Source organism: Oncorhynchus kisutch, linkage group LG22 (genome assembly GCF_002021735.2).
Source record: "Oncorhynchus kisutch isolate 150728-3 linkage group LG22, Okis_V2, whole genome shotgun sequence".
NCBI classification, from domain to species: Eukaryota; Metazoa; Chordata; class Actinopteri; order Salmoniformes; family Salmonidae; genus Oncorhynchus; species Oncorhynchus kisutch.
In genome coordinates, this window is record NC_034195.2 from 4,721,614 (window position 1) to 4,793,702 (window position 72,089).

General features: G+C 42.2%; 2 protein-coding genes and 1 long non-coding RNA gene across 3 annotated transcripts in view; 2 read left to right on the forward strand and 1 right to left on the reverse strand.

The window, feature by feature from the left end:
* Positions 1-15,223: 15,223 nt before the first annotated feature.
* Positions 15,224-52,355, forward strand: zgc:113516 (ETNK_euk domain-containing protein). Its single transcript, XM_020457132.2, has 8 exons — positions 15,224-15,790; positions 19,320-19,582; positions 27,652-27,792; positions 36,991-37,139; positions 38,329-38,412; positions 39,203-39,363; positions 46,984-47,057; positions 51,625-52,355. Exons 1-8 carry the CDS (start codon positions 15,650-15,652, stop codon positions 51,692-51,694), a joined length of 1,083 nt encoding a protein of 360 aa, XP_020312721.1. The 5' UTR covers positions 15,224-15,649; the 3' UTR covers positions 51,695-52,355.
* Positions 52,356-61,423: 9,068 nt separating this feature from the next.
* On the forward strand, positions 61,424-67,050 carry LOC109867830 (uncharacterized). The gene is made up of 2 exons (XR_002251854.2): positions 61,424-66,244; positions 66,329-67,050. It is a non-coding gene; the product is annotated as an uncharacterized LOC109867830 (long non-coding RNA).
* A 4,923-nt stretch (positions 67,051-71,973) lies between these two features.
* The window catches only part of LOC109867649 (transcription factor SOX-6), a 172,931-nt gene continuing 172,815 nt past the window's right edge, over positions 71,974-72,089 (reverse strand). Inside the window, exon 16 of the mRNA XM_031801671.1 lies at positions 71,974-72,089. This exon is cut by the window's right edge and continues 2,889 nt beyond it. The gene's annotated coding sequence lies outside the window, so the exon portion shown is untranslated.

The window sequence follows — 72,089 nt, forward strand, 5'->3', positions numbered from 1 at the left end:
CTCTCCTAACTGAAGCTCTATGTTAAGTGTTGCAGTCATTTCAGTCGCTGTAGTAGCTGACCTGTATAGTGTTGAGTCATCCGCATACATAGACACTCTGGCTTTACTCAAAGTCAGTGGCATGTTGTTAGTAAACAAATTAAAAGGCAAGGGGCCTAAACAGCTACCCTGGGGAATTCCTGATTCTACCTGGATTATGTTTGAGAGGCTTCCATTAAAGAACACCCTCTGTGTTCTGTTAGACAAGTAACTCTTTATTCACATTATAGCAGGGGGTGTAAAGCCATAACACATACGCTTTTCCAACAGCAGTCTATGATTGATCATGCCAAATGTTGCACTGTAGTCTAACAAGACACACAAATGACTGATGATTGGCTGAGAGAAATTGATGATAAAATGATTGTGGGGGCTAAATGCTGTGCTTGTTGAGTGCCCTTCCCTATAAGCGTGCTGAAAGTCTGTTGTCAATATACAGTCATTTTCTTAGTGGGAGTGTGCTTATTAGTAACTGGAATAATCCATTTCATAAATGTGTCAGAAGTGCAGCTTCTGGTTGCTCCTCATTACACACCACAGACCAGCAAATATTCTTTACATCATCAACGTATGAATCACAACAAAATGACGGCTTATACACTATATTAGAACCAGCCTGACCTCTTATACATTATATTAGGCCCAGCCTGACCTCTTATACACTATATTATGCCCAGCCTTTGGAACTTTGGTTTTCCTTGATATACCTATTATATTGTGATCACTATTGTACATCCTATGAATTTGGATACTGCTTTAAAGCAAATTTCTGCAGCATTGGTAAAGATGTGATCAATACATGTTGATGATTTAATTCCTGTGCTGTTTGTAATTACCCTGGTAGGTTGACTGACAACCTGAACCAGGTTGCAGGCACTGGTTATATATATATTTTAATTATTGTGTGGGCAGCTTGATGATAGCCAGTCAATATTTAAATCACCCAGAAAATATACTTCTCTGTTGATATCACATACATTATCAAGCATTTCACACATATTATCCAGATACTGACTGTTAGTGGTCTGGTGGTCTATAGCAGCTTCCCACAAGAATGGGCTTTAGGTAAAGCAGATGAACCTGTTGCCATATTACCTCAACAGTATTTAACATTAGATCGTATCTAAGTTTTACAGGAATGTGGTTCTGAATATAGACCACAAAACCGCCCCTGTTGGGATTTCTGTCTTTTCGGTAGTTGTTATAACCATGTGTTGCTACCACTGTATCATCAAAGGTATTATCTAAGTGAGTTTCAGAGATAGTCAGAATATGAATGTCATCTGTTACAAGCAAGTTATTGACTTCATGGACCTTGTTTCTTAGGCTACATGTGTTAATATTAGCTATTTTAGCACTTTTCTGGGTTGCTTGATTGTTTTTAAGGCTTTACTGGGAAGCTTATCAGAAGTAGACTTACTCATGTTATTTACATTGGAGCTGATAGTGCAGGGTGAGCTGCACACAGTGGTCTTCCTACTAGGGCACACCGCCTCAGTGCTAACAGTGTAACTCTGATTCATAGTCTCATGATTACTGCATACAATAGCTATAGGATAAACGGAAGTATTCGGCGCAATTAAGGGTACATAAATTAAATTACTTACATTGTGTTTGCCAATTCCCCTAGGATAATGTACATTTGATGCAGCATTATGACGACTCATTGTCACAATGGTAGGGATTAACTGATCTGGTCTTGGATCATTGACCATTCATTGTTTCAATGCAGCCTTGAAAAGCGTGGACAAAGTCTGGGAGCCAAGATGATTTGGATGGACTCCATCATTCCTGTAGGGTATCTTCTGTTTCCAGAAGGTGAAGGTTATCTATAAAAGTGACTCCAGCAGAGCTACAGTAGTCTTTTAGCCAGATGTGTAATGCCAGCAGTCTGCTGAATCTATCACACCCGCGGCCTAACGATGGTACTGGACCTGAAATTATTGGCCGTTGTTTGGAGTCTTTTAATACAAATATCAGTTCAGAGCCCTCCTGATGTCGTTTGACCCCACATGGACTACGACAGTGTCAGCTCCCGGCATCTGTGGTAGAACAGTCGGAAGCAGGCTTGTTATGTCCTGTACTCGTGCTCCTGGGTAGCACATGATTTTTGCATTGGGAACCGAGACGTTTCTCACCATAGAGCTGCCTATGATGACAGCTGGTGATGTTGAATGGGCCGGTCTCTCAGGCAGCCTCACGGTCTGATGAGGGTGGGAGCTCCGAGGCTCTAAACCATGGAGACCCACGTTGCCAGAGGATGCAATTTCTTTGACTTCCACGGCGAGTGATGCACTTCCATGGCTGGTTGGTTGGGTCGAGAGCAGCTCCGTTCTCCAGGGAAGGTGGAGACCCCTTCGTGGATGGAACCCTGTCGAGCACCGGCCAGTCGGATGTGGATACCCGATACGGCTGCAAAACTTCCACCAAACCAGAGTGGCTACGGGTGGAAGAAAATGAAAAAGTAGGCATGCGTGGGTTCCCCAGTAGCTTGTATAGGTTTGCTGCATGCTTGCTAAGAGTAGCTACTTCGCTCCTGTAATTCTCCGCATGTAGCAAGCAGTTGCTACATTGAAAGTTAGCTCGGTCCACATTGTCCCAGAACAAAGTAAACACAGCTCCTGCAACACTGGAAATGTTCAATAGCGGCCTCCATTTGAGACTCGCTAGGTTAAGCTGGGCTTTCGTGTCTCTCCCCCTATGCGGAATCTGGCAGGATCCTGGGACAGACAGCATCGCTCACAGCAATTGAATGTGACTGGCAGAACGGGTGCTGTATGTGGAGGATGAAGGTTGCAGTGGGTATCTCAGATAGGGGTGAGTGAGGCCTAAGAGCGTTTTATACACTGAACAATCATTTAAAAAACACAACACTTCATGTATTTTCGTGAAATGCCTGGGTTCACCAGGGATCTCTTGGTGAACAGGGCAACCTTGGAAAGGGGGTTGGGCCTTTTCGTGGCACGCTTGTAATCTTTGTAGTTCTCCGGCCCACTGGTCACAGGTCCAGAAATGACTGGACTTTCCAAGTTACAGTATTTCCTTTATAACATTTTTAATGACATCACAAAATGACATTAGTGTTCTAATAGATAGTGTTCACCTCTGACCACTCCCCACATTCCTCATTGGAAATATTGTTCCAGTATTCGCTTTTGAACATGTTAGAGATTCAGAGGGAAAAAGGTCTGTTGAGACAAAGCACATTCCTTTAGTGAATTTGGAGCGTGCATGACTGGATCTTCTCCCTTGATTTACAACAGGACTTGATTTGTTAATTCCCACTAGTTCTCTCCTTCTCCCTCTACAGGTGAAAGGGGGTCTGATTGAAGTTATTCATTGCAAACCTGATCTGACCTATTTGAATCTCGTGGACAGTCATGATACCAATCTACCATAAAAGCCTGATTAGTGGAGTGCTGCAGAGATGGTTGATTTCCTGGAAGGTTCTCCCATCTCCACAGAGGAACTCTAGAGCTCTGTCAGAGTGACGATCAGGTTCTTGGTCACCTCCCTGACCAAGGCCCTTTTCCCCGACTGCTCAGTTTGGCCGGACGGCCAGCTTTAGGAAGGGTCTTGGTGGTTCCAAACTTCTTCCATTTAAGAATGATGGAAGCCACTGTGTTCTTGGGGGCCTTCAATGCTGCAGACATTTTTTGGTACCGTTCCTCAGATCTGTGTCTCGACACAATCCTGTCTCGGCGCTCTACGGACAATTCCTTCGACCTCATGGCTTGGTTTTTGCTCTGACATGCACTGTCAACTGTGGGACCTTATATAGACAGGTGTGTGTCTTTCCAAAACATGTCTAATCAATTGAATTTACCACAGGTGGACTCCAATCAAGTTGTAGAAACATCTCATGGATGATCAATGGAAACAGGATGTACCTGAGCTCAATTTCGAGTCTTATAGTAAAGGGTCTGAATACTTACATCAATAAGGTCTTTTTGTTGAAAACAAATTCTACATTTGCAAACATTTCTTAACTTGTTTTCGCTCTGCCATTTTGGGGTATTATGTGTAAATTGCTGAGGAAACCTTTATATTTAATTAATTTTAGAATAAGGCAGTAACGTAACAAAATGTGGGAAAAGTCGAGAACTTTCGCCATATCAATTAATAAGGTTGCTGTAACAGATCAGAATGTTTAGCTTAAAATATTGATAAACTATTTCTTCACATTTTAGTTGCAGCAATGTACACATTGCAATAGGCCCACTCATGATCATGAATGTTCCAAAGTTCAATTTGTAGGAAAACTCTCTAACAGACAAATATCTGTTAGAAAATTTAGACAGGGGGGATTTAAAGATGCCTACCTGTTAAAACGATATCATGATTATTTGCATCAATCCAGTGGCCATTTATTTTGCTAACTCCCTCTCATGTGCTACAGAAACACCTATATTACAACAGTTCTAGGTGCCTGCACACTTGAATTAAAGGGTCGCTACACTCAAAAATCAACATTTCTTAGATTTGTCCAAGATCTCAAAAGTGGTCTGCTGATGTGGTTTAAGCATTGTTATGACTTAGAACATACAATTGTGTTGTTTTTCAGTCAAAGAAGTATACCTTTGAGAGCAAAAACCTGTAAAAATAAATATGAAAACTGTGAATTTCTGTCTCAGCTGACAGAATCATTTATCTGATTTAGGTCATTCAGAGTGTATGTCACAGTTTCTCATTGAATTTTTCACCACCGGGCACGTTTCCATTGCCAGGTGCAGGCCTTTTTGATTGTTTTGTTGGCAAAATTAGAGTATACCCACTTCTCCAAGCATCAGTACACCACTGATTATTTGTCCTGAAGAGGGCACTCTATACATGGCTTTAAGCCTATCTTGCCTTGGCGCGCTACAGCAAGAGTGGACACTATAAACCAATGCAACTACACCAGGGCAAAACATGTGCATTGGCCATATACTGTTACATGAAGTGTCATGGTAGGGTGTTCGGTGGTAAAGTTAACTTTACAGCCCTTTAGTGAATCTAGTGTGTTATTTTAGATTTTTTGCAAAGTGTAACCTATTCCTCAAGCTCTTGTCATTCAAATGTTTTCAGAGACACTAAATAATCATGGCAGTTTACAAAGTAGCGCTTCATAGCTACGTTTTTAACTTAACCCATATGCTAACCACAACCCTTACTTAACCCAGATAGTAAGGACCGTTCACTCAGTCAACACTTGGGATGAGAGGCAGCGCTGTGACAGCGGCGAATTCTGTGATTGATGTTTTTCCTTACAAGTGAAAACTACCAGAATTTTTGTGGCCCTAAAATCAATGAAAACAGTGCTCAATATCAATACATTGAAAATGTGTCCGATGTCATTGTTTTCCATCAGGCTAGCATGAGGTGGCTCAGTCTTCGGAGCCTGGGACCATTGTTTTCCATCAGGCTAGCATGAGGTGGCTCAGTCTTCAGAGCCAGGGACCATTGTTTTCCATCAGGCTAGCATGAGGTGGCTCAGTCTTCGGAGCCTGGGACCATTGTTTTCCATCAGGCTAGCATGAGGTGGCTCAGTCTTCGGAGCCTGGGACCATTGTTTTCCATCAGGCTAGCATGAGGTGGCTCAGTCTTCGGAGCCTGGGACCATTGTTTTCCATCAGGTTAGCATGAGGTGGCTTAGTCTTCAGAGCCTGGGACCATTGTTTTCCATCAGGTTAGCATGAGGTGGCTTAGTCTTCAGAGCCTGGGACCATTGTTTTCCATCAGGCTAGCATGAGGTGGCTCAGTCTTCAGAGCCAGGGACCATTGTTTTCCATCAGGCTAGCATGAGGTGGCTCAGTCTTCGGAGCCTGGGACCATTGTTTTCCATCAGGCTAGCATGAGGTGGCTCAGTCTTCAGAGCCTGGGACCATTGTTTTCCATCAGGCTAGCATGAGGTGGCTCAGTCTTCGGAGCCTGGGACCATTGTTTTCCATCAGGCTAGCATGAGGTGGCTCAGTCTTCGGAGCAAGGGACCATTGTTTTCCATCAGGCTAGCATGAGGTGGCTCAGTCTTCGGAGCCTGGGACCATTGTTTTCCATCAGGCTAGCATGAGGTGGCTCAGTCTTCGGAGCAAGGGACCATTGTTTTCCATCAGGCTAGCATGAGGTGGCTCAGTCTTCGGAGCCTGGGACCATTGTTTTCCATCAGGCATGAGGTGGCTCAGTCTTCGGAGCCTGTGACCATTGTTTTCCATCAGGCTAGCATGAGGTGGCTCAGTCTTCGGAGCCTGTGACCATTGTTTTCCATCAGGCTAGCATGAGGTGGCTCAGTCTTCGGAGCCTGGGACCATTGTTTTCCATCAGGCTAGCATGAGGTGGCTCAGTCTTCGGAGCCTGGGACCATTGTTTTCCATCAGGCTAGCATGAGGTGGCTCAGTCTTCGGAGCCTGGGACCATTGTTTTCCATCAGGCTAGCATGAGGTGGCTCAGTCTTCGGAGCCTGGGACCATTGTTTTCCATCAAGCTAGCATGAGGTGGCTCAGTCTTCGGAGCCCGGGACCATTGTTTTCCATCAGGCTAGCATGAGGTGGCTCAGTCTTCGGAGCCAGGGACCATTGTTTTCCATCAGGCTAGCATGAGGTGGCTCAGTCTTCGGAGCCTGGGACCATTGTTTTCCATCAGGCTAGCATGAGGTGGCTCAGTCTTCGGAGCCTGGGACCATTGTTTTCCATCAGGCTAGCATGAGGTGGCTCAGTCTTCGGAGCCAGGGACCATTGTTTTCCATCAGGCTAGCATGAGGTGGCTCAGTCTTCGGAGCCTGGGACCATTGTTTTCCATCAGGCTAGCATGAGGTGGCTCAGTCTTCGGAGCCTGGGACCATTGTTTTCCATCAGGCTAGCATGAGGTGGCTCAGTCTTCGGAGCCTGGGACCATTGTTTTCCATCAGGCTAGCATGAGGTGGCTCAGTCTTCGGAGCCTGGGACCATTGTTTTCCATCAGGCTAGCATGAGGTGGCTCAGTCTCGGAGCCTGGGACCATTGTTTTCCATCAGACTAGCATGAGGTGGCTCAGTCTTCGGAGCCTGGGACCATTGTTTTCCATCAGGCTAGCATGAGGTGGCTCAGTCTTCAGAGCCGTTGCCTTTCTGGTGCTCCTAAATTTTCTCTGGGGCTTACATTAATGTTTTTTCCTCAAATCTTTCTTAAGAAAGCTTTCTGAGTAACTTTGTAGGGCTGTTTTAAGCGCAATCCATACAGAAAATGCAGTTTTTTTCATTCTAGCTAGAATAATACAAATATTGGCATATATATCAGTTATCAGTGAATATTCCCAATCTAAAATTGGTATTAGAACCAAAAATCACATCTTGATCGGGCTCTACTAGTATTAGCCGATGTTCTTGTCATGCTTTGTGTTTTTTTTCTTCATATTACACTACCGGTCAAAAGTTTTAGAACATCTACTCATTCAAGGGTTTTTCTTTATTTTTACTACGTTCTACATTGTAGAATAATAGTGAAGACGTCAAAACTATGAAATAACACATATGGAATCATGTAGTAACCAAACAAGTGTTAAACAAATCTAAATATATTTTATATTTGAGATTCTTGAAATAGCCACCCTTTGCCTTGATGACAGCTTTGCACACTCTTGGCATGTACAAAATGTGCTGTAATTTATAAAAGGTTCACCCAATATGGATGAAAATACCCAACAATTAAAGCTGACAGACTGCACTTTAACCTTACAGTCATTGTATCATTTAAAATCCAAAGTGCTGGAGTACAGAGTCAAAGCAACAAAAAATGTGTGACTGTCCTAATACTTTGAGCTCGCTGTAAGTCTGGTTGCACACCTGATTGGCAAACTTACTGTAAATTGAGAAATTATGTGACTAAACTGAAGAAAAAAAAAGATTTTTTTTTTATTCCAAGATAAATGACAATGTATGCTGGAAATAAATGGAATTATGGGCCGATAGACTAATTCAACTCCATCTTTCATTGAATCAAATGACTCATTTATCACAAAACCTTTTGATGTTCCCAATTACTTTAATAATGATTTAATTGGCAAAGTAGGCAAACTTAGGCATGAATAACAAACAATAACAAACTGTGAGCCATCCTTTTCACGTATAAAATACCTAATAATGTCACGACTTCCACCAAAGTCGGTCCCTCTCCTTGTTTGGGCGGCGTTCGGCAGTCAACGTCACCGGTCTTCTAGCAGTCGCCGATCCACTTTTCATTTTCTATTTGTTTGGCCTTGTTTTCCCGCACACCTGGTTTACATCAAATCAAATCAAATCAAATCAAATTTATTTATATAGCCCTTCGTACATCAGCTGATATCTCAAAGTGCTGTACAGAAACCCAGCCTAAAACCCCAAACAGCAAGCAATGCAGGTGTAGAAGCACGGTGGCTAGGAAAAACTCCCTAGAAAGGCCAATACCTAGGAAGAAACCTAGAGAGGAACCAGGCTATGTGGGGTGGCCAGTCCTCTTCTGGCTGTGCCGTACATTCCCTCATTATTATTTGACATGTATTTAACCCTCTGTTCCCCTCATGTCTGTGTGTGGAATTGTTTGTTATGTGTATGTGCACGTCAGACTGGTTTGTGCCGTGTTATGTCAACCCATAATTGTTTATTGTTTAGTGCCGTGTGTCTGTTCGCCGTAATAAATTGCTCCGTTTGCTACACAATTCTGCTCTCCTGACTTCCCTGCAGCCAGTTACGGATACCTTACAAATAATGTAATGTAATTTGGAATTCTGTAAAGTTAGTGGGTGATGTGGAAAAAATATTGTTTTCCATTAATAATGAAAAACCACCTGGTATTGACAACATACAGTGCCTTGCGAAAGTATTCGGCCCCCTTGAACTTTGCGACCTTTTGACACATTTCAGGCTTCAAACATAAAGATATAAAACTGTATTTTTTTGTGAAGAATCAACAACAAGTGGGACACAATCATGAAGTGGAACGACATTTATTGGACATTTCAAACTTTTTTAACAAATCAAAAACTGAAAAACTGTCCCTTTGAGGATTGTTACGCTTTGGATGGTGTATCAATACACCCAGTCATTACAAAGATACAGGTGTCACTCAGAGATATCACCGTGAGGCCACTGGTGTCACGCCCTGACCGTAGACTGCTTTGTATGTTTCTATTTTTAGTTTGGTCAGGGTGTGATGTGGGTGGGTATTCTATGTTGTAGGTCTAGGTTTTCTTTTTCCATGTGTTTGGCCTGGTATGGTTCTCAATCAGAGGCAGCTGTCTATCGTTGTCTCTGATTGAGAGCCATACTTAGGTAGTCTGTTTTCCCATTTTGAGTGGTGGGTGATTATTTTCTGGTTAGTGTTTGTTGCACCTGTCAGAACTGTTCGTTTATCGTTTTGTTGGTTTTGTTCGCGTATTCATTCTGGATTAAAAGTATTATGGATACATACCACGCTGCACTTTGGTCCTCCTCTCCTTCTCCCGACGACAATCGTTACAACTGGCGACTTTAAAACAGTTAGAGTTTAATGGCGTTGATAGGAGAAATCTGAGGATGGATCAACAACATTGTAGTTAATCCACAAAACTAACCTAAATTACAGAGTGAAAAGACAGAAGACTGTACAGAATACAAAATATTTTCCAAAACATGCATCCTGTTTGCAATAAGGCATTAAAGTACAACTGCAAAACATGTGGCAAAGGAAATTCACTTCATGTCTTGAATACAAACGTTGTTTGGGGCAAATCCAACACATCACTGAGTACCACTCTTGATATTTTCAAGCATAGTGGTGACTGCATCATGTTATGGGTGTGTTTTTCATCGGCAAGGCCTAGGGAGTGTTTTAGGATAAAAATAAATGGAATCGAACTAAACACAGGCAAAATCCTAGAGGAAAACCTGGTTCATTCTGCTTTCCAATATACACTGGGAGACAAATTCACCTTTCAGCAGGACAATAGCCTAAAACACAAGACCAAATATACACTGGAGTTGCTTACCAAGATGACATTGAATGTTTCTGAGTGGCTTAGTTACAGTTTTGACTTATATCGGTTTGAAAATCTATGGAAGAGTTGAAAATGTCTGTCTAGCAATAATCAACAACCAACTTAACAGAACATGAAGAATGTTTTAAAGAATAATGTGCAAATATTGGACAATTGAGGTGTTCAAAACTCTAAGAGATTTATACAGAAAGACTAACAGCTGTTATCGCTGCCAAAGGTGTATTATACTTATGTAATCAATATATATTCATGTTTTAGATCTTAACAATTTTTTACAAATGTAAAAATGTTTGTCTACTATGATATTAGAGTTTTTTGTGTAGAAATTTTATGAAAAATTACAATTAAATCCATTTTAAACCCATCTTGTAACAACAAAATTAGGAAAAAGTCAAGGGGTATGAATACTTCCTGAAGTACAGTCACGGCCAAAAGTTTTGAGAATGACACATATTAATTTTCACAAAGTCTGCTGCCTCAGTTTGTATGATGGCAATTTGCATATACTCCAGAATGTTATGAAGAGTGATCTGGAAGCTGGAAGCTTCAAAAGGAGGGTGGTGCTTGGAATCATTGTTCTTCCTCTGTCAACCATGCTTACCTGCAAGGAAACACGTGCCGTCATCATTGCTTTGCACAAAAAGGGCTTCACAGGCAAGGATATTGCTGCCAGTAAGATTGCACCTAAATCAACCATTTATCGGATCATCAAGATCCGGCGTCCAAGAAAGTCCAGCATGCGCCAGGACCGTCTCCTAAAGTTGATTCATCTGCAGGATCGGGGCACCACAAGTACAGAGCTTGCTCGGGAATGGCAGCAGGCAGGTGTGAGTGCATCTGCACACACAGTGAGGCGAAGACTTTTGAAGGATGGCCTGATGTCAAGAAGGACAGCAAAGAAGCCACTTCTCTCCAGGAAAAACATCAGGGGCAGACTGATATTCTGCAAAAGGTACAGTCATTGGACTGCTGAGGACTGGGGTAAAGTCATTTTCTCTGATGAATTCCCTTTCCGATTGTTTGGGGCATCCGGACAAAAGCTTGTCAGGAGAAGACAAGGGGAGCGCTACCATCAGTCTTGTGTCATGCCAACAGTAAAGCATCCTTAGACCATTCGTGTGTGGGGTTGCTTCTCAGCCAAGGGAGTGGGCTCACTCACAATTTTGCCTAAGAACACAGCCATGAATAAAGAATGGTACCCACACATCCTCTGAGAGCAACTTCTCCCAATCATCCAGGAACAGTTTGGTGATGAACAATGCCTTTTCCAGCATGATGGAGCACCTTGCCATGAGGCAAAAGTGTAGACTAAGTGGCTCGGGGAACAAAACATCGATATTTTAGTTCCATGTAAACTCCCCATACCTTAATCCCATTGAGAACTTGTGGTCAATTCTCAAGAGGCGGGTGGACAAACAAAAACCCACAAATTCTGACAAACTCCAAGCATTGATTATGCAAGAAGGGGCTGCCATCAGTCAGGATGTGGCCCAGAAGTTAATTGACAGCATGCCAGTGTGGATTCCAGAGGTCTTGAAAAAGAATGGTCAACACTGCAAATATTGACTCTTTGCATCAACTTCATGTTACTGTCAATATAAGTCTTTGACACTTATGAAATGCTTGTAATTATACTTCAGTATTCCATAGTAACATCTGACAAAAATATCTAAAGACACTGAAGCAGCAAACTTTGGAAATTAATATTTGTGTCATTCTCAAAACTTTTGGCCGCGACTGTATAGGAGATTTGGTTGCGTTGTCAACCAAACACAATTCAATATTGCTTTTGTAATACAGTTTAAGGCTATCTTAAACACAAATGTAACATTAAACCTTAAAATGCGTAACACATTCATGGCCACCTTTTGAGATTACTGTAACTAAAAATGTCTTATGTAATCATATAAAGTGTGCATGTTCAAGATATCATGGCATGCATAGGTCACAGTTTTGTGGAAATCTTCACAACTGCTGTAACAATCCACTCAACATCTCGAACGGCATTGATCACTTGCACAATGTCTTTTTAATGTAATCTCAACTGCATTCTAGGTCATTTGGTTTTGCTAGATGAAGCACAGTGATAACAATATGTCGATTGAATAAACAAAATATCTGACATATTCCCATTTGAACTTTGCTGTGTTTTTAAATGATTGAAAACACATTGAAAGACATTTGGGTGATAACTAAACCAAAAATCAGACAGCGTTTTTTTCCATTGGAATTTGGTTGTGCTTTTGAATTGTTGAAAGCATAGTGATAACTTTCAGCTGCCTTTTTGAGAGGGTGAGTATAGGTTGTAATCGCATTGATCAACGCCTCAGTGAGAGGGGGGGGGGGGGGGTAGTGACGAAGTGAAAGTCTGTGAGAAAAAGTGAAAGAAAGACAGAAAAAGTGTGTGTCTCTGTCTGTCTTTGTATCTGTGTCTGTGTGCCCCCCAGAACCCTTTATACTGTTCTTCTAAATCATTTATGTGTACACTCGTATCTCTCAGTACACAACTTCTTTGATGCCCTTTGACGACCACTGAATTTAATTTGCGTCTAAAAGCCTAGGAAATATTGAATTCATGATTATCAGCACATTCTTGACTTCCAAGCAATTACTGTAATTATGTAAATGTAGAACTTTGGACCACGTTCTGAATAATTAAAAATGTAAACAGACTGTTATTCAATATGGTAGAATGTTAAAGGGGAAGTTTAGGTTTTTACAACTTGATGTTAGATGACTCCTCACCCTAAAAGGAGAAACTGTAATGCATGGTTCAGGTTTTTTTTTTTAACAGAAAACCGAACCATCTAACATCAAGTAGTAAAAACTTCCCATTTAACATATTCCATGGTAGTGAACTAGCATGATTAGTCATGCTGAAAGGGTGCTAAATGATGTTTAAATAAGTTTTAAAGAACACCACAGAGATGGCTATGTATAATGGTGCCGGAGGAAATGGCTGCCATTTTACGGTCTCCTAACCAATTGTACTATTGTGTGTGTTTTTTTTTGCGTTATTTGAAACTTATTTTGTTCATAATGTTCCTGCCACCGTCTCTAATGATCGAAAATAGCTTCTAGATATCAGGACAGCGATTACTCACCTCGTACTGGACGAACGAGTCGGACGCAAATGATTTACTTCAGACACCCGACAAGCCCCAAATCCCTGTGATTCACATGAGAAAGAGACGGAGATATAAGGACGTAGGTCGGGTGCCTTGTTAGGATCCGACGGCGGGTGGGTAATCTCCCTCTACCATCAGTCGTATTAGCCAACGTACAATCATTGGATAACAAAATAGACTGACTACTAAACATCGAAACATTAAAAACTGTAATATCTTATGTTTCACGCGTCGTGGCTGAATGACAACATGAACAACATACAGCTGGTGGAGTTTATGCTGCATTGGCAAGAACAGCCACCTCCAGTAAGACAAGGAGTGACGGTCTGTGTATATTTGTAAACAACACCTGGTGCACGAAATCTAATATTAAGGAAGTCTCAAGGTTTTGCTCGCCTGAGGTAGAGTATCTCATGATAAGCTGTAGACCACACTATTATCCAAGAGAGTTTTCATCTATATTCTTTGTTGCTGTCTATTTACCACCAGAAACCGTTGCTAGCACTAAGAGTGCACACAATGTGCTGTATATGGCCATAAGCAAACAGGAAAATGCTCACTCAGAGGTGGCACTCCTAGTGGCTGGGGACTTTAATGCAAGGAAACTTAAATCTGTTTCACCTCAATTCTACCAGCATGTTAAATGTGCAACCAGAGGGGGAAAAACAATCTAGACCACCTTTACTCCACACGCAGAGAAGCGTACAAAGCTTTCCCTCGCCCTCCATTTTGCAAATCTGACCATAATTCTATCCTCCTGATTCCTGCTTACAAGCAAAAACTAAAGCAGGAAGTACCAGTGACTCGGTCAATAAAGAATTGGTCAGATGACGCAGATGCTAAGCTACAGGACTGTTTTGCTAGCACAGACCGGAATATGTTCCGGGATTCTTCCGATGACATCAGTCACTGACTTCATCAGTTAGTGCATCGATGATGTTGTCCCCACAGTGACTGTACGTACATACCCCAACCAGAAGCCATGGATTACAGCCAACATCTGTACTGAGCAAAAGGTTAGAGCTGCCGCTTTCAGGGAGCGGGACTCTAACCCGGAAGCTTATAAGAAATCCCGCTATACACTCCGACGAACCATCAAACAGGCTAAGCGTCAATACAGGACTAAGATTGAATCGTACCGCACCAGCTCTGACGCTCGTTGGATGTGGCAGGGCTTGCAAACTATTACAGACTACAAAGGGAAGCACAGCCTCTATCTGCCCAGTGACACGGACCTACCAGATGAGCTAAATGACTTAATATGCTCACTTCAAGGCCAGCAACACTGAAGCGTGCATGAGAGCATCAGCTGTTCCAGACGACTGTGTGAGCACGCTCTCCTCTCTGTGAGTAAAGCCTTTAAACAAGTCAACATTCACAAGGCCGCAGGGCCAGACAGATTACCAGGATGTGTACGCAGAGCATGCGCTGATCTACTGGCAAGTGTCTTCACTGACATATTCAACTTCTCCCTGACTGAGTCTAATACCAACATGTTTCAAGCAGACCACCATAGTCCCTGTGCCCAAGAACACTAAGGTAACCTGTCTAAATGATTACCGACCCGTAGCACCCGTAGCACTCACTGTAGCCATGAAGTGCTTTGAAAGGCTGGTCCTGGCTAACATCAACACCATTATCCCAGAATCCCTAGACCCACTCCAATTTGAATTCTGCCCCAACAGATCTACAGATGATGCTATCTCTATTGCACTCCACAATGCCCTTTCCCACCTGGACAAATGGAACACCTATGTGAGAACGCTATTCATTGACTACAGCTCAGAGTTCAACACCATAGTGCCCTCAAAGCAAAAAATGTTTTTATTTATTTACTCAGACAGTTCTCTTGGTAAAACGTCTTTGCCATTACCCCAGCCAACTCTATCAAAAATCTTCTTCACCCATCGCACACAATCTGCAGCACATTAGTGATTTCCGCCTGCAGTCAAAGGTACATGTTCTAGACAGGCGGCCACACAAATTGTTAACATTTAGCCCATATCTATAGTCTGTTTTAGCTTTGGTTGTGACTAGTGTCTGTGAGTTTGATGGTTAATGTGTAACCCCCACAAACTAACTGAACCTGGATTCGTGGAGATGTGCTTTGATAAGCCAGCTGGTGTTGCGTGCTGAGTCACTGGACACACGACTGGACAAATAGGTGACAAGTTAGCTCACATAATGACAGTTTGACTGGGCCCACACCACCGCAAGACAACGCTGTGTCTGAACACTGTCTGAAAAGCGCATGTTGGACTGAGAATATTTGGACATCACTTTTGCATCACTCGGTTGAACGACACTCAACTTGGGACTTATTCTACTACTAGTTGGTCCGAACACCGCTCAACTTGTTCTAAATACTCCACTACACTATCTTGGTTGGACTACCACTCAGCTTGGTCTGGCTACCGGTCAACGTGGTCTAAAAACGACTTAGCCAGCTTGGGCTGACTTCCTCCGACCGAGTTTCAGACCCTGACCCATCTTGAGTAGTAACCCTGCTTCAGGGGGTCATGGATGGTGGCTCTAAATGCCCCAGGGGTCAGCTCCTGCACCTGGATGTGTGTGTGGATGAGCAGAAGCCTCGCGGCGGTGTCCTAGAGCTCCTCGGGAGACTGAGGCCCCAGTGGAAGCCACAGGACATCAAGATGAAGGTAAGTGAAGGTATCAAATTGTCAAATCAGTAATGCTGTCATTTCAACCAGTTTTGCCCATTGGAATATAAGCAAGAAGAATTAGTATCCTGAGAAGTGAGTAGCATTAACCCCTAGTTTTGTTCTCGTGCACATCAGACCTTGAACATGTTTAAATGAAAAAAACATTCGCCTCTACCTTCAAACAGACCACTCAGAGGTAGCAACCTCAGCAATAAGGTCATAGAAAACCATAGGAATCACGTAGAACGTCTGTCCTCAGCTAACATAGCTTCTCTTAAGGTCTCCATTCGTGTGTGCAAACAGTGGGGCAATCTCCCAGAGAAATAGGATCTATGTTTGTCAGGGTCACAGTGGAGCGGGACTGACCTCTCAATCTAAAACAGGTCTAGTTTAAGCACACAGAGAGATGAACGCTATAACCCCCAGATTTCCCCCTCAAGCCCTCTCAATCACTATTGTGTCTCGGTTGGTGAGGACTCTGAGCAAAAAATATGAAACAAAAAATATACACTCTTGGTTCATAAAGACGAAGCTGTTCAGAAACGAGAGAAGTGGATATATAGACATCTCCGAGAAATTCTCAAAAAGTTGGTAGCATAGCCTCTCAAACTCTCTGGGTTGAATTGAACCTTTTCTGTCTGGCTCAAACCTTTTCTGTCTGGCTTTGCTCTGTCAATCTCAACTCCTAGACAGACATGGTTCAACATAATTCAGAGGTCAAGTTGAATAGATATGAGTCAGAATAAATTAGGGAGAGAGACTTTTCAGTCAGTTGGATAGAGAAGTGATCCTCAGCCGAGCTTAGACCAAGACATGTAGTTTCACTGACTGCGTTGTTTTCATTAGACATGAAACCAAATAAAACATCCTGAAACTGGGAGGGACTACCTAGACTTAAACTACTTTTTCCGTGGCAAAGATGGAAGAATTCTTACAGCACTCCAATTCATCCAATTCATTGACTGGTTCTCATACCTCTTTGCGATAACATTTGCGATTGCTATCCAACAAAAGGCAGATTCTCGCTAGAATACATGTCCACACAAACAATTTGTAAATGCATGGTCCTTCATGTTCAAGAATAGGTTACGGGTTTGCTCTCTTTGTCCCACATACCACCCCGGTTTGATGACAAAAGCCTGTTGCATTTTATTACAATAGCCTATCTTGTGTTAGCTGTGGCATGTTTGTTCAAATGGATCTCAATCCAGCACAATACTTCATCAAATGTCAAGGTGACCATGTTTGTTCTCTGCCACTCTCGATGAAACATTGTGTTAGATGCAGTCCCTTCGGGGTTGGAGGAGCCCTTGGAGGACAGTGGGAGTGAGAGAACGCTGAGCAGGCAGTGAATGGAAACAAACATTGCATTGATGTGCATGTGGAGGGTCTGATATTGCTTACCATGACCACATCATAAACACTGAACATTTTCCAGTCGGTGCTCAGTAATGAAAGTGGCCTGTAGGATTTGTCCTTGAAATTGTCCCACTCAGTTACATAATACACTGGAGTGACTATAAATGCTTACAAGCAGGATGTTTTAATGTTTCATTTGAATCATTTCTCAAATTAAAGGGATATTTCACTCAAATTACAAAATGACATATTAGTTTCCTTACCCTGTAAGTAGTCTATGTATGGACAATGTAAGACAGCAGTCAATGCTATGGTTTTGTTTATCTGGCCACTTTCTACAGGGAATTTGTATTTATTTTATTTTTATTTACCTTTGTTTAACAAGGCAGTTAAGAACAAATTCTTGACGGTAATGGTATGGAATTTTAGTGAACCATCCCTTTAATGAGTAGGACCATACCCCTCTCCCTCTCTGGATGAGTCTCCACCTGCTTTGAATAAGAGATGGGATTGTCTCTCTTTGGTTAATCATGGGCTCAATCATCATAACATTGTTATTCTTATTGTAGTGTAAAGTTGGAGGTCATAAACTATTGCGACCTGTCAAAATACCATAACTTTATGAATGCTGGCCCAATTGAAGTGTTATGCGATAACTTTAAACAGGAACTTATGACTTGATGTTAGGACACGTGTGTTATATTTAATGTTTTAGTTTGGACTGTTGAGGAACAGAGATTGAGTCCACAGGCCTTTCACTCTAAGCATACAAAACATAATTGATGTAGACATCATGCCTAAATGTCACGCCCTGACCTTAGTATTCTTTGTTTTCTTTATTATTTTGGTTAGGTCAGGGTGTGACATGGGTGATGTATGTGTTTTTGTACGGTCTAGGGGTTTTGTATGTTTATGGTGTTGTTTACTATCTAGGTGTTTTGTATGTCTATGGTTGCTTAGATTGGTTCTCAATCAGAGGCAGCTGTTTATCGTTGTCTCTGATTGGGAACCATATTTAGGCAGCCATATTCTTTTTGGTAATTTGTGGGTTATTGTCTGTCTAGTTGCCTGTGTCTGCACTAGTATTATATAGCTTCTCGGTTGGTTGTTTTGTATAGTTTGTTAAGTGTTCTTTGTCTTCATTAAAAAGTATGTATTCATCTTACGCTGCGCCTTGGTCTACTCCATTAAACGAACGTGACAGTAAAAGTGATATAATCTGATTTAAAACAGGAGGAGTGGGAGACACTCAAACAAATCGATACAGTTACATATTGGGATATAATTGTTTACAATCAATTGTATCGTTTCTCGCAATATTATTGTTTGGGATTAGTTGGCTGTACCTGCACCAAAACTCCAGTATTTTTTCTTCATAGCTTGTTCTCCATCTTCTTTTTAAAAGGGAGATAATTTGCTTTCAGCAGTTATATTTCCATGACGGATCAAAACTTGTTTTCTCATGGCTCTCTCTTGTCCCTCTGCATCAGACATATGGTGAGCAATATGTTTGGAACATCGAATCCTAATATAATCACAGTATCAAATTGCAATACATACATAATCGTGAAAATCACAATACATATTGTTTCGGCATCTTATATAATATCGTGAGGTCCCTGGAAATTCCCAGCCTTAGAAAACAGGTATACACATGGGTGGGCTGTGACATCGCAGCTGAGCTTGCGCTGTTTGTGAAACCTCAGAGCAGAGAACTTACAGCTCACGAGAGGGTTAATATGAGGATGAGAATCAAGATCGTTACTGGGCCTCCTGAGTGCCGCAGGGGTCTAAAGGTTCCACTAGAGATCCTGATTTGAGTCCAGGCTCTATTACAGCCCGGGGCCGAGTCCAGGCTCAATCACAGCCCGGGGCCGAGTCCAGGCTCTATCACAGCCCGGAGCGCCGACCGGGGCCGGCTGCGGCGCACAATTGGCCCACCGTCATCCGGGTTCGGGGAGGGTTTGGCCGGCAGACATGTTCTTGTCCCATCGCGCATTAGCGACTCCTGTGGCACGGCTCTCAACCTTCGCCTCTCTCGAGTCCGTAAGGGAGTTGCAGCGATGGAACAAGACTGTAACTACCAATTGGGGAGAAAAAGGGGTCAAAAATGGAAAAGATTGTTACCGCTATCGACACTATCCTGATATTGTTGTGTTGTGTTCAGGTGTTCACAGAGGGCATCACCAACCAGCTGATGGGCTGCTTCGTGGGCTCGCTCCAAGAGTCAGGGGCCGTGCTGGTGCGTGTGTACGGGAGGATGACAGAGCTCTATGTGGACCGGGAGAGAGAGGTGGAGATGTTCCAGATACTCCACACTCACAACTGCGGCCCGCAGATCTATTGCAGCTTCCGGAACGGCATCTGCTACGAGTTTGTGAGGGGGACCGTGTTGGACGACACACTGCTCACACAGCCTGCCATCTATAGGTATCTGCCATCTATAGGTATCTGCCATCTATAGGTATCTGCCATCTATAGGTATCTGTGAAGAGTTCTAAATGTTTTACATTTACAGTACAGATTTGAAGAACACAACTTTTTTGTTCAATCCTCAAGGATTTCACCATGACGCCTATGGTGACTTTCAAACAATTACAGAGTTTAATGGCTGTGATAGGAGAGAACTGAGGCTAGATCAACAACATTGTAGTCACTCCACAATACTAACCTAAATGACAGATTGAAAAGAAGGAAGCTTTTACAGAATACACATATTCCAAATCATGCATCCTGTTTCCAACAAGTCCCTAAAGTAATACTGCAAAGAAATGTGTCAAAGCAATTAACTCTTTCTCCTTAATACAAAGTGTTTTTTTAAATCCAATACAACACATCACTGAGTACCACTCTCCATTATTTTCATGCATAGTGGTGGCTGCATCATGTTATGGATATGCTTGTAATCGTTAAGGACTGGGGAGTTAACAGAATGGGCCTCCCGAGTGGTGCAGCGGTCTAAGGCACTGCATTGCAGTAATTAAGGCGTCACTACAGACCTGGGTTCGTTCCCAGGCTGTGTCACAACCGGCCGTGACTGGGAGTCCCGTAGGGTGGCGCACAATTGGTCCAGCGTCGTCCGGGTTAGTGGAGGGTTTGGCTGGGGGGGCTTCACTTGGCTCATTGCGCTTTAGTGACTCCTTGTGGTGGGCCAGGCGCCTGCAGGATGACTTCGGTCGTCAGTTGAACTGTGTTTCCTCCGACACATTGGTGCAACTGGCTTCAGGGTTAAGCGGCGGGTGTTAAGAAGCAAGGTTTGGTGGGTCATGTTTGGGGAACGCATTCCCGAGCCCGTTGGGGAGTTGCAGCGATGAGATCGCAATTGGATATCACGAAATTGGGGAGAAAAGGGGGGTTAAATATATATATATATATATATATATATATATAATTAAAATAAATGGAATCCAGCTAACCACAGGCAAAATCCTATAAGATTCAGGGTTCAGTCTGCTTTCCATCAGGCACTGGGAGATGAATTCACCTTTCAGCAGGACAATAACCTAAAACACAAGTCTACACAGGATTTGCTTACTAAGAAGACAACGAATGTTCCTGAGTGGCCCAGTTACAGTTTTGACTTGAATCTGCTTGAAAATCTATGGCAAGACTTCAAAATGGTAGTCTAGCAATGATCAACAACCTATTTGACAGAGCTTTTGTACAATCCAGGTGTGTAAAGCTCTTAGAGACTTACCCAGAAAGACTGTGACAGCTGTAATCACTGACAAAGGTGATTCGAACATTGTATTGACTCAGGGGTGTGAATACATGTACTTAAGAAAAATATAAACACAACATGTAAAGTGGTCAGTTACCATAGCAGGCGGTGATGCAACCAGTCAGGATGCTCTTGATGGTGCAGCTATAGAACTTTGAGGACCCATGCCATGTTTTGTGAGCTGAATATAAAAGATCCCAGAAATGTTCCATACGCACAAAAAGCCTATTTCTCAAAAACGTTGTGCACAAATGTGTTTACATCCCTGTTAGTGATCATTTCTCCTTTGCCAAGATAATCCTTCCACCTGACAGGTCTGGCATATCAAGAATCTGATTTAACAGCATGATCATTACACAGATGCACCTTGTACTGGGAACAATAAAAAGCCACACTAAAATGTGCAATTTGTCATACAACATAATGCCACAGATGTCTCAAGTTCTGAGGGAGCGTGAAATTGGCATGGTGACTGCAGGAATGTCCAGAGCTGTTGCCAGAGAATGTAATGTTCATTTTTCTACAGGATCATTTTAATTTGGCAGTACGTCCAACCAGCCTCATCAAATCAAATTCTATATGTCATGTGCCGAATAGGTGTAGACCTTACAGTGAAATGTTTAATTAGAAGCCCTAAACCAACAATGCAGTTAATTAAGAAAAATAAGTGTTAGGAAATTATTTACAAAAAAATACATAAATAACAAATAATTAAAGCTAGTCGAGGTAATAAGTACATGTAGGTAGAGGTAAAGTGACTATGCATAGATAATAAACAGAGAGTAGCAGCAGCGTAAAAAAAAATGGGGGTGGGGGAAGGGTGTCAATGCAAATAGTCCGGGTAGCCATTTGATTAGCTGTTCAGAAGTCTTATAGCTTCGGGGTAGAAGCTGTTTTGGACATAGATTTGGCACTCCAGTACCATTTCCGTGCGGTAGCAGAGAGAATAGTCTATGACTATGGTGGCTTTAGTCTTTGGCAACTTTTAGGGCCTTCCTCTGACACTGCCTGGTATAAAGGTCCTGGATGGCAGGAAGCTTGGCCCCAGTGATGTACTTGGTCGTACGCACTACCCTCTGTAGTGCCTTGCGGTCAGAGGCCGGGTAGTTGCCTTACCAGGCGGTGAAACAACCAGTCAGGATGCTCGCGATGGTGGAGCTGTAGAACTTTGAGGATCTGAGGACCCATGCCAAATCTTCCCTCTTCTGAGGGGGAATAGGCGTTGTTGTGACCTCTTCACGACCACATGTATGGCGTTGTGTGGGCGAGTGGTTTGCTGATGTCAACATTGTGAACTGAGTGTCCCATGGTGGCGGTGGGATTATGGTATGGGCAGCAAAAAGCTACGGACAATGTGTTTACAAGGAGTGGAACAGGGAAACCCAAGAGCAGACTCAGACGAGGAGACTGGTGTCACGACAGCCACCGAAGTCGGTTCCTCTCCTTGTTCGGGCAGTGGTCGGCATCGCCGGTCTTCTAGCCATTGTCAATCCACTTTTCATTTTCCATTTGTTTTCTCACTTTCTTACAGACCAGGTTCCCAGAATGTGAAGGCAGACACACTGTCCCGGCTGTATGACACAGAGGAGCGGCCCATGGATCCCACCCCCATACTCCCGGCCTCCTGCCTGGTGGCACTGGTAGTATGGGGGCTGGACGCGGACATTGAGCAGGCGTTACATGCAGAGCGTGCTCCCCTTCAGTGTCCCGCTAGGCATTTGTACATTCCGTCTGCTGTCCGTGATCTGTTGATCTATTGGGTCACCTTCCTCTGGTCATCCAGGCCTCGGTCGGACGGTGCGCTGTCTGAGTGGGAAGTACTGGTGGACCACTTTGGCCAAGAATGTGTGCACTCAGTGTAAGGCTCCTAGACACCTGCCCAGAGGTAAGCTACACCCCTTACCCGTTCCACAACGGCCATGGTCGCAGCTGTCGATCGATTTTCTGACCGATCTCCCCCATCCCAGGGAAACACCACGATCCTGGTTGTTGTGGATCGTTTCTCTAAGTCCTGCCATCTCTTTCCTCTGCCCGGTCTCCCTACAGCCCTACAGACTGCGGAGGCCTTGTTTACGCACGTCTTCCGGCACTACGGGGTGCCTGAGGATATAGAGTCTGATCGGGGTCCCCAGTTCACTTCGAGGGTCTGGAGGGCCTCGATCAGCCTTACCTCGGGTTTTCACCCCGAGAGTATCGGGCTGGTGGAGAGAGTTAACCAGGATGTTGGTAGGTTTCTGAGGTCTTATTGCCAGCACCGGCCGGGGGAGTGGGCAGCGTTTGTGCCCTGGGCAGAGATGGCCCAGAACTCGCTCCACCACTCCTCCACTAACCTCTCCCCCTTCCAGTGCGTACTGGGGTATCAGCCGGTTCTGTCTTCTTGGTATCAGAGTCAGACCGAGGCTCCTGCGGTGGATGACTAGTGTTGTGTATTTAACCCTCTGTTCCCCCAATGTCTTTGTGTGGAATTGTTTATTGTAAGTCCTTGTGCACATGTTTACTGGTGTGCATCGGGTTTTGTACCCATTGGTTTATTCTTTATTCCGTTGGTTTTGAAATTAAACTGCTCCAGCTATTACCTAGTTCTGCTCTCCTGTGTCTGACTTCACTGCCACCAGTTACGCACCCCATTACAACTGGGAGGAAGTAACCAAGGTATTTATTGGAACACGGGGAAGATGGAGTGCAGGCCAGGGGGAGCTCAGACGGGTTGCAGGACACCAGGTGCGGAGACTGAGGCTGGAGCGAGAGGTGTTGGGACAGGGTAAGCAGGTCCGGAGGGGAATCCAAGGTAGAAGTAGAGTGGGGAATCCAGGGCAGAGTAGCAGGAGGAGGAGAAGTGGGACCGGAGACAGGGACCAGAGTCAGGGGGGCCAGAACTATAGCGGAGAGGAAAACCGTGTCAGACAAGGAAAACAGGCACAACAGGATAACAGGCTCTAAATAGTAACAAACGGCTAGAAACGTAGACTGACTGAGCAGAGATTACGATCTGGCAGTGTGGAAGTGGAAGAACTGAGTATTTGTAGAGGTCTTGATTATGGAACAGGTTGCAGCTGGTGGGGATCTGCTCTGACTCCAGCACACCTGTCCACACAATCACACACACAGAGAGAGGGAGAGGGAGAGAGAGCACTGGGGGAGTGGCGGCAGGTCAAAGAGACACAGGATGAGCAGTAGAGGGCATGGCAGGAGCAGATGTAACACAATGAACACAATTGAATTTTAAATGCACAGAGATACCATGATGAGATCCTGAGGTTCATTGTCGTGCCATTCATCCACCAACATGACCTCATGTTTCCGCATGATAACGCATGATAATGATCTGTACACAATTGCCGGAAGCTGAAAACGTCCCAGTTCTTCCATGGCCTGTGTACTCACCAGACATGTCACCCATTGACATGTCACCCAGTTTCCTTGAGATGCTCTGGATCGACGTGTATGACAGCGTGTTCCAGTTATCGCCAATATCCAGCAACTTCGTATTAAAGAGGAGTGGGACAACAATTCACAGGCCTCGATCAACAGCCTGATCAACTCTATACGGAGGAAATGTGTCGTGCTGCACACTACAGCAGATACTGACAGGTTTTCTGATCCACGCCCTTTTAGGTACAGTATCTGTGACCAACAGATGCATATCTGTATTCCCAGTTACGTGAAATCCAAAGTTTAGGGCTTAATGAAGGTATTTCAATTGACTGATTACCTTATATGGACTGAAACGGTTACTCAGTCAAATCTTAGAAATGGTTGCATGTTGCGCTTATATTTTTATCCAGTGTATGTAAATGGAATATTTCATTTTCAATGATAAGCAAACATTACTAAAAACACTATCATTGTGGGGTATTGTGTGTGTGTATATGGGTGAGAAAAACAAATATTTAATTCATTTGGAACTCAGGCTGTAACACAACAAACTTGAGAATAAGTCAAGGGGTACGACTAGTGTCTGAAGGCACTGTAGTTCCAATGGGGTACGACTAGTGTCTGAAGGCACTGTAGTTCCAATGGGGTACGACTAGTGTCTGAAGGCACTGTAGTTCCAATGGGGTACGACTAGTGTCTGAAGGCACTGTAGTTCCAATGGGGTACGACTAGTGTCTGAAGGCACTGTAGTTCCAATGGGGTACGACTAGTGTCTGAAGGCACTGTAGTTCCAATGGGGTACGACTAGTGTCTGAAGGCACTGTAGTTCCAATGGGGTACGACTAGTGTCTGAAGGCACTGTAGTTCCAATGGGGTACGACTAGTGTCTGAAGGCACTGTAGTTCCAATGGGGTACGACTAGTGTCTGAAGGCACTGTAGTTCCAATGGGGTACGACTAGTGTCTGAAGGCACTGTAGTTCCAATGGGGTACGACTAGTGTCTGAAGGCACTGTAGTTCCAATGGGGTACGACTAGTGTCTGAAGGCACTGTAGTTCCAATGGGGTACGACTAGTGTCTGAAGGCACTGTAGATGTTCTAACTCTCAGCGAAGTGTCTTATGTCTTGAGCGTCAAATATCTTGATAAAAAGCATCAGGTGGGATTTAATCAATCCACAAATTCGAATATAGTTTTATATATATATCTGAAATGACTTTGTTTTCCGTAAACTTGATTATATATCATCTTGAAGTCTAGTCAAGAGATTATGGTACATGAACCTGGAAGTATGACGTAGGAACGTGTCATTTTCATAGGGTGCAGTAGCAGTGTCAATCCAGTGGGTCTCACATTGGATCTGAAAGTGAATCATAAAAGTGGAGCATGGGAATGGAGGAATGAGAGAGTTATCCATCCATGTGTCTGGTGGGTGGGTCATGGCAGTACTCTGTTTTTTAGGAGTATCAGAGGAGAGGATGGGGTCGCTGAGCTATCAGAGAACAAAACCGGTTCTTAGAGGGTTTTCTTTACAGTAGCACCTGCTGGCTGGCTGGCTGGCTGTGTTTTTTTGTTTTTTACTTTATGTAAGTCTCTCAGAGTGTGAGTTTGGGGCGCTGATTTAGATTTGGGTCTGGATAATGATTTCTCAGTGGGTACCAGAGTAAAGAGTATGTTTGTTGGACTCAAAACTGTATTAATACCAACCAAACAATTACAGTCAAAATTCTGTCTATGACCTTCAACCTTCTGACTTACTTTTACCAACCTCATTAAATATGCTCACTCTTCAATTCACTACCTCACCTGTGTGCAAATCAGTTATATACTGTATATTGTGCTTGTATTTAATTCTATATATTATGCCTATTATTTAATGTAAATCAGTTTCCTTAGATTTACTCCCTGGATACATTTCCTTTGATCCCCTGAACCAGTTTCCTTAGGTTCTCTAAACCAGCTTACTTAGGTTTTACTCCCATTGATCAATTTTAGGTTCCTTAGGTTCTATACGTGATTGACTTAGAATACGTGGACAACTACAAATACCTAGGTGTCTGGTTAGACCGTAAACTCCCCTTCCAGACCCACATCAAACATCTCCAATCCAAAGTTAAATCTAGAATTGGCTTCCTATTTCGCAACAAAGCATCCTTCACTCATGCTGCCAAACATACCCTTGTAAGACTGACCATCCTACCAATCCTCGACTTCGGCGATGTCATTTACAAAATAGCCTCCAATACCCTACTCAACAAATTGGATGCAGTCTATCACAGTGCAATCCAAAGCCCCATATAATACCCACCATTGCGACCTGTACGCTCTCGTTGGCTGGCCCTCGCTTCATACTCGTCGCCAAACCCACTGGCTCCATGTCATCTACAAGACCCTGCTAGGTAGAGTCCCCCCTTATCTCAGCTCGCTGGTCACCATAGCATCACCCACCTGTAGCACACACTCCAGCAGGTATATCTCTCTGGTCACCCCCAAAACCAATTCTTTCTTTGGCCGCCTCTCCTTCCATTTCTCTGCTGCCAATGACTGGAACGAACTACAAAAAATGTCTGAAACTGGAAACACTTATCTCCCTCACTAGCTTTAAGCACCAACTGTCAGAGCAGCTCACAGATTACTACACCTGTACATTGCCCACCTATAATTTAGCCCAAACAACTACCTCTTTCCCTACTGTATTTATTTATTTATTTATTTTATTTATTTTTCTCCTTTGCACCCCATTATTTTTATTTCAACTTTGCACATTCTTCCACTGCAAATCTACCATTCCAGTGTTTTACTTGCTATATTGTATTTACTTTGCCACCATGGCCTTTTTTTTGCCTTTACCTCCCTTATCTCACCTCATTTGCTCACATCGTATATAGACTTGTTTATACTGTATTATTGACTGTATGTTTGTTTTACTCGATGTGTAACTCTGTGTCGTTGTATGTGTCGAACTGCTTTGCTTTATCTTGGCCAGGTCGCAATTGTAAATGAGAACTTGTTCTCAACTTGCCTACCTGGTAAAATAAAGGTGAAATAAATAAAATAAAAATTGTAGGTCAACTCTGGATCAATTTAGTTAAATCCTACTGTTCACCGGCCAGATTAATCATTACAGGAAAATAGTTCTGCCAAATTGAACCCCAAAATGTTGTGGATGAGGAGGACAAGAGATCTTTCACCATTAAGACTCGGCTGGAAAACGGACAGTACCTCACAGAGATGTTTGAATAAGGTCTCTTACCTTCTTAATTGTGGGCGGAGGGCTGACTGGGTCCAAGCCAAGTGAAACGGGTCAAGAAGTCAAGTCTGGTTTTTTTTTGTGTGCAATATCTTGGCTCAGTCTCATTTGTAGTTATGTTATACAATTATAAATTTTTTTCCCCCCTTCTGTAGATTGATTGCGACAGAAATGGGAAAAATCCACTCGATCAAGCTTGAATCGGACAACCCTGTGGAGAATATTCTGTGGAAGAAGATGGCCCAGTTTCTCAAACTTGTCCATAATGCTCTGAGCAACACAACAGCACCACATAGGTGAGTTAACACAACCCTATCTACTTAGAAACTTAGACATTTTATTGTTTGTTAAATGTTTTTTGTAAACCAAAGATTTGTAATAGTCGTTCACTTTCCTCCTCCTTTATGAGTTGTATTGATGGTGCAGTCTAACTCATTTAGCCAGTCGTTACTGTTGCTATTATGCTGCTTTCATAACCAAGTGGGAAGGTGGTATTTACCACATACAGCTGGGAAAAATCATTTTGAATGTCCCTCCAACTGGTAATTACAATTGGTAAATAAGTCTATCATACCTGAGCTCCGATTTATCCTACATTCTGAACTCTTGACATCACATATTATGGAAATACCTCTTGAACAGCATTTTCGGGCAGTTAAATGCAACAATAAAACCCTATTTATAAAAAGCAATCTATTAATATGGTTTTTAAACACTATCATTTGTTTGTGAGCTTAATGTGTACTTTTAGATTAGGGTTGACAGCCAATTTGTGTTTCTCAATTGGTTCGAAGCATGTGAATGCATTCAACTCGTATTTTAAGAAGAAGAAGAAGCACTATGCAGAAATCGCTCAGCCATATCCTGGTTGCTAAAATTCTAATAGTTCGCCTAATTTCAGTTTGTATGACAAAACAAGCAGTCATTGTGTAGAGAATCATTGTAACGTCTAAACCGGTGTGAAACATATTTTCCATAACCAAAAATATTTATATTTCAGCTGTCAAAGTAAAAGACTCAAAAACAAAACTACAGAAAGGGAAGCATAGAAATAGCATACATAGAACAGATCTACCGCTTCTTAGACTTGCTTTCAATGAAAGATCTATTACTCATATTCTTATGTAAATTTGCTAGGGTTGCCCAAAAAGCTACATATTGTAGCTTTAAGACAAGTGGAAATTACTAGCTTCCTTCTTTGTTATGAACACAGCATTATTTCACTCTCTCTTGGGGACACCAAGATGAGAAGAAGTGATTGGCCAATTGAGGAGGTGGGGGAGTAGCGACTGTGGTAATACCATTGTGCTATCTTAGCCAGGGTCACAGGGTGAAAAGTGAGATGGAACTTCCAGACACTACAAATAAAAGCAGACATTGGCTCGGTTTCCTTGAAACGCTCTCTACCTTATCAGTCAAATGTGCTGCGTTGTTTACGTTAGCTAAGAGGGGTCGGAAGTCCATTCAAACTCGAGTCCCAAAGTACTGGGTCTGCTTTAATTTTTCAGATTGAAAGAATATCACCACACTAGTCAAGTATGTTCTTTCTGTTTTTTTTTGGTGTTTTGGGGGGAGAGGGAAAGGCAATTAGCTGTGGAGTGGGTCATCCATTTAACATAGAAGTACAATGGGGATATTGGGATCCCTATGATAAGATAGAAGCAGCTTTCTGCATACATATGAGATGTAGTCAGCGTGTCTCTAGTAGTCTTTTTAACATTGCTACGACAAGACACAGACAACTAAAAACGAACTTATGTGGGATATGTAAGTTCTATTTTAAATAAAGAGAGTCGCACACGCTTGATATAAACTTCCAGTAATTTATCGGGTAAACCACCAACGTTTTGGCATCACTGTGCCTTCCTCAGGGGAACGTCGCCAATGCTTGAGCCAGGTTATGTAGACAAACAGTGCAATTAGTGCCACCAATGACAATAGTGAGGAGGCGTGTCATACTGGTGGTCTACAAGCATGGCCACAGTATTGGGGATAGCTTAGTGAGATCTGACCTGCCCACTTGGACACTCCTGACACCCATTCCAAATGGGAACTACGAATGTTGCTCATGCACCCAGTGCAATAGCACCACATAAACATCCTTCTTCAGACACCCACATACAGGTCAAAAAGTCGCTGCTGGAGGAATCATCTCATGCAAGGCAAAGGGAGACATTTTGGAGCTAACCATTCTATCTCCTCCCTCAAATACACAGGTATTGAGCAATGGCTACCCAGACTACTTGCATTGCCCCCCCCCCCCCCCCCCGCCCTTCTACACCACTGCTACTCTCTGTTATCTTCTGTGCATAGTCACTTTAATAACTCTACCTACATGTACATATTACCTCAATTACCTCGACTAACCAGTGCCCCCGCACATTGACTCTGTATCGGCCCCCCCTGTATATAGCCTCGCTGTTGTTATTTTACTGCTGCTCTTTAACTACTTGTTACTTTTATTTCTTATTCAAATTTTTTCAACTGCATTGTTGGTTAGGGGCTTGTAAGTAAGGATTTCACTGTAAGGTCTACACCTGTTGTATTCGGTGCATGTGACTAATACTATTTGAGGAGAGGAGGTAACATCAAGACCCTACTACTACACAGGGAGGCCTACAGGATATCCTGTCTAAAAACACTGACCCCTAGTGGTATTGACGTTGATCTCAAACCAACTTATGAACATTTCCCCGTCTAATAAATGAGTACATTCTTTCTACAGCCTATCAGCGTGCTTGTTATGCATTATGGTTGAACCAAAAGATGACATGTAACAAAAATGAAATGTAATGGAAGCAAATAAATATATATGAAATCAAATTCAACAATAATGTATGTTGATGCTAATATGATGTACAATATCTAATTATGTTGCCATATGATAACGATAGCCTAATATATTCAACATGCTGTAAACTATTGTCTTGTAACGGTTTCACTCAATTCATTCTCATCAACCTAGTAACTATGACACACCCCCTCACTATTGTCATTGGTTGCACTAGTTGCACTGTTTGTCGACAACCTGTCTCAAGCATTTACAACGTTCCTCTGAGGAAGGCACAGCGATGCCGAAACGTCGATGGTTTACCCAAAGAAATTACAGGAAGTTTATATATAGCGTGCGACTCTCTATTTATTTTTGATAGCTTACAGTTTACTCGCCGTTAGTCAGCACCTCTACTCAAAATCATTTCTCTGGGTGTGCGCCAGCTCACGCTTTTCCTTAGACGTATATATGATGTGGCATGACACAGGTCGTGGTATTTGCAATATGATAATGGGCGTATAAGCAAACAATTTTCAAGAATCTTAGAAGTAACCAAGATGATGTTAAACCCAAGTATGTATAGGCAATTGCTAACCTGTAGGCAATTTCATTACAGGAAGGGCGTTATTCATTGTGCAGAGCGTACACCCGCTTTAACCACAGTTGCACCGCATTCGGACGTCCAATAGATGGAGCTATATTGTGGTACATTTTTAAACCTGGATCAGTCGACCCACAGTTAAGTCTCTAAATGAAATTCATAGGACAAAAAAACAGCAAATAGAAAGGCAGAAAGGCTCCTCTAAAAGGTTGAACATTGTCTCCAGACATTTGGATGCACAGGAGGTTGGTGGCACCTTAATTGGGGAGAACGGGCTCGTGGAAATGTAGAGGTGGAATGGTATCAAATACATCAGACACACGGTTTCCATGTGTCTGATGTCAATCCATTTACACCGTTTCAGGTATTATTATGAGCAGCCCTCCCCTCAGCAGCCTCCACTGTTTGGATGTCTAGATCAATATTTAAATGTACGTTTATTCACTACATGACCAAAAGTATGTGGACACCCCCGCTTGTCGAACATCTCATTCCAAAGTCATGGGCATTAATATGGAGTTTGTCCCCCCTTTGCTGCTATAACAGCCTCCACTCTTCTGGGAAGGCTCTCTATTAGATGTTGGAACATTGCTGTGGGGACTTGCTACCATTCAGCCACAAGAGCAATAGTGAGGTTGGGCACGGATGTTGGCCGATTAGACCTGGCTCGCAGTTGGTGTTACAATTAATTTCAAAGGTGTTCGATGGGGTAGAGGTCAGTGCTCTGTGCAGGCCAGTCAAGTTCTTCCACACCGATCTCAACAAAATATTTCTGTATTGACCTCGCTTTGTGCACGGGGGCTTTGTCATACCGAAACAGGAAATGGCTTTTCCCAAACTGTTTCCACAAAGTAGGAAGTACAGAATCGTCATCATTAAGATTTCCCTTCACTGGAACTAAGGAGCCTAGCCCAAACCACAAAAACAGCCCGAGACCATTATTCCTCCTCCACCAAACTTTACAGTTGGCACTATGCATCCGCCAAACCCAGATTTGTCCATCGGACTGCCAGATGGTGAAATGTGATTCATCATTCAGGAGAACATGTTTCCACTTCTCCAGAGTCCAATGCGAGCTTTACACCACTCCAGCCAACGCTTGGCATTGCGCATGGTGATGTTAGGCTGTTCGGCCAGGGAAAACCATTTCATTAAGTTTCTGACAAACAATTATTTTGCTGACATTGCTACCAGAAGCAGTTTGTAACTCGGTAGTGAGTGTTCCAACCGAGGGTCGACGATTTTTACACACTACGAACTTCAGCACTCTGCAGTCCCGTTCTGTGAAGTTGTGGGGCCTATTACTTTGAGGCTGAGCCGTTGTTGCTACTATAGACATTTTCACTTCACAGCAACAGCACTTACTGGGGCTGCTCTAGCAGGGGCTACTCAGTGCCACGTGGAAAGTCACTGAGCTGAATCCACTCATTTGAAGGGGTGGTCCACATGCTTTTGTATACATAGTGCATGACATAATCAAATATGGGTGATTTCTGTGCCGAACAAATTAGTTTATATTTTTCACATCTCTCAATCTATTGGCTCTTACAAGTCAATCGTCCATAAAATATACATTTCAAATTATTGCTTTGAATGTTTGTTTGTTTAACGTGGTTTTGTGTGTGATTTAAAAGGAGCCACAGAGGGAGAGGTTGAGAACCGGACAACACACAAAAGCATCAGAGAGACTTTTGTACTTGGGGAATGTAAAAGTGCTTGTGAAAGAGTGTCTTCCGAGGAAACGGAGGTAGACGGGGAGCAGGAAGAGGCTGCACCTGCAGAAGAGCCCCCTCAGTCAGCGTCAGACAGTCACCCGCTGGGGTGGGAGGCAGAGGAGAGGAAGGAGAGGAGAGAACAGGAGAGGACATACATCTGTGGTGTTGAGGAGCGGGGGGGGGGCAGAACAGGAGAAGAGTGGGGGAGGAGAGAACAGGACGGAGCAGGACAGAGAGAGAACATGAGAGGAGAGGAAAGGAGAGATACAGCTGCACTACAGTTCCCGAGGAGAGTGGCGAAGCCGTAGAGAGCAGCCTCCTGCTCTGCTCAAAGCCCTCCTGCTAATTCTTCCATTTAACACTCAACACAAACCACACAATACTGCCATAATCACTGCTGCTCCACTGGAGCTGGTAATCAGCTGTAAATAAGGCGCATTGATAATGAGCCGCCAGAAGAGGAAATTCCTCTAATTACTGTAGCTAGCTCTCTAGAAACTTCACTGAAAGAAATGAGAGGAGTGGGAGCCGGGAGACTAGCAGCATACTTCACGACCGCCTGCATCTGAAAGGCAGAGGAGTTGGGCAAGAGAAGGGGGGGGGGGGGGGGGGGGGAGTTCAAGATAGCAGAGTGGTGTAGCGATGTAAAATGTTTGGGAGCTTGTTTTTGTTGTTTGAATTTATTTTCAAGATAGAATAATTGATCGGAATTAATCCAGTTTTCTTTTTTACCATGGATTCTGCCTTTGAACAAACATTTGTTTTCTTCTGTACTGTTATTCTGCAAACAGAATAAAAAATGAGTTTGCGTTTTGAAAGAGATATGGAATTTGCGAACCACATTTAATAGGACATATTTTAATGAATATTTATATACAAATACATTGCCTATCAAGAGCTAATATATGAATGAAATACTAATATCATACTGTTTTATTTCACTAGGCAAGTCAGTTAAGAACAAATTCTTATTTATTATGACAGCCTACCAGGGAGTGGGTTAACTGCCTTGTTCAGGAGCAGAAGGACAGATTTTTACCTTGTCAGCTCAGGGATTTGATCCAGCAACCTTTCAGTTACTGGCCCAACGCTCTAACCAATAGGCTACCTCCCACCCCCTGTACTAGGCTATTTTTAAGAGTTTCTGGGAAAGTAAAAAACGAAGAAAAAACTGGGTTATTCTAAAATTGCAAGAACACATGTTGTAAGAACAAAACTGTGTTACAGTGTAGGCTATATCCCAGAAATACAGATAACAATTTTGACTGAATAGGGCCCAAAGCCTTTATGAGTGATGAGCAAAGTGTCCATTCGCAACTACAATGAAAAATGATTCAACGGAGCTGAACAAGATATTCTTCCATCCAAATGAGTGATTGTGGGTCTGAGAAAATAGTGCAGGGTCTGTAGGAGGGGAAAAGAGCTCTGTCATGACTGTAAACAACGGCCTACGTCTCTGCTTTAATTGTACGTCCCTAACAGACCCCACTAAATTATGTCGACAACTGTGTATAATAACACCACAACTGTTTGTCCCTTTGCATAAATAGGTATAACAGTGTATAAATGACTTTGGCGATTGAAAAGAGACACACCAAAAAAAATCATTTGAACGGCACAGCGCTTACGCAGCATTTCCCAGGTGCATTTTCGAGTGGCGTCCGTGAAAATAAGACCTTTGTTGATTGATAGAGCTTTCCCAAGAAGGAAAAAACGAAACATTGTGACCTCTCCGGATGATATGTTGTGCTGTCTAGTGTCATAAACAACTTGTTTCGATGTAAACGCATGCAGGCCTGGAGAATGCATCTACAGGTTGGCGAACTACTGCATTAAGTAATTCTCCCCCTGGTAGAATAAAAGACCGGGCCAGACATTTTCCTCTTCTAGTCTTCCTTCAAGTCTTTGCAGGCACAGGAAGTAATGGACTTTATTTGTCTCTGTATCTACTGATAGATTAATGGCCGACATGGACTTGATGTGACGCAACAACTTGAAACGTGGAAATAAGTCTAATATAGAATATTTTTCTTTTAAAATGTCTGTATTCAGTCAGTGGTCAAGTCTCTTGAAGGCACTGAGCCCTGCACGTGTACTATATACTGTTTACTGTTTCAAGATTGAAGTTTTAATGTCACATGAACAAGTACAGTGAAACGCCTTGCGCGCCAAACTCAACAATGCAGTATTCAATATCAACAGAGCACTAAAAATAACAGAAGGTAGAACTAAAACAATAAGAATAACACAAGAAAGTAAGAAGCTATATACAGCGTCAGTTCCAGTACCATATTAACAATGTGCTGGAATGCTGGAGTGGTAGAGGTAGATATGTATAGGGGTCGGGTGACTTGGCATCTGGATACATGATAAACAGAGTGGCTATATACAGCGTCAGTTCCAGTACCATATTAACAATGTGCTGGAATGCTGGAGTGGTAGAGGTAGATATGTATAGGGGTCGGGTGACTAGGCATCTGGATACATGATAAACAGAGTGGCTATATACAGCGTCAGTTCCAGTACCACAATGTGCTGGAATGCTGGAGTGGTAGAGGTAGATATGTATAGGGGTCGGGTGACTAGGCATCTGGATACATGATAAACAGAGTGGCTATATACAGCGTCAGTTCCAGTACCACAATGTGCTGGAATGCTGGAGTGGTAGAGGTAGATATGTATAGGGGTCGGGTGACTAGGCATCCGGATACATGGTAAACAGAGTGGCAGCAGCATAAATGATGATTTGTGTGTGAGTGTGTGTGTGTGTATGCGGGTGTGTAGTCTGCATTAATGTGTGTGCATGTTATGTGTGTGTTGGAGGGTCAGTGTGCGTGAGTGTGTAGAGTCCCGTGAGTGTGCATAGAGACAGACAAAAAATAAAATACAGTATAAGGGTCAACTCAGATAGTCCATGTAGCCATTATGTCAGCTACAGTATTTAGCAGAATTATGGCTTTTGAATAGAAGCTGTTCGGGAGCATGCTGGCGTCAGACTTGATGCACCGGTACCGCTTGCTCTGCGGAAGCAGAGAGAACAGTCTAATGGCTTGGGTGGCTGGAATCTTTAAACGATTTTCTGGGCCTTCCATTCACACCACCTGATATAGAAGTGGTAGGGAGATCGGCCCCAGTGATGTCCGCACCACCATCTGTAGCACCATGCGATTGAGGGCGGTGCTGTTGCTATACCAAGCAGTGATGTAGCCAATCAAAATGCTCTCAGTGCTGCAGCTGTATAACTTTTTGAGGATTGAGGGCCCATGGCAAACCTTTTCAACCTCTCGACTTGTGTGAGTAGACCATTTTAAGTCCTTAGTGATTTGGACACAGAGGAACTTGAAGTTCCCCTCCATTGCAGCCCCATCGATGTGGATGGGGGGTATGCTCGCCCCCCATTTCCTGTAGTCCATGATCAGCTCCTTGGTTTCACTGATGTTGAGGGAGAGTTTGTTGTCCCACCACCACACTGCCAGGTCACTGACCTCCTCCCTGTAGGCTGTCTAATCATTGTCGGTGATCAGGCCTGCCACCGTTGTGTCCGTCAGCAAACTTGATGATGGTGTTGGAGTCGTAAGTGGCCACACAGTCGTGGGTGAACAGGGAGTACAGGAGGGGACTAAGCACACACCCCTGTGGGGCCCCCGTGTTGACGGTCAGCGTGGCAGTTGGGCCGTCAGGATGATGGTGTTGGAGTCGTACGTGGCCACACAGTCGTGGGTGAACAGGGAGTACAGGAGAGGACTAAGCACACACCCCAGTGGGGCCCCCGTCTTGAGGGGCAGCGTGGCAGTTGGGCCGTCAGGATCCAATTGCAGATGGAGAAGTTCAGTCCAGCTGATCAGCACATGCTCTGAGAATGCGCCCAGGAATATTGTCCGGCTCCGAAGCAGCGAACCTTCACTCTCCGTCAATGTTATCGGCGGAGTCTCGGGAACATATTCCAGTTGGCGCTAGCAAAGCAGTCCTGTAGCATAATCTCTGATTTTGATTACATTTCTCAACGGGGTGAGTCACAGGTACTTCCTGTTTGAGCTTCTGCTTGTAAACAGGGAAGCAGGAATACCGATTCATGATCTGATTTGCCGAATGGCAGATGAGGGAGGAGGGCCTTGTACGCTTGCTTGTGGGTAGAGTAACAGTGTTTTGGGACTTTATCGCCCCTAATGGCGAAGGAGATGTGTTGGAAGTTTGGCATCACGTGTCTTAATGACGCAGAATTAAAATAGCCGGTGACAAAAAAGGCTACAGCGCATGAATCTTTAGTACATTATAACATACATTATAACTTCCTTCATCTGTTAAAACAGCATGTGTAATAGCATGAAATACATTTGAATGTGACGATACTTTCAGTGCCTGCAATGAGTAACTGTTATTTTTATTGATTTTTTTGCCCACATAGTTCCAAGCTGCTGCAAGAGATCCCTAGCATCGAAACCCTGGCAGACGAAATGGAGACGCTGAAAAGACACCTCTCTCAGATCGGCTCGCCAACCGTGCTGTGTCACAACGACCTCCTGACTAAAAATATCATCTACGACAACAAAGAGGGTGGGTGAGGGTGTATGATGTGTTCTAGTGCCTGGAATTTAAATTGCAACACTGACATTGAAAGCGATCCAAGCGAGTTCATTTGGTACAGGAGTTTAAAAAAGCAGCGTGAAGTATAACTGGATTCATTAGAATTCAACTGATTAGGTATAGCATTTGTTCTGCCAATCTGGTGCAATAGACCATCAGTGTCGGTAAGAATACAAGATTGCCATATTTTAGACTCAATAACTCTGATGTCCCTTTGATTTCACTTATTTCCATAAAGTGGTCTGATTGTAGGACATGTTCCACTTTAAAACTTTGACAAAATGTGGTTCACAAAACAGTCTTGATCACAGCTTTCCTTTATGTTGCTATGCATACGAACCCTATACCCTATTCCCTTAATCCTCTTTTCATTTTTCATGCGGCATTGTTATGATGCATGTAAGGCACACGATTATGATAAGGAAATGATTCATGCTTCTCTGAATCTTGTCAGGGACTTTGTAGTTGCAACAGTAAAACACAAACTAAAAGCCTATGATACTGGAACATAATCTAATAATTTCATTGTATCTAATTGAGGAAATTTAGCATTGACTTTTGGATGTTGACTAAGGTACGGCAGGTAGCCTGGAGGTTAGGCTCAAAAGGTTGGTGGTTCAAATCTCACAGCCGACAAGTTGAAAAAACTGTCGCTATGCCCTTGAGCAAGGCACTTAAACCCAATTGCTCCAGGGGCGCTGGACAATGGTGACCCTGGCCATGACCCCACTCCATCCGGGTGTCTCAGGGGGAGTTTGGATTCGCAAGAAGCACATTAACCATTACAAACTTGGAATGATGAACACGTATACAAGTGTGTAACATGACAAATATTAACACCCCCAAAATTACTATTTGTTGAAGCTTTCAGAAGCATACTATCAATTATAGCAACATGAATAGAGTACAGACTTGGGTTTCAAATACTTGAAGTCTGCCTGGTGGGTGGAGTTGACAGATTTGGGACTTTGATTTATTAAGCCAGGCAAGCGCCAACAGGCCCAGGTAAGGTATTTGAATGGATTTTTGTTACAAGTATTTGAAACCCAGATCTGGATTCAAATACGTCTATTACTGAAGTGCCAAAGGACAGTTTACTAATGTGCATGTGTGTCATCGTAATAAGCTGCATTAACCGTACATTAATCTCCTCCTTTAGGCATGGTGAGATTCATTGACTATGAGTATGCTGATTTTAACTACCAGGCCTTCGACATAGGCAACCATTTCAATGAGTTTGCAGGTACGTTACTTCAGTTTATAATTCATAGGCCCCTGATCCGTGACTGGTTGTTTTATTTCTGTGTATCTCGGAGGAACTTGAGACTTATTTTCATTACCTGGACCGGGTTAACTGCATAGTTTAATGCCAAAAGTATATTAGCAATGTCCCTATGCAAAACTAAACAAACCCAACAAATATAGCCAGTACAAAAATGTAATGTTAGATAGCTAGCTAGAAGGCCTCAGTAGACTATTTAATCTCGCTAGCCAACAAGTTAGCCCCATCAGTCTCAGGCATTGGTCTAAAGCGCTTGCTAAAGGGCTTCTTAACTAGCTAGCTAACGTTAGCTGGTTCTATTTGAAGCCTTAGCTGAGAGCGGTATAGTGTAAACTGCAAAATCACATAAGTAAGTAAACTTTTTGACAGGTGTAATGGCTATTGTTGTTTGTCACTAGGCTTTCTCTCACAGACGGGGAATCAGAGAGAACTTTACATGTTTTTATTTAAATGTATTTCAATATTTAATTTTGCCTTCAACATTGAACTTGTACTAACCAAGCTCATTAAATGGACATTACACTTTCAAAGTTTGTTTTCAGACCTCTAAAGAAGTATTTTTTCAGATCTCTAAGTCTAATGTCAAGATACGACCCCTGTCCATCTACAGTATATGCCTCCACCCTAAATGTATAGAAAAGATAAACTGACATGTTACATTTATGAGTAAAATGTCCCTTTAAGGATGTGTAATCAAACCCTATGGTTTGACAAGTTCTCATTAATCTGTGTGTTTGATCCATCCCCCAAGGTACGAGTGACACTGACTACAGCCTGTATCCCAGACCTGAACTGCAGAGGGACTGGTTGACTGCTTACCTTGAGAGCTACAAGCACAGTGTGGGGCTGGAGGCCACAGTTACAGAACTAGAGGTTCAGAAGCTCTACGTTCAAGTCTGCAAGTTCTCACTGGTGAGAGTCAAAGGCACAGCACCCATTATCCGGCATTGATATCTACTTTCTAACTCGCATATTTTTTTTGTTGTGTTCATTGGCTGACATCCATTTAATGAGTATTTGTTGATGCAGAGACAAGTAGTAGTTTGTGCAGGGGAGCCTGAATTTCACTATAGTTCAAAATTCAAACTAACATCCAACTATGTCCGTTTACGGGTCCAGATTCCCAAAAACCAAAGTATGATCATCCTACCGCTCTGTGCGCTTTGACAGACTCTATCGGAGTTGATTTGAAACCACTGCAAGAAAAAAATGACAGACAGCAGCCGAGATGTATTTTTTTTTACAACCACAATTTCCAGTCGTTGGAGGCTCGAGTGGAGCTGGACTAGACTAATGCTGCTTTCATAACTCGACACAATATGCAAGATTGTCTTGGTAATCTTTGGGGTAGTGTCGATGTCTCTCAAAATAGCCCAGAAATGATGAGAAGGCATTTTCTTTTCCTCTAAACATGGAGGGAGGAAGAAAAAATTATGGCCTGGAAATGAATAAGAGCAGCGATAACATCTTGTTGATTGAAATCAGATTTCTGTGACAAACCAATAACTCTGGATTGATGAAGTGGGAGAAGTCACTCACTCACTGACAACAAATGGCTGTGTCAAGTTTCCAGTCCAAGTCATTTACAAGTCTGGCGTGGAGATGGTGGTTATGCTTGTTGATCAAAACAATCACGAGAAAAAAACGTTTGGCGTTTGGTTTTCATTTAAAGGCCCAGTGCAGTCAAAAACTAGATTTTTTTTTCAGGGAGTTTCTATATATTCCCACACTATGAGGTTGGAATAATACTGTGACATTTTGAAAGTTATGATAATACCCTTATAGTTTAAGAACTGTTTGAAAAGGCCGCCTGTTATTTCAGCCTGTTGTGATGGGATTGAGTTTTGGCATTCCTGACAACATCACCAGGCGTTATAAGTTAATAATACCAATAACATAGAGAGTTTCAAACCTGTCTGTTTTCAGCTAGTTTTCAGGTTACATATCCATCCCTTTAGACTCTTCCAATTAGACGCCTCTTTCAGACCACACCCAGACAGTCCGAAAAACATTTTTGTTTGAGATATTGCTCTTTGCTAAGAAGCAATTCATTTTTGTACCATTTTGATTTTAAACAACAGTAAGGTACTTAATTGTTACCCAGAAATTATTTGATTTTGAGACCAAAAATTTGACCTTTTAAATCTGATTTCGAGATATGACAAGAAAAATCCCAATATCCCTCCTATACTAAGGTCTTTAGTTATTTGACAGGCTGTTTGTAGTTTGCCAGTGTTTTTAGAGTGCAATGGCAGTTTATCGGAAACCCTACAGGTCCACTGAAAGGAAGCTTATTTTGTCCATGGCATTTCCATGTAAAGGATCCATGAGCACCAACATGTGAAGTTCGTGGGAGCATATCAAATTGGGTGTCAAATAAAGAGTTTATATTTTTGGAAAATTAAGGCATAGATACATTTTTCAACAGTTTTCCATCTTAAAATTCAGCCATAATGGAGGGACATCACAAAATGTATTTGCCCAAAACACAAAAACTGTCCAGTTGTGCGGATGATTCTAAAATGTTTATTTTAGGGTGCAGAAAACGTTCAACTGATGTTACAAGAACATTCCCATAACACATTTATTCCCAGAAGACATTCCTATAATGTTGTAAGAATGTTGACGGAACACCTGGTACAAGGTTCCCAGGACATTTAATTAAGTTATGGAAATTGTCTAGAATGTTGCAATAATATTTTTGTGATATTCACATAGGTTGCACAGAACATTGTTCCACAATTTCCAAATAAGTACAATGCACTCAGAAAGTATTCAGACCCCTTGACTTTTTCCAAATTTTGTTAAGTTACAGCCTTACTCTGAAATTGATTAAATAGTATTTTTTCCCCTCATCAATCTACACACAATAATCCATAATGACAAAGCAAAAACAGGTGTTAAGAAACGAATGCACATTTATTAATAATTAAAAAATTTAATATAACATTTACGTAAGTATTCAGACCCTTTACGCAGTACTTTGATGAAGCACCTTTGGCACCTTTGGCAGCGATTAAAGCCTTGAGTCTTCTTGGGTATGATGCTACAAGCTTAGCACATTTGTATTTGGAGAGTTTATCCCATTCTTCTCTGCAGATCCTATCAAGCTCTGTCAGGTTGGATGGGGAGCTTCGCTACACAGCTATTTTCAGGTCTCTCCAGAGATGTTTGAATGGGTTCAAGTCTAGCCTCTGGCTGGGCCACTCAAGGACATTCAGAGACTTGCACCAAAGCAACTCCTGTATTGTCTTGGCTGTGTGCTCAGGGTTGTTGTCCTGTTGGAAGGTGAACCTTCTCCCCAGTCTGAGGTCCTGGGTGCTCTGGAGCAGGTTTTCATTAAGGATCTCTCTGTACTTGGCTCCGTTCATCTTTCCCTCAATCCTGACTCGTCTCCCAGTCCCTGCTGCTGAAAAACATCCCCACAGCATGATGCTGCTGCCACCATGCTTCACCGTAGGGATAGTGCCTGGTTTCCTCCAGATGTGACGCTTGGCAGTCAGGCCAAATAGTTCAATCTTGGTTTCATCAGACCAGAGAATATTGTTTCTCATGGTCTGAGAGTCCTTTAGGTGCCTTTTGGCAAACTCCAAGCAGGCTGTCATGTGCCTTTAACTGAAAAGTGGCTTCTGTCTGGCCACAATAAAGGCCTGATTGATGGAGTGCTGCAGAGATGGTTGTCCTTCTAGAAGGTTCCCATCTCCACAGAGGAACTCTGGAGCTCTGTCAGAGTAACCACTGGGTTCTTGGTCATCTCCCTGGCCAAGAACTGCCCATCTCCCCCGATTGGTCAGTTTGGCCAGGCGGCCAGCTCTAGGAAGAGTCTTGGTGGTTCCAAACTTCTTCCATTTACCCACTGTGTTCTTGGGAACCTTCAATGCCACCGAAATGTTTTGGTACCCTTCCCCAGATACTGTGCCTTGACACAATCCTATCTCGGAGCTCTACGGACAATTCCTTTGACCTCATGGCTTGGTTTTTGTTCTGACATGCGCTGTCAACTGTGTAACCTTATTTAGACAGGTGTGTGCCTTTCCAAATCATGACCAATCAATTGAATATACCACAGGAGGACTCCAATCAAGTTGTAGAAACATGTCAAGGATGATCAATGGAAATAGGATGCATGATTTTTATTTTATTTGATTAATTTTAGAATAAGGCCGTAACGTAACAACATTTGGAAAAAAGTCAAAGGGTCTGAAAACTTTCTGAATGCAAAATGTATGATTTTAGGATGTTCATAGCATATTTTCCTTCGGTTAAACATAATATTCCATTGATGTTCATGCAATATACATTGTCTTGGAGGTCAAGAACATTTAACGGTTTATTTATATTCTCAGCATGCAAATTTGTAGCTCCTTAAAGCAGATTGGAATCCATACCCATTGTGTGTCTTTAATTGAATGGAAATGTGCATTTGATATATCTTATTTTCATTCATAGAACATTGAACAGCATTTCATCTTAGACGGAACAATATTTTTAATACTGAGTACTGTAATGTTGACCATCTGCACATGTGGGGTTTGAAACTCAAACGTTTGGTTTCTAAGACAGGTCTTCTATCCTCTGTGCCACCAGTGAGACTCTCTTCCTTCTTTTTATTCAGTAAACAGCCATAGCGGTATGGTCAATCGGGAATTCCATGCTTCCTTTTTAGACTTTTAACCCAAGTCCTGGTAACTGGGTTATTCCCCATCATTTCACCTATCCTCTTTAAATGCTGCATACTTCTTGGCCCTTATTTACAAGGTATCCAAGACTATGAGTGCTGAGTGCTGAAAATGTTAAACAGATATTTTTACACAATTTCCCTTTTTTTAAACATGGATAAAATATTATGGGATTGAACCTGCAGTCTTCAGCTCTGAAGTCAGATCATTAACCCTCTACGCCACCAAGGGATGTCGCAGAAGAGGTGTGTACAGCAGTAGTTATAATAAGATGCGCCTTGACTAGAATACAGTACATACAGATGAATAGAGTACATAAATACATAGGGCAGTCTCTAACGTGCAGGGTAGAGAACCGGGTGATAGCCGGCTAGTACCAGTGACTAAGGTTCAGGGCAAGGTACTGGGCGGATATTTTGCAGTTTTCAAGCAATTCTATACATTTTTCCATGTCTAAAGTGCATTCATGTGATATTTGAGTGACTCAAATGTTACAACAAAATCTATGCGCTAAAAAACATTAGCTGACATTTCAAAATAGCTCTTCAAGGCAAGGTTTCCCTAACTCCGTCCTGCCCAAGTTCACATTTGGGGTTTTGCCCTATGTCATGTTGGTATAAAGGGATCAGGAGACAGGCGCAGGAATGCGTAATAGGGTTTTTTATTTACCCAAATTACAGCGTGCCACGAAACCCAAACAAAAGAGCAAGGAGTACCTCAAATAAGTATACAAGCGCACAATAATACCACATGGGACGAGACCCATAATCATCTGCGCAATACAAGCACCACCAGAGTCAAAACAAGGCACAGGTAGTCACAGGCACAACAGACATTGGAACAATAATCGACAGCCCAATGCTGAACCAAAGGGCACACTTATACAATTACAATCAGTGGGAATGGTGACCAGGTGTGGGTAATGACACAGTTCCGGAGGGATTCGTGTCACCCTAGCACTACACATTGATTGATTCAACTAATCAAAGCTTGATGATTAGTTGGTTATTTTAATCAGCTGTGTAGTGCTAGAGAAAAAACCAAAACGTGCACCCGGTGGGGCCCTAGGACCGATTTTTGGAAACCTTACTCTAAGGTATGAAATGACTGACATGACAAGAGGATTCTGCTAGTGCATTCTATTATTAAAACTTTAAAGAGTAAGTTGTAAGCCTGACTGAGTCTCCCCCCCAAAAAATAAATGTGGGAATAAGTTCGGGAATGACTGGCTTAGAATAACGACACAACTGCGAATGCGATCGAATGAATGTGAACTGAACAGAACAGCGGTACCAAGTAGGCCTAGTAAAACAAAATATCAGATTGATGAAGGCTTGACACAATCAATATTTAGGCTAGTTCCATTAACAGTCAACAAACAGTCAACAAAAGGCGAATGGAGATCCAAATGACCACTACTAAAGTGAGATGCAGCCATGCACTACTGGCTCGCCAAACAAATAGGCATATAAGTCCACTTCAAACATGGGAAACCATGCAGCAACACGTTGGAATATGAGGGCTTTGTGATGGCCACCCCATGACAGAAGCAGTGGCTTCCTATCCAAAACTTTGTGGGCAGAACTGAAAAAGCGTGTGCGAGCAAAGAGGCCTACAAACCTGACTCAGTTACACCAGCTCTGTCAGGAGGAATGGGCCAAAATTCACCCAACTTATTGTGGGAAGCTTGTGGAAGGCTACGTGAAACGTTTGACCCAATTTAAACCATTTAAAGGCAATACTACCAAATACTAATTGAGTGTATGTAAACTTCTGACCAACTGGGAATTTTTACCGCGATTCTCTTACCAAATGTTGCATCTGCACAGTTCTTCCAGTAATTGTGTTTTTGTGAATTTTTCGATGGAAATTGCTCAAAGTAGTCCCTGTGCATAGAGTTGTATGGTTTGTTACCGTTATCCATTTCTGTGGAATTGCCCTCCATCAATCACAAAAAGAGAAAGAACTGATATTGATGCCCCCTGAACTGCTGGGTTATGTTTTGATATTTCCTAGAGCCCTTTAATAGACAGATCGTCTCTGTGGCATCACTAAGGAGTGCTGGTCCTCCAATGTTCTTGGGATGGGAGCTTCTCTACTGCTCCTCTCCCCATCTTAAGCCCAGACAGAGCGAGCCAAGGCACATAAAGAAATTGCAAAAGAGAATGTCTTTTTTTAACGCAAACTGAACAATTTTAATATCGACTGCCATATCTAAAAGGTGTTCTAGAAATCTGTCCTGCAGAATGTGCAGTCCTTTGGTCATATATGCATGCTTGGAAACCAAGTCAAGCTTGATCAAGACGGTGGAAAGGATAATTGGTATAGATCAAGAATCAGCCACCAACCTGTACACAAAAGTCATTCTCCTAAAACTTGAAAGTATTTCACAGGACAGTACTCATCCCCTTTACTCAAAACTCAGTCACAGCAGCCGGACAAGGGGAAAGAGACTTTTTCAAAAGAAAATCAAAACAGATAGATATGGGGACTCTTTTTTTCCCAACAGCCTGTATAATAGATAGTCTGTTGGTCCCTCGAGTATACAGCATATTGCACTTTCAATGTGTAGCTATAGCACTTTGAATGAATTCCATTGTGTAATTTCTATGTTTTCATGTTTTATCTAGTCTTTTTAAGCACATGACGAAATGAATTCCCCCCTGGTGGCATAATAAAGTTGATCTGAATCTTCTTTGTCCCCATCAGGGAACCCCTTCCCGGGTACCGAAGGGCCAAAGACTGTGACTCTGTGATGGCTCCTCTATTTCATATTAGTAGCATGCTTCGTCTCTGGACTTTTCTGAATGGCTCCCTGTCATTGGCCATCTCTGCTTAGAGTTAGGCTAATGGCATCTTAATGTTATTAATCATAGCCACAAAAAAAAACTGCACTCAATCTCCATCTAGAGCCGAGGAGAGACGTTACATAGGAACATGTGGCAGGAGAAAAAAACGAGAGGGGAAACCACATACTGCTCCAGTATTTCATTCCACCCTTTATTTGATTATCAAATAAAAATGTGATTATATCATTCGGCCACAGCACAGAGGTCTGCCTGGAACTCGTTAGGAAATGATTAGTGGTCCCACCATAGAGAATTACAATAAGGGTGGATGACAACAGAAATGTATGGAGGCGTGGGAACCTATAGACTTTTCCTCGTATTTTTCAGAAGCAAAACACAGGGAAAGCAAAACCACAATTCACATGTGGTTTATGGGTATACAAAAGCCTGTCATGAAAACGTTTCCTAAATAACATCTCAAAACAATACACCTCTTGCAAGTTAGAGTCCGGGCTTCTATTTCAGCTCTTGCCTCAAATTCCGTCCAGCCCCAGTGGGCAGTATTTTCTGTCGCGGCCGTTGCAGCATTTGTCGTCGATGTCTCATCGAAAACAATGACATCTGTTTCTAACCTGCCATCATGATTCACCCGGGACGCGGCATAAGAAAGCTCATTACATTTCTGTCCGGTGGGCACACAATCTTTCACCATAAGAGGCACATCCTCAAAACCACAGCAATGTTCAACAAAGGCCGCTGGGGACATACAGGACAGGACAATAACCAGAGAGGATTTTTAAAATTGTTTTCTGGCGTCAAAAGCATTTCAGATTCAACAGCAGTCTACAATGTCTCGATATGACCACTAAGATGGACAAGACTCTGAAATCTATTCAATAGTAATACAACATTTGTTTTATGTTAGTCACCAGGTAAAGCATTAGATTTATACAGAAGACGAGGTCAAGTGCAACCCTGGCCTGATCAAGTAGGCAACCTGTATCCTAACTTTTGTTTTCCCTCGCTTTCTCCTTATCCCTCTGTTTTTCTCCATCTATTCGCAGGCCTCCAACTTTTTATGGGGTCTCTGGGCAATCCTGCAGGCCAGATATTCCTCAATTGATTTTGACTTTGAAAGGTGAGTGACCTGTATCTCTACAGTCTTGAATGTGACCAATTTTCCCTTTGGGCAAAACTGGTTGAATCAACATTGTTTCCACATCATTTCAACCCCCCCAAATGTATATGACGACATTGAATCAATGTGGAAAACTGATTGGATTTGTTAAAAGTCATCAGCGTAAAGGGATTTCAGTTTTTTTTTCACTCAACTTTTTACCTAAATCCAATGGTGAATTATTTTGTTGATTTCGTGTTTCACATTATTTGACAACTCAACCAAATGTAAATCGAAACTAGATGTTGAACTGATGTCTTTCCCCAGTGAGTAGCTTCTAAATGCTAATACAAAGTCAAATCTACAAGGGTTTACATAGCTTTACTATGAATAGCCGTTCCTCTCTTCAGATCCCTGCCACCCAACACTCACACAACCGTTATGAGAAATAAGAAAAATAATGCATTAACTTTAATTGAATCACCTGAATCACCATATTTTCAGGGGGACAAAAATGTATTATAAACAGCATAGTCCTCTGAGCAGAAAATATTCCTCTCCTCCAATGCCTCATTGTATCCCACAGAAGCAGCAGTCGCCACTGTGCTGACGCTAATCACTATTGACACACGGCACCCACCCCTATGTGTGGCTTCGCTGTCGGCTCTGTGGATCAGTGACAGGGGCCCCGCCACTTTATATCGGAACTTTGGAGGAAATGCGATCCAGCAGGAGCAGATGGAACAGAGCCAGTATTGTTCCAGCCTCATTGGTCCTCCCTGTCTGTCTCTCACCCCTGGTTCGGCCATATGTGGCTGTTAGCCTGTCTGGCCCCACTAAGCTCCAGGCACAAGTTGCCCCAATGTGCGTCGCAAGAGTCAGATTACATCCCTATATCCAAAATCCAAGGTTAACCATAACAAGGTGGAAAACAACAGTGAGTTTGCACCAGTCACTTAAGGGGTTAAAGTCCCCCTCTAGAGACTCCAAAAGGGAGCCTATGTCCTAGATTTGGAGAAGGAGGGTCCTCACGATGGAGATTTGTTGGGGTGTTTCTCTCTATGCCCATTTACTTGTTGCGTTATCCCTCTGAGACGAGTCTCTGCTGACTACTCAACGAGTGACAGGCAACTGCTAGGCCTCACACTTAACCAAAGCCACATGTGCATGCGATATTAGGGAGACGCAATGGGAATGCATGATCTCCACCCTCCCTGCCTCCCACTCTACCGTTGATATTGACTTTATTTATTTTTTGTTTCACTTGTATCTGCTAGGCAGCGGTTGAGTTTGTGGATGTATTGGCAAGGCAGTGGTTATTCCATGCTTCCAAAGCCAATTTGACGAAGACATTATTATGAGGAAATGAGTAAAGAGGCCCACTGTTTGGAATGGTTTGAGTGAAGAAAATGGGGACCTGTACAAAAGCACATTGTGGAATGGTTTACCTGCTTTTCAGTGTGTGAATTTGCCCCTCTTTTCTAAATAGTAAACAGAAAAATGTTTTTATTTGAGATTTTATTGTAAGATGACATGGATTCTTTTTTTTCTACTTTCATTTTCGTTTAATACTGTTGGAGAAGTTAAATGTAGGTTTTCTTTACTGCGCTTCATGTGGTCAATGAGGTCACGTGTCGAACAGTATGCCTTCATCATATAACCATAGACTTATATAATCTTTAAGCAAAAGGGGGAAAAATGCTAATTACAACAGCTTGCTCAATGGAGAAAAAAAACGAATGAAATATTTGTAAACAATAACCGTTTTCTGATTAACCAAGTTACTATTAGAAGTCAGATGACGACTCTAAAACAAGTTCCACATTTTTTCAGATAAAAAACTTTTTCTCAAATTGAACAATGGAAACAATTTTACCATCCTTTCCATTATGTCGTTGCCAATTTCAGGCCCAAACTAACCATTTTAACCGAGTGAAAGATTTATACAAACAAATACAACAAAACAACATCAAATCGCACACAATGCCAAGGGGGTAAAGTGGCAGAACTGGAACAGAGATTCATGTAACACAACTGTTGTTTGTGTCTAAAGGAGTCTTCTCATCACTAAGACGCTGTCCAGTAATGTTCACACTATGCACTGATTAGGCATTGAGGAGTTAACGATAAAGTCCTTTATGTCTCCATTTTCCGTTCTTTTGAAACTTCACTCTGTTTGAAAGGCGAGCACAATAGCCAACGGCAAGAGCACACACACAGACATTAGATGTGTTGAAGTGTTGTACTACGCGGTTCAAACAAACACCAAACCACTTTACTCTTGGTAAACTTTTGAAACATGTCTAGGCTTTAAAAGAAACTGTGCTTTGTTCAGATGTTGAAAGTCAAAACAAACTTAATGTAATGAAAGGCAAGTACACAAAGCAATGCCATTTTGGGACAACTTCTGTGAAGATACAACATGCTATTGTATTTACTAAAAATCCCCATTAGCTACTGCCAAGGCAGCAGCAACTCTTCCTGGGGTTCAACAAAATTAAGGCAGTTTTTCGGGAAAAAAAGACATTTTCGGGGAAAAAAATTGTAAAACAGTTTGTCCAAAGTAAGAGGGAGAAATTGCCCTTGAAATAAAGAAAATGTGTAATATATTGATTAGAAAACCTTAGTTTTCCTAATCAGTATTGTTTGATTATTTGATTGTCAAGTCCCATTATCATCAGCTTATCTACAGGATATGAAATGTAGGATGACATTTGGTATAAATCCCAATCTTTGTAAACATGTTATTTTTATTTCATCATTGTCATTTGTCAAAATCAATTAAGCACTCTCTCATGCCCCCCCCCCCCCCCTCGAAAGGAAAGGCAGCGTAGAATGAGGCGGATTTAAAGTGCTTTCACTGAATTGCTTCCTTTCCATGACTGAAACAAGCCACTTTCATCTGCCGTCACTGAAAGAACTGTGATAACGGTTATCAAATGAATCATGTTTTTTCCTCCCCTGAAAGCAAGCATTATGGCAACACACCACATTTGTGTTGATGAATAAGTCTCTACGCTGGAGTCTGAAGCAGAGTTCACGAGTGTAGAAAAGCGCTGAAAAGGCAATCCGGGCCAGCCAAACAAGACTGGGACTGATCCCGAATCATCTCCTATACAGTTCCAAATGCGTTTGACAGAATGGATATACTGTAGTTCGCAGAGCAATGCAACACAAAAATGTATTTATCATCTTTTTACCCATTAGCATGTGAATCCATGATTTAAATATTAATTAGCAGAGCAGGTGAAAACATGTTCTTTGAATAAACACCAGATGTTTCATTTCTTGGTGTTTTACGGCGTATAAATTATACGATTATTTAACTGTACTTCACTATGTTAAACTGTTGACGGTAAACAAAGAAATGTGTCTTTCCGCCAATGTCTTTCCACCAATGTCTTTCCACCAATGTCTTTCCACCAATGTCTTTCCACCATAGTCTTTCCACCTGTGTCTTTCCGCCAATGTCTTTCCACCAATGTCTTTCCACCAATGTCTTTCCACCAATGTCTTTCCACCAATGTCTTTCCACCTGTGTCTTTCCACCAATGTCTTTCCACCTGTGTCTTTCCACCAATGTCTTACCACCAATGTCTTTCCACCTGTGTCTTTCCACCAATGTCTTTCCACCTGTGTCTTTCCACCAATGTCTTTCCGCCAATGTCTTTCCGCCAATGTCTTTCCGCCAATGTCTTTCCGCCAATGTCTTTCCGCCAATGTCTTTCCACCAATGTCTTTCCACCAATGTCTTTCCACCAATGTCTTTCCACCAGTGTCTTTCCACCAATGTCTTTCCACCAATGTCTTTCCACCAATGTCTTTCCACCTGTGTCTTTCCACCAATGTCTTTCCACCAATGTCTTTCCACCAATATCTTTCCACCAATGTCTTTCCACCAATGTCTTTCCACCTGTGTCTTTCCACCAATGTCTTTCCACCAATGTCTTTCCACCAATGTCTTTCCACCTGTGTCTTTCCACCAATGTCTTTCCACCAATGTCTTTCCACCTGTGTCTTTCCACCAATGTCTTTCCACCAATGTCTTTCCACCAGTGTCTTTCCACCTGTGTCTTTCCACCAATGTCTTTCCACCTGTGTCTTTCCACCTGTGTCTTTCCACCAGTGTCTTTCCACCTGTGTCTTTCCACCAATGTCTTTCCACCAATGTCTTTCCACCAATGTCATTCCACCAATGTCTTTCCACCAATGTCTTTCCACCAATGTCATTCCACCAATGTCTTTTCACCAATGTCTTTCCACCAATGTCTTTCCACCAATGTCTTTCCACCAATGTCTTTCCACCTGTGTTCATGCAGGTGTGTCATGACGGGAGTTCGATTTAAAGCCAGGATTTAATCCAAGGTGCTTTATAACGCAGAGCACTACAACATACGTTTTACGGTCATTTTACACATGAGCCGACATGCACTTACCGTGAATAAGATATCCGTGAAGTGCCTTTAAGCGGCGAATTGACGGCTGTCTTGTGCGATGTGTTATAAATGCACCTCGGATTGAATCCCAGCCTTATTATCGTACGCAGGGAACACCTCATGGTCGTTCATCTCTTATCCTCTACCTGCAGGTACGCCATAACCCGATTCGACTACTACTTTGAGAAGAAGGAAGAATACTTTGGATTGACTCTCAGTTAGAGAACCGAGCCCGAAGAAATGTAATCTGTTCAGGTCTGCTGCATCTTTATTTGAATTTAAGAGAGTATTTTTATCAACACATAATGCTGAAAGACTGCAAAAGAATGCGAGCAATATAACCACGTGTGTTTCCAGAAAATGTACACTTGATTGTTACAGTTTCCTAAAAAAGAATGGTGTAATTTCAACTGATTCTCCAAATATTTGTTTCGTCACAGTGAGGTTGGAGATAACCTCATTTGGCAAATTGACATGGCTTCCAGGCCAGAAAGATGTTCATTTACATTTAGCCAAGTTACTCAAAGCTACAAGAACTAATACTAAAATCATGAGGGTTATTTCCAGGCTCATTCAACATTAAGCTCAGTTGAGATGTTTTTTAAAATGTCCCCTGGCATGGATTTTCAGTGTTGTATTATTTCAAGCTGGTATTACCATCATGCTCTGTATCAATTGTTTTGTTATAAGACTGCTCTCTTCTGTTGCCCAAAAGATGAATATTAGATAAATAAATTGTTCATACAATGTACATCGAACAGTACATTGTACAGTATATACTGCAGCATGCATAGGCAAGTGTTTTTGCTGAACTCCACTTCAGTACAAATCATAACAATTGCATAAAAAGCATTTTAGAAATAAAGTGTTGCCTATCCATTTATCTATCGCTCTTGATAGCTGGAGGGAGTGTCATCTATGGATTCATCTCTGTTAAAGATCTACTATGGACATCTAGTTGCTAACGGTGTACATCAGATTTCTTGATAGCTGGAGGGAGTGTCATCTATGGATTCATCTCTGTTAAAGATCTACTATGGACATCTAGTTGCTAACGGTGTACATCAGATTTCTTGATAGCTGGAGGGAGTGTCATCTATGGATTCATCTCTGTTAAAGATCTACTATGGACATCTAGTTGCTAATGGTGTACATCAGATTTCTTGATAGCTGGAGGGAGTGTCATCTATGGATTCATCTCTGTTAAAGATCTACTATGGACATCTAGTTGCTAACGGTGTACATCAGATTTCTTGATAGCTGGAGGGAGTGTCATCTATGGAATCATCTCTGTTAAAGATCTACTATGGACATCTAGTTGCTAACGGTGTACATCAGATTTCTTGATAGCTGGAGGGAGTGTCATCTATGGATTCATCTCTGTTAAAGATCTACTATGGACATCTAGTTGCTAACGGTGTACATCAGATTTCTTGATAGCTGGAGGGAGTGTCATCTATGGATTCATCTCTGTTAAAGATCTACTATGGACATCTAGTTGCTAACGGTGTACATCAGATTTCTTGATAGCTGGAGGGAGTGTCATCTATGGATTCATCTCTGTTAAAGATCTACTATGGACATCTAGTTGCTAACGGTGTACATCAGATTTTGGCTACCATGGCTGCGTTCGCACGGGCAGCCCGAATCTGACCTTCTTTTTGGTCTTTTGACCAGTCAGATCAGCTCTGAAAAGAAATCTGATGTGATTTGTTCAAAAGGACAATGAGTGAAAAAAGTATCTGAATTTGGCTGCCTGTGTAAATACAGCCATATATGCTTATTATATGCAATATGGGCAAAAACATTTATGCTTTTGCTCATGGGTGTGGAGAGGTAATTTCTGGGCAATATCTCTGTCCATTTGGAGGACCCCTTTTGCCTCAAGAGCACCGCCAGAGGCAAAAAATAATAATAATTCAAGTTTAAGAGTCGTGTCACAGAAAAGTGCATTTCTTCTCTGTTGCTGTAAGTGAGAAAGTGCCTTAATCAATTTTCAATAACAATATCAAATGAAACACACACATTTACTAACTGTAGTCAACAACAGTACTACCCCCAGAGCCCTATACCTAAACATCAGATTGAAGCCAAGAAGAGATCCCAAAGATCCCAAAAAGAAGTGAGATGTCTTACAACAAAAAAACAACAAGAGGGGCACTGAGCCAAATCGTTTTGGACCGAGAAAGGCCTCTTTAACTGATGATCCCATTCTCCAAGTCGGACAATGCTAATGTGAGGCGTGCTAAGGACTGGTTAACGAAATCAAGAGGTGACCGCAGCGCTGACGGTCACCTCAACAGAGCAGTTGTCTAATTCAAACCAGGCCATCTCGTCCCCTTCAAGACATGGTAGGACCAAGCGCTTATACTGGAAGGGGAGGCCTCGGAAAAAACACATAACTGTTTAGTGCAGTGCAGTGGAGGCTCCTCAGAAGAGGAAGGGGAGTACCATCCTCTTCAGTGAATTTCATAAAAATAAAAAGCTAAACATCTTTCCTTTTTAGATAAAACTGTTCTAAATATATTCACGTCACCAAATAATTGATTAAAACACGTTGTTTTGCAATGAAGGTCTACAGTAGTCTCAACAGCACTCTGTAGGGTAGCACCATGGTGGAGCTGGAGGACAGCTAGGTTTCAACCTCCTTTGAGTACATTGATTTCAATTCAAAATCTAGGAGGCTCGTGGTTCTTACCCCCTTCCATAGACTTACACAGTAATTATGACAACTTCCGGAGGACGTCCTCCAACCTATCAGAGCTCTTGGAGCATGAACTGACATGTTGTCCACCAAGTCAAAGGATCAGAGATTGAATCTAGTACTGAAAGCATAAGCTACATTTAGCTAGCACTGCAGTGCATAACATGTGGTTAGTAGTTGACTCAAAGAGAGAGAAAGACAATACTTCAACAGTTTTGAACAAATTAATTTCTTCCAAAATTAAGGAGAAGCAAGAGAGAGAGAGCTAGCTATATTCTTGACTTTCACTTTCACTTACTTAGCTAGCGTCGAATGCAGTTAGCTAGTTTAGCCTACTCAAACACCCAGCTCAAAGAGAGGGATGTTATGTTAGCTAGCTGACTATAGCTATCCAACTCTTCCAAGGTAAGCCTTTGGTGTAACTGCTTCCTGACTATACACTGTACTGCATGATTGTAGCAGGTTTACTAACACGTTAGTTCTAATAACTATGTTGATTATGAAGTGACATTGATGTGGGCTGTGTTTAGAGATTAATGGTCATGATATGAAGGTTTGGCTTGGAAAGTCTTTTTCGCCTGGTCATAGACAGCTGATGTGTCATGCACTGAAGTCCACATGCAAAGGGAAAAGGTGAGAGGAGAAGAGCACGTAGATAGATTTGAGAAGGAATGATATATACAACAAGCTGTTTGTATGTGGCTGCTATGAAAGTGAACTGTGTTTGCGTGTGCTCAGGGGTGTATTCATTACGCTGATTCTGTTGAAAAACATTACATTACCTGAAACATACCTGAATTTATCCAATAGAAACTCTCATTAACAACTGTTGGGCAAATGATTACACCCTAGATCAACTAGATGCAGGCAAGAGTGTGTAAGGTGGTACAGAATGTGTTGCTGTCACTTTGATTACTCAAAATTCTACCAACACCACGGACATCCAGTAGAGTAAGTTCAAGTGTGTGTGTGTGTGTGTGTGTGTGTGTGTGTGTGTGTGTGTGTGTGTGTGTGTGTGTGTGTGTGTGTGTGTGTGTGTGTGTGTGTGTGTGTGTGTGTGTGTGTGTGTGTGTGTGTGTGTGAGGGGGGGGGGGGTTCTACTAAGCTAACATATGGAATTGTTTTAAGATGGTCATGCAATGGATAATTTTGCTATTTGATTTTGAGATGTAGGTATAAAAATAAAAATTGATTATACATTGATTTTGGTCTGACTGCTATGAGCCCATAGAAATGCATTGAATAACAAAACATTGAATAACAAAACATTGAATAACAAAACATTGAAAACAGATAGTCAAAAAATATATCAACAGGAAGTTTGTTTTGAAGTGTCTGTCCTAAACTGGGAGGTATAAGAAAAAACATATTTAACCTATTTGTTTGGCCACTAAACTACTTCCATAGACACAGAGTATACCTATCAAGACTCAGGATATGACCCAGATGCAGACACAGGCGGATAGTTTGATTCTCAGAATATTTATTATAGCAAAGGGCAGGTCGAGGGCAGGTAGAGGTTCGTATTCCAAGGCAGAGTCAATCAGGGACAGAACGGCAGGCAGGCTCAGGGTCAGGACAGACAGAAAGGTCAAAACCGGGAGGACTAGAAAACAAAACTTGAGAACAGGAGAAAGATTCTGGTAAGACCTGACATGACAAGATGAACTGGCAACAGACAAACAGAAAATGCAGGTATAAATACACAGGGGATAATGGGGAAAAACAGGAGACACCTAGTGGGGGGTGGAGACAAGCACAAGGCAGGTGAAAGAGATCAGAGTGTGACAATAGCAAACATTAGGAACACCTTCCTAATATTGAGTTGCACCCCTTTTTGCCCTCAGAACAGCCTCAATTTGTCGGGACATGGACTCTACAAGGTGTCGAAAGCTTTCACACAGAGATGCTGGCCCATGTTGACACCCAATGCTTCCAACAGTTATGTCAAGTTGGCTGGATGTCCTTTGGGTGGTGGACCCTTCTTGATATACACTGGAAATTATTGAGCGTGAAAAAACCCAGCACCATTGCACTTGTTGACACAAACCGGTGCACCTGGCACCTGGCACCTGCTACCATACCCCGTTCAAAGGTACTTAAAGCTTTTGTCTTGCCCATTCACCCGCTGAATGACACAAATACACAAACCATGTCATGTTCTAGACCTCAGCTGAATCTGGTAATGAACGGTGTGGCTGTTGAAGAAGTTGAGGAGACTAAATTACATGGTGTTACCTTAGATTGTTTATTTTTACTATTTTCTACATTGACGAATAATAGTGAAGACGTCAAAATATACCACATCAGTCACCGGCTTCATCGGCAAGTTCATCAAGGATGTCATCCCCACAGTGACCGTCCGTACATATCCCAACCAGAAGTCATGGATTACAGGCAACATCCATACTGAGCTAAAGGCTAGAACTGCTGGTTTCGAGGAGGGACATTAATCAGGGCGCTTATAAGGAATACTGCTATGCCCTCAAACGAATCATCAAACAGGCAAAGTGTCAATACGGGACTAAGATTGAATCCTACTACACCGATTCGGACGCTCATCGGATGTGGCAGGGCTCGCAAACTATTACGGATTACAAAGGGAAATCTAGCCGCGAGCTGCCCAGTGACGCGAGTCTACCAGATGAGCTAAATACCTTCTATGCTCTCTTCAAGGCAAGCAACACAGAAGCATGCATGATAGCACTAGCTGTTCAAGGCAACTGTGTGATCACGCTCTCCATAGCCGATATGAGTAAGACCTTTAAACAGGCCAACATTCACAAGGCCGCGGGGCCAGACAGATTACCAGGACCTGTACTCAGAGCATGCGCGGAACAACTGGCAAGTGTCTTCCCTGACATTTTCAACCTCTCCCTGACCGAGGCTGTAATACCAACATGTTTCAAGTAATCCACCATAGTCCCTGTGCCCAAGAACACCAAGGTAGCCTGGCTAAATGATTATCGCCCCGTAGCACTCACGTCTGTAGCCACCTGGAAGAAACAAACACCTATGTGAGAATGCTGTTCACTCACTACAGCTCAGCATTCAACACCATAGTGCCCCCAAAGCTCATCACTAAGCTATAGACCCTGGGACTAAACACCATCTGCAACTGGATCCTGGACTTCCTGACTGGATGCCCTCAGGTGGTAAGGGTAAGCAACAACACATCTGCCATGCTGATCCTCGACTTCAAGGATCATTCAATCTCGACTTCAACACTATCATTAAGTGTTCCGAAGACACAACGGTAGCAGGCATGATCACCAACAACGATGAGACAGCCTATAGGGAGGAGGTCAAAGACCAGGCAGTGTGGTGCCAGTACAACAACCTATCCTTTAATGTGAGCAACACAAAGGAGCTGATTGTGGAGTTGAGGAAAACAATGCCTGAGCATGCCCCCATTCACATCGACGGGGCTGTAGTGGAGCGGGTCAAGAGCTTCAAGTTCCTTGGTGTCCACATCACCAAGAAACTATCATGGTACAAACACACCAAGACAGTTGTGAAAGAGGGCACGACAATGCCTATTCCCCCTCAGAAAACTGAAAAGATTTGGCATTGGTTTCCAGATGCTCAAAATGTTATACAGCTGCACCATCGAGAGCATGGTCGCCGGGAATGGTGAATGCTCGGCATCTGACCATAAGGTACCATAAGGTACTACAGAGGCTAGTGCGTACGGCCCAATATATCAGTGGGGCCAAGCGTCCTGTCATCCAGAACCTCTATACCAGGTGGTGTCAGAGGAAGGCCCTAAAAATTGTAAAAGACTCCAGCCACTCAAGACTGTTCTCTCTGTTACTGCATGGCAAGTGGTACCAGAGTGGGATGTCTAGGTCCAAAAGACTCCTTAACAGCTTCTACCCCAAGCCATAAGACTGCTGAACAATTAATCAAATGGCCAACCAGACTATTTGCATGAACCCACTTTTTTTTACACTGCTGCTACTCACTGTTTATTATCTTTGTACTCAGCTAGTGGCGGGAGGCTTTGGCGACTCAGACCACGTAACAGGTGGAGGAAAGACCTGGCTCGGGCTCTGACTCTTGCTTAGCTGGGAAAAACGGTTGAAAATGTATATCGGCTAAATGAGCAACACCGGTTGAGAATGCCTCACAGCCGTCAGAAAATGGTCCGGCTGCGGGGACTGTGCAGGGGGATAAACACTACTGGAGGTGAAATAAACGCACACATGTTTAGGTGAGGTGCTGGCTAGCGGAGTAGAACACTTGAACAGAAAAAGGAGAGCTGTACCCTCTAGGAGCTCAAATGCAGCCAAGTTGTCTTCATCAGGGTATAAGAACAAACACTGCGGGTCACTAGTTTATATAGTTTGAAAGGACATACACAGGTGTCTGTAATCATGGCTGTGGCTTTTCATTGGTTGATTAAGAGATGTAAATGGAACCTATAAAAAAGCATGAATGGATAACATAATATCATAGATCCAAAAGATACAGAATGGATAACATAATATCATAGATCCAAAAGATACAGAATGGATAACATAATATCATAGATCCAAAAGATACAGAATGGATAACATAATATCATAGATCCAAAAGATATAGAATGGATAACATAATATCATAGATCCAAAAGATACAGAATGGATAACATAATATCATAGATCCAAAAGATACAGAATGGATAACATAATATCATAGATCCAAAAGATACAGAATGGATAACATAATATCATAGATCCCAAAGATACAGAATGGATAACATAATATCATAGATCCAAAAGATACAGAATGGATAACATAATATCATAGATCCAAAAGATACAGAATGGATAACATAATATCATAGATCCAAAAGATACAGAATGGATAACATAATATCATAGATCCAAAAGATACAGAATGGATAACATAATATCATAGATCCCAAAGATACAGAATGGATAACATAATATCATAGATCCAAAAGATACAGAATGGATAACATAATATCATAGATCCAAAAGATACAGAATGGATAACATAATATCATAGATCCAAAAGATACAGAATGGATAACATAATATCATAGATCCAAAAGATACAGAATGGATAACATAATATCATAGATCCAAAAGATACAGAATGGATAACATAATATCATAGATCCAAAAGATACAGAATGGATAACATAATATCATAGATCCAAAAGATACAGAATGGATAACATAATATCATAGATCCAAAAGATACAGAATGGATAACATAATATCATAGATCCAAAAGATACAGAATGGATAACATAATATCATAGATCCAAAAGATACAGAATGGATAACATAATATCATAGATCCAAAAGATACAGAATGGATAACATAATATTATAGATCCAAAAGATACAGAATGGATAACATAATATCATAGATCCAAAAGATACAGTGCATTCGGGAAACTATTCAGACCCCTTCCCTTTTTCCACATTTTGTTACGTTACAGCCTTATTTTAAAACGGACTCAATACATTTTTCCTCATCACCCCACACACAATACCCCATAACGACAAAACGAAAACAGTTTTTAGACATTTTTACAATTGTAATAAAAAATAAAAATAAAAAATACCTTACTGACATAAGTATATTCAGATCCTTTGCTATGAGACTCGAAATTAAGCTCAGGTGCATCCTGTTTCCATTGATCATCCTTGAAATGTTTATACAACTTGATTGGAGTCCACCTGTGGTCAATTCAATTGATTGGACATGATTTAGAAAGGCACACACCTGTCTACATAAGGTCCCACAGTTGACAGTGTATGTCAGAGCAAAAACCAAGCCATGAGGTCGAAGGAATTGTCCATAGAGCTCCAAGACAGGATTGTGTTGAGGAACAGATCTGGGGAAGGGTACCAACATTTTTGGGCAGTATTGAAGGTCCCCAAGAACACAGTGTTCTCTATTCATTCTTAAATGGAAGAAGTTTGGAACCACCAAGATGCTTCCTAGACCTGGCCACCAGCCAAACGGAGAAATCTGGGTAGTAGGGTCTTAGTTAAGGAGGTGACCAAGAACCCGATGGTCACTCTGACAGAGCTCTAGAGTTCCTCTGTGGAGAAGGGAGAACCTTCCAGAAGGACAACCATCTCTGCAGCACTCCACCAATCAGGCCTTTGTGTTAGAGTGGCCAGACAGAAGCCATTCCTCAGTAAAAGGCACATGACAGCCTGCTTGGAGTTTGCCAAAAGGCACCTAAAGGACTCTGACCATGAGAAACAATATTCTCTGGTCTGATGAAACCAAGATTGAACTATTTGGCCTGACTGCCAAGCGTCACATCTGGAGGAAACCAGGCACCACTCATCACCTGGCCCATACCATCCCTATGGTGAAGCACGGAGGTGGCAGCATCATATTGCGGGGAGGTTTTTCAGCTGCAGGGACTGGGAGAGTAGTCAGGCTCAAGGGAAAGATGAATGGAGCAAAGGACAGAGAGATCCTTGATGAAAACCTGCTCCAGAGCGCTCAGGACCTCAGACTAGGGGGAAAGTTTACCTTCCAACAGGGCAATGACGCTAAGCACACAGCCAAGAGAATGCAGGAGTGGCTTTGGGACAAGTTTCTGAATGTCCTCGAGTGGCCCAACCAGAGCCCAGACTTAACATCTCTGGAGAGACCTGAAAATATCTGTGCAGCGATGCTCCCCATCCAACATGACAGAGCTTGAGAGGATCTGCAGAGAAGAATGGGATAAACTCCCCAAATACAGGTGTGCCAAGCATGTAGTGTAACAGTTTAGCTTCCGTCCCTCTCCTCACCGCTACCTGGGCTCGAACTCCGCAAACTAGCTAGCCATTTCACATCAGTTACATTGACCTTCTCCTTTTCCGCAGCAACCTGTGATCCGAGTTACGGCACCAATGTAACAGTTTAGTTTCCGTCCCTCTCCTCGTCCCTACCTGGGTTTGAACCAGGGACCCTCTGCACACATTGACAACAGTTACCCTCGAAGCATCGTCACCCATCGCTCCACAAAAGCCTCGACCCTTGCAGAGCAAGGGGAACAACTACTTCAAGATCTCAGAGCGAGTGACATCACCGATTGAAACGCCATTAGCGCGCACCTTGCGAACGACCTAGCTATTTCACATCGGTTACACCATACCCAAGAAGACTCAAGGCTGTAATCGTTGCCAAGGGTGCTTCAACAAAGTACTGAGTAAAGGCTCTGAATACTTTTTTAGTTGTTATACATTTACAAAAATGTCTAAAAACCTGTTTTTGCTTTAACATTATGGGGTATTGTGTGTAGATTGATGAGAGGGAAATAACAAAATATATATATTTTAGAATAAAGCTGTAACGTAACGCACTGTCAGCCTACAAACATGATTTACAATGGATAGCAAAAACACAATAATCACAAGAATGGCTTCAGATCAAACTCTACGTTTAGACCGAAGGGAGCAAGGGGCATTGACCCTTTCTCCCTTCAGTCTCAACGTAGAGTTTTACTGACAGGTGTGGCATATCAAGAAGCTGATAAAACAGCATGATCATTACACAGGTGCACCTTGTGCTGGGGGCAATAAAAGGCCACTCTAAAATGTGCAGTTTTGTCACACAACACAATGCCACAGATGTCTAAAGTTTTGAGGGGGCGTGCAATTGGCATGCTTTCTTTACTGCAGGAATGTCCAACGAGCTTGCAACTCGGCTATACTCATCTAAAGGTGATAGTTCTCCTGTGTATTATGAGTACAGCGACTGCAGTGAAAAGGCATAAAGTTACAGTGCTTTGCTTTTTCGGGTTGGAGGAGGTCCTTCAAATCCATGTCCAGATAAGTGGAAGTGTGACGGAATGTAACAGCCTTCAATATAGCCGCCTGTCCCTTTTAATAGCCGGGCATCAGCAAACATTACAGCAAATAAACGCCTCAAATAAACGGCAGGTATAATTTAATTGTTCACGAGGTTACCATGGACACATCTTTGAGATTCCCACGGTCGTGTGCAATAAAAGTATTCCTATTTGTTATTGCGTCATCGTTGGTAGCCAGGGCGCCACCAAAAAGAAAACACAACATTAAATTCAAGCTAGCAGTGAACAAATTCAGAGAGCAGAATTTGGTCGAGGCAACAGCCAGGTATTTTGGATCCAAACGAGTGAGAGAATGGCGAAGTCAAAGAAATCGAACTTCAACGTTTGTCTGAGGGGGATCAGAAGAGGGCGAGACTGCAAGGTGGGGGGGGGGGAGGAGAAAGGTAAGTTGAATGCACACACTGGAGCAATCAGAAAACACAAAACAAAAACAACATTAAGATACTGAAAACAGTTACTGAAAACATTTTCTCTTTCGGCATCTTTACAGGTCGACTCAAGGGCTTAATGGGCAGGTTTGGCTTTGACCTTATCAAGCTGAAGACAATACACTCATTTATCACTCAAAAAAAGGTGTCATGAGTGACTACACCACAAACATCTTTCCAGGGTGTTGATGCAACTTCTTCCCAATCCAGTTCCACCTCAAAATGCACAAGAAAAAGGATTTCCGACACCCATCATCTCAGATTGCTCTGAAATGGTTTTTGTCATTTGTAACAGATACGATTAGCATTCCTGAAACATTTTGTTGAAATATAATTTGATCTCTGAGAAATTAAGGTAATGGATCGCACCCAAATTGGTCATTTTAACTTATAGGATTCAGCATCTACTTTGGACCAAACTTCTTCCTACCAATGACTAAGACATGAGCACCCCCCACACCCATGCCAATTCCACCCCAGTCAATCAATCACACTTATTTATGAAGCCCTTTTTACATCAGCAGATTAGCCAAAAACCCAAAACAGAAAGCACTTCAGATGTAGAAGCACAGTGGCTAGGGAAAACTCCCTAGAAAAGGCAGGAACCTAGGATATAATCCCACCCACTTTGCCAAAGCACAGCCCCAACACCACTAAAGGGAAATCAACAGACCACCAACTTAGGCTGAGTATAGCCCACGAAGATCTCCTCCACCGCACAAGCCTGAGGGGGAGCAAAACCAGACAGGAAGATCAAGTTAGTGGCTCAACCCACTCAAGTCGACCATAGCGGGAAAAACCCTGGCATGACGTGAGGCATCCCTCCTAGGGACGGCATGGAAGAGTATTAGTGATCCCCCGTAATTGGGCTCCGAGTGGTGCAGTGGTCTAAGGCACTGCATCTCAGTGCAACTACAGTCCCTGGTTCGAAACCAGGCTGTATCACATCAGGCCGTGATTGGGAGTCCCATAGGGGGGCACACAATTGGCCCAGGGTCGTACGGGTTTGGCCCGTACGGACCTAGGGACCTATTGAAGAGACCTACTGAAGAGGTGAGTCTTCAGTAAAGACAAAGGTGAGACTCAGTCTGCGTCTCTCACATGGATAGGCAGACCATTCCATAAAAATTGGGCTCAATAGGAGAAAGCCATAACTCCAGCTACTTAGAAATTCTTGGGACAATAAGGAGCCCTGCGTCTTAGTGTACTTGTAGGTATGTACAGCAGACCAAATCAGAGAGGTAGAAGCAAGTCCATGTAACGCTTTGTAGGTTAGCAGTAAAACCTTGAAATCAGACCTAGCCGATTCAGGAAGCTAGTTAAGGGTAGCCAGTAGAGAGGCTGGCACTGGAGCAATATGATCCAATTTTTGGGCTCTAGTCAAGATTCTAGCAGCCATATTTACTGACTGAACTTTATTTAGTGTTTTATCCAGGTAGCTGGAGAATAGAGCATTTTAATAGTCTAATCTAGAAGTGACAAAAGCATTGAAGTTTCTGGTTTTTGCAATGTTAAGAAGATGGATAAAAGCTGCCCTTGAAATATTCTTGATATGTTCGTCAAAAGAGAGATAAGGGTCCAGAGTAACGCTCAGGTCCTTCACAGTCTAATTTGAGATGACTGTACAACCATTAAGATTAATTGTCAGATCAAACAGCAGATCTCTTTGTTTCTTGGGACCTAGAACTAGCATCTCTGTTTGGTCCGAGTTTAAAAGTCAAACATTTGCCGCCATCCACTTCCTTATGTCTGAAACACAGCCTTCCAGGCAGGGCAATTTTGGGGCTTCACCATGTTTTATCGAAATGTACAGCTGTGTGTAGTCCGCATACTGTAGCAGTAAAAGTTGACATTGTGTTTCCGAATGACATCACCAAGAGGTAGAATATATAGTGAAAACAATAGTGGTCCTAAATGGAACCTTGTGGAACACCAAAACTCACTATTGATTTGTCAGAGGACAAGCCACCACAGGGACAAACTGATATCTTTCCGACAGATACGATCTAATCCAGGCAAGAACTTGTCTGTGGAGACCAATTAGGGTTTTCAATCTCTCCAAAAGAATGTGGGAATCGATGGTGTCAAAAGCGGCACTAAGGTCTCGGAGCACGAGGCCAGATGCAGAGCCTCGGTCTGATGCCGTTGAAAAGTAATTTACTACCTTCACAAGTGCAGTCTCAGTGCTATGAGGAGGTCTAAAAATAGACGGGAGCGTTTCATATACATTATTTGTCTTCGGGACGGCAGTGAGTTAGTGCGCAACAGCTTTTTCCAAAAATTTTGAGAGGAAAGGGAGTTTCTATATAGGCTGATAGTTTCTGAGTCAAGGTTTAGCTTTTTCAGGAGAGGCTTTATTACTGCCACTTTTAGATTCAAAGAAGATCATCCTCACTTGGGGAATACTGCTTTCCAGTTAGCTTTGCGACAGTATCAAAAATACATTTTGGATAGTTTTTTATTCTCCTCATTCAGGTTGAAAAAGTAGGCTGATCGAGCAGCAGTTGAGGGCTCCTCGATATTGCACAGTACTGTCTTTCCAATAACCAGTATACAGTATCAGTTCTCTATGTTTGAAAAGTACTATGAAGCTGTGGCTTGGAGTATTGCTTCTCCATCCCATAAAACTCCATCGCTTACGCATCAATTAGCTAACATAATTTATTTGTTTATTGGGAAGTTTAATTAACATGTTAGAAACTCATCATACAACTTTGTAAGGTAGGTCATTTGGTTTCCATTTCCAACAAATGTTTCTTCTTCCACAGACTTTCTGGTTTTGGAACTGGTCTTGGAACTCCTGTGTTCAACAGAAACGACTTCTGGTAAACTGTTTGCCACTAGTGGCAATAAATATTGTTGCCACAGGTTTGCCACAGATTGAAATAGAAGAATCTCAAGACAAATTTTTTCCAGAAAAAAAAACTCTGGTGAACTGTTTGCTGCTACTACATATGATTGTTGCCGCAGATGCACCACTAGTGGCAAACATTTGCAAACCTCTGGCAACATTTTTTGGCACACTATTTAGTTTGCAGCAAATTTGCCACAACCTTAATTAAGGGACGTTTGCAGCAACACATTCATTTTTTTGTAAGGGAAACACACCAAGAAAAGACATTAACAGCTCTTGTCTTTGGTAAATGTTTCGTGTCTTTATCCATTATTAAAAGAGATGCGAATACAAAAGTGATTGTAAAATGGTTATTGATGTAGGGGCTGTTATTTTTTGTACCATAAGTCTTGGACATATGGCAATGCATTCTGTTACATCATTAGAAGTGCAGCTGCAATTCCACTGATCAAGGCTGTAATAAGGCTTTTCATTCACACAATCTGACAAGCTTTCAAACCAACATTGATTGAGTATAGCATATTTAATTAATGAACTGAGCATGTGAAAGCGTCCAAGGACTTTGAATGAAGAAAGGAAAAATTGCCCTTTTGTCCATTTTGACCATTTTCCTTTGAATGTTTCCTTTTTTAAATCGCAATAAAAGGTTTGATGTATAAGTACAGAATTCTAAAGCCTGTCTCACAAAGGCAATGTTTCAACATTTTATTTTATTTCAGTGATTTGCATTTAGCATTTTAGTATCTCCAAGGTTGACCTCTTGGTATTTTAATTACTAGTATTCCTGAACTGAAGTTTCTTAACAACTTTTACAGTGGCTTATTGTGGGCCATTCTATCAAAGCTGAGGATGATTGCTACTGCGTAGTCATGGGGATACTAGACCTACAGTTTCTGTTTTTTTTAACACGTCACAGCCAAGCATGCCGCAGTCACCCGGGTCAAAATTTGTGAGTAAAAAGGCAGTCACAAAATAATTTCATTTCTGTGGCATTTGTTTTTGTCATTTAATGAAGTTAAATATTTATCCCCAGGCGAGTGAGGCATCCTGGTCTGTGATGTGTGACAACGACATAAAGGACTTGGACCTGACTGAATCGATGAACTGATGGTTGTTTATTGTACCGCCACGTCTAGGTGTAACAAAAACAACTAATGAGACAAAGCTCTTGGAGAGAGACCAAACCTTCTACTGTAATGACCTCATCAGACGCAAGCTACCTTTTGATGCCTCGTCGGGAAGAGAGAGCCTCTCCAAGAGCGTGTTATCATGACCAAACCTTCTACTATAATGACCTCATCAGACGCAAGCTACCTTTTGATACCTCGTCGGGAAGAGAGAGCCTCTCCGAGAGCGTGTTAGCATGACCAAACCTTCTACTATAATGACCTCATCAGACGCAAGCTACCTTTTGATGCCTCGTCGGGAAGAGAGAGCCTCTCCAAGATGTTTGAAGATCCTGCCTTTGTAATAATGATTTATAATTCTCCTGGTCTGAAGCAAAAATTGGCGAGAGGAGAAAAAAAAAATGGTTATATATATTTTTTTAATAAAAAAAGTAAACTGCGCCTTGAGGGTCCATCTTAAGGAGAGTCTTTCATAAGATCACCCAAGAGCAGAGCATGTGATTATGTCACAGTTCCTCTGTAACCATAAAAGAATAAATGTCAAATCAAAGGCCTTGTAATTAGCAGTTTGTGAGTGTGACAGTGTTTCTCTCTGGCATTGGGCCATATAAACCCGTGTTAGACGAGAGCAGAACTCATGTCTGCCTTTCCTTTTTGGATGTGATTCATTAGACGATAGTGGATTTGGACTCGAGTGGTGTGTTGTAAATCTCATCACATTTCCAAACGAGGCACCAGGTAAATGAACAACCGGAAATGTCACTCTCGGTCACGTTCATTAGGGCAAGCAACGGAAAATACTGAAAAAACTATGTGCAACAGAAAACACAAATAGGCATTTCTTATTGGGAGTCCTGGTGGTCCCCACCTTTCAGTCCATTTACTTCCGTTTTGGTGCCTAATGAACACAACCCAGCTCTTTCAAACGCAAGCTCCTCTAGAACTCTCCCCTAACTGTGTAGTCAGCACAGGAGAGTCCATTGTAGACGCAGAGCAATACATTAAGGTATCAATCGCATCAAACACATGGAACCCACCTTTGACTCTGTTCCATTAATTCCATTCCAGCCATTACAATGTGCCTGTCCTTCTATAACTCCTCAAACCAGCCTCCTCTGATACACACATACAGTACACACACACTCACACACACACAACTGATCCTTTCTATTTATCTGGTGTACGACAAACTGTGCATCCTATAAAAACATTGGGGGGGAAAGAAGGGAAATATAAATGATCTTGACTTATTTAACGAGATTAAGATGGCAATGGCACAAGTATGACTTCACACATAGAGCAGTGTGACAAACTTCCCGGCGCCCCTCATAGAGGGTACAGTCATTTTGGGAATTACAATAGGATTTATTGAGTGATTGGCTGGGACTGTGTACACACCACAGGGTAGTGAGAATGTGTGACACCGACACACACACACACCGATACACACACACGCGCGCAAGGACAACTCATGTTGAAGGAAAAGAACAATAGGCCACATTTAAATCGGTTCCCAAAATGACACGAATAGAAAGGGGTATTGCCCAATATTATTGGATGGGGACAACATGGATGGGAGACGGTATACAATCTGAATGTATTATGTATAACACATCGACTAGCGATAAAGCCTATGTTGGCGGTATTCAGCAGCCCTAGTGCCATGAAGATAAAGTGTACACATTTTTAACCATTTCATATGTCTGAAGGTAGAACTCCGCCTACCTGGCAGGCCCAGAGAGAAAATCAACAGCACCTATAGGTCTACCACTGGCCAATCAGATAGCACAGTTTCCTCGAGCTATAGACTATAAAAAAGAAGCCTCGAACGCACAGCAAAGTTGACACTGTGAGATTTCAAAACTTGTAAAACCACGACTAGAGAGAGACTCAACGAATACAGCAAAGAGTTGCTGTTTTCATGAGTAAGTTCATGTTTAAGTTGTTTTTCAGACCTGTTCAACACCGTTCATCACTTTTATAAGCCATAAAACATGCGTTCTCCATGCTTCCACTCACGCTACAACCAGCTGCAATGAATGAGTATAGCAAAGTTATTATTAGAGGCTTGTGTCTTCTTCTTTTAAATCGAGGAATATCTCACTTTCTCTGGTCATTGGAGTAACAACATGAATTGGTGCATGAGGCAGAATTAATGCGGTGAGACCTGAGTTTTGCCATCAGCTGGAAGACAGCCTCCCCTTTTCTCAGCAGAGGGAAGGAGGACGGAGGGGCGGTGAGTCGGGTGACAGGCAGCCCTACCGCTGCTCCCTCCCTCCCCTCAGACTGACCATCAGATGCAGGCCATCTGTCCAGTAAAAAAAAACAAAAGACAATTATTATGCTCACTCAGCAGTGCCTTACAAGTAATCAAAAAAAGGATTTATTACCAGTGTGATCATACACCAGAGGGTAGTGAGGTCTGCACAACGCATCACCGGGGGCAAACTACCTGCCCTCCAGGACACCTACACCACCCGATGTCACAGGAAGGCCATAAAGATCATCAAGGACAAAAACCACCCGAGCCACTGCCTGTTCACCCCGCTATCATCCAGAAGGCGAGGTCAGTACAGGTGCATCAAAGCTGGGACCGAGAGACTGAAAAACAGCTTCTATCTCAAGGCCATCAGACTGTTAAACAGCCACCACTATCATTGAGTGGCTGCTGCCAACACACTGACTCAACTCCAGCCACTTTAATAATGGGAATTGATGGGAAATGATGTAAAATATATCACTAGCCACTTTAAACAATGCTACCTAATATAATGTTTACATACCCTACATTATTCATCTCATATGTATATGTATATACTGTACTCTATATCATCTATATCATCTACTGCATCTTTATGTAATGCATGTATCACAGTGAACAGGCAGTTAACCCACTGTTCCTAGGCCGTCATTGAAAATAAGAATTTGTTCTTAACTGACTTGCCTAGTAAAATAAAATAAAAAACTATGCCACTTTGTTTACATACTCATCTCATATGTATATACTGTACTCGATACCATCTACTGTATCTTGCCTATGCTGCTCTGTACCATCACTCATTCATATATCTTTATGTACATATTCTTTATCCCCTTACACTTGTGTCTATAAGGTAGTAGTTTTGGAATTGTTAGCTAGATTACTTGTTGGTTATTACTGCATTGTCGGAACTAGAAGCACAAGCATTTTACAGACGTGTTTTAATTGGTTAGTGTTGTTTGAGTGATGTTTAAAAAAAATCTGAGCAGTAGATCCCGGCTTGCATTTTGACTCAGAAAGTGATCTTGACTCAGAGAAGGTTGGTGACCACTGGTCCACGTCATGGAAAGAGCCGGTGTTCTTAATGTTTTGTACACTCAGTGTACATACAGGACATATTTATACTAAACTAAAATATATAAACGCAACATGAAACAATTTCAACGATTTTACTGAGTTACAGTTCATATATGGAAATCAGTCAATTGAAATAAATTCATTAGGCCCCAATCTATGGATTTCACATGACTGGGCAGGGGCACAGCCATGGGTGGACCTGGGAGGACATAGGCCCACACACTTGGGAGCCAGGGCCACCCACTAGGGAGCCAGGCCCAGCCAATCAGAATGAGTTTTTCCCCACAAAAGGGCTTTATTACAAACAGATATACTCCTCAGTTTCATTAGCTGTCCTGGTGGTTGGTCTCAGACGATCCCGCAGGTGATCAAGCTGGGATGTGGAGGTCCTGGGATGGTGTGGTTACACGTGGTCTGCGGTTGTGAGGTCAGTTGGACGTACTGACAAATTCTCTAAAAACGACGTTGGATGTGGCTTATGGTAGAGAAATGAACATTCAATTATCTGGCAACAGCTCTGGTGGACATTCCTGCAGCCAGCATGCCAATTGCACAATCCTTTGAGACTAGAGATATCCGTGGCATTATGTCGTGTGACCACACTGCACATTTTAGAGTGTCTTTTATTGTCCCCAGCACAAGGTTCACCTGTGTATTGATCATTCTGTTTAATCAGCTTCTTGATATGCCACACATGTCAGGTGGATGGATTATCTTGGCAAAGGAGAAATGCTCACTAATAGGAATGTAAAGAAATTTGAGCACAATATTTTAGAGAAATACATTTTTTGTGCGTATGGAAAATTTCAGAGATCTTTCATGTCAGCTCATGAAACGTGGGACCAACACTTTAAATGTCGCGTTTATATTTTTGTTCAGTATATTTCCGGACTGTAGTCGGGAAGCTTATTGCCTGCAATTCTATCCATTTTTACTGTATTTTGTACTGTGCATTTACTGTAATACTCTCGACATAACTCATTCTAATATTTCTACTACTGTACATTGCATTTTAGTTACACTGTTTATACACAGCACATTTTTATGTATATAGTGGACGAATATATTTACGGCTATACACATCATTACTGTTACAGTGCTATTTGGGTTGTTAATTGAATATATTTACGGCTATACACATCATTACTGTTACAGTGCTATTTGGGTTGTTAATTGAATATATTTACGGCTATACACATCATTACTGTTACAGTGCTATTTGGGTTGTTAATTGAATATATTTACGGCTATACACATCATTACTGTTACAGTGCTATTTGGGATGTTAATTGAATATATTTACGGCTATACACATCATTACTGTTACAGTGCTATTTGGGTTGTTAATTGAATATATTTACGGCGATACACATCAATTACTGTTACAGTGCTATTTGGGTTGTTAATTGAATATATTTACGGCTATACACATCATTACTGTTACAGTGCTATTTGGGTTGTTAATTGAATATATTTACGGCTATACACATCATTACTGTTACAGTGCTATTTGGGTTGTTAATTGAATATATTTACGGCTATACACATCATTACTGTTACAGTGCTATTTGGGTTGTTAATTGTGTTTCTTCTTCTAATTATTATTTGTGTTCCTGTTAGACATTTCACTGCATTGTTAGGAGCTAGTAACATAAGCATTTCGCTGCACCTGCTATAACATCTGCTAAACTGTGTACGCAACCAATAGCCTTTTATTTGACATATTTCTGCAGGACCACTATGGAAAAACCACCAGTTTTCAAGGCGGTTCTTCCACGGAAATCCCCATTTAACCGCTGGGAATAATAGCTCAATATTATTGTTGAGAAAACACATTTTAAATCAATAAATGTCTAACATTTTCTCTAACCTCAAATGTATACATTCTGCTCGCTTATTTCTCACTCAACCAAAAAAAAGCGAAATATCTTTTATATGGCCGGTTAATTACTCCAAAATGTCATTGTACGCTTGTACGTATGTACGCTTGGCCTGGCCTCGAGCATTACTATAGAAAGCATCTTGCTGCAACTAACTTCCTTCTCTGTGTGTGTCTACTTACTTTACTTGTTTCTATCAGCTTGGTATTAGTCTCTTGTTGAGGATACTCTGTTAGTGTTATAAGCACCAATAAACAAATAAATACAATAAGTAGCATACAGCGAAAACCGGCTGCCTTTTGTCCATTGATAAACACTTCATACATGTCAATGATGAATTTGTAAGGAAATCTGTCTTTATTTCTTTCTCTGATTGTCTTTCTCACAAAGTTGTACTGACACTTTTACACCAGCTAATAAATACAATGAAATGTTAAAAAATGACGTCTG

Bases quoted from the DNA above. Each gene is read 5' to 3' on its own strand.
- zgc:113516 (XM_020457132.2), top strand. From the start codon at position 15,650: ATGGATGGTGGCTCTAAATGCCCCAGGGGTCAGCTCCTGCACCTGGAT. The intron at 15,791-19,319 runs GTAAGTGAAGGT...TGTTGTGTTCAG, and splicing joins CACAGGACATCAAGATGAAG to GTGTTCACAGAGGGCATCAC. The intron at 19,583-27,651 runs GTATCTGCCATC...CCCCTTCTGTAG, and splicing joins ACACAGCCTGCCATCTATAG to ATTGATTGCGACAGAAATGG.